This window comes from Physella acuta, unplaced genomic scaffold (genome assembly GCF_028476545.2).
Source record: "Physella acuta isolate Inbredline_101_S28 unplaced genomic scaffold, ASM2847654v3 ptg000941l, whole genome shotgun sequence".
In the NCBI taxonomy this organism is placed as follows: domain Eukaryota; kingdom Metazoa; phylum Mollusca; class Gastropoda; family Physidae; genus Physella; species Physella acuta.
The window spans coordinates 254,730-326,818 of NW_026732458.1; the positions used below are offsets into that span (position 1 = coordinate 254,730).

Here is a 72,089-nt window from a genome sequence, read left to right on the forward strand (position 1 = left end):
TTTTACACACTAATGAGCAGCTTCTTAGATCGGAAATATCCAAATACGAGAAAAGAACTTCTAACAATCGATGGGGTAACCTGGCAGCCGCCATTATTTTAAGAATGATCTTTAGGGTTTGGAGTATACAATAGTATAAATAGATCTAGTCTAAATTCCTAAATGCAGTATTGACCATGGACTATGCCCACATTATTATCTTGATATTGAGAAGCAATAAGATTTTAAGTTTAAACCTTAAAAATAGAAGAGGCCCCCGCCCCAGCATCTCCAGAGCCGCCGTCAGCTCTTTGAATTACTAGGTCTTTGGTTAAGTGGTCTATAAATTATAATAGCCTCCTATAATTTGTAATGCAGAAAAAAAAAAAACAGTGTATGTTTTGCCTTTAAGCTAGCGTTCAGAGTTTCTTCCAGGCATCTCTTCGGGAGGCTCCGCCTCCCCCCCCCCCCCCCCCCCAAAGAAAGTCTACCACCCCCCCCCTCCACCGAACGAAATAGAATTTATATAGAAAACATATATTTTTTACCCCCCCCCCCCCCCCGCGCTTTATATTTTTGAAGGTTTCCAGTATTTATTTTCGTCTCTCAAATTTATTTATAGTAGTTATTCTCCATGTCTCAGCTCCATTGAGTAAAATAGGTTTTACTAGTGTGTTGAAGATCCGGATTTTTATTCCAAGGGTTAAATCTCCAGAACCCAAAACATTTTTTAGTTGGTTGAAGACTTCTCTTGCCGTGCCCGTCCTTATTTTTACTTTCTCGTATATACGAAGTATAGAGAAAGTCTTGCAATCGTGCAAAAAAAATCGAGACTTTTACAAATCTCGACGTTTTACACCTCACTGATACGGAAAAACATAGTTTTGCACTCTTGTATGTATGTTTGTGTGTCTGTCTGTGTGTGTGTCTGTCTGTCTGTGTGTAAACACGATAACTTGAGTACCGTTACAGCTAGGTTGATGAAATTTTATATGTCTGTGTGTATGTGTGTCTGTAAACACGATAACTTGAGTACTGTTATAACTAGGACAGGTTGATAAAATTTCATATATAAGTATTTTAACAAAATCGTAGATCCTGATCAACTTTTGAGCGATTTTCAATAACCGAAAGTGGTACTTTTTCTACTTAGAATTTTTTAAAAGCCTATAACTTGAGTACTATTTCAGATAGATAAATGAAATTTCACATGTAAGTAAAAGATCTAACTCTTTACCTTCTGGTAAATTTTGAGTAATTTATAAAGTACTTAGAATATTGCGCACTATTATGCACATTTTTTTGCGTTCACTTGGTGTGCAATTCTGTTTTTTTTTACGAGATTCTATTCTTTTTTAAAAAGTATAAGTAATTAAACATGGATTTAAAATATTGTCTATATCCCGAGTTGCCATCTCCCGTACTGTTATATAAGAATATTCTAGAAAGTTGAGGGGAGATCACTCCCGGTTTATTTAAATTTTAATCACAAACCTTTTTTCAGAATTTTACAAAAAAAATTCGAAAGCTCAAATAGAATCTAGATGTAGATCTAGGTAATCTATCGTTTTAGCGTAATCAATTGGGCCGTCGCTAGTAATGTAGGGATAAGGTAACTAATAAATATGGCTTAAATATGAATATATTTTTGCATATTCTACTAAAATTCTAAAGATAATTGAATATTAAACCACAGTTATGACTAATGTCTACAGACAAAAAAAAACAACTAGGCTTAAATGGATCACCCATAAATGACGTCACATTTTTCCCGATGAATTCCCTTTCCCCCAATCGTCACTAAAAGCAAAATGACGATTTAATAGCATATCGCAGTTCTACTATACTATACCCCAACCCTTAATCACAATTTCTAACGAAAACAAATGTATTCTTCATCATTTAAATGAAAAATATTTTACTCCGTCCTAGATCTATATTTTGAGTCCAACGTCATTTTTATGAGGAATATATATGCACGACCTAAGAATTGACAAGTTAATCAGTAGCCTACAAAAAGTTTTTGAGATCTTGGATGTACATACATTACATACATAGCCTTCATTTCAATTGAAATTAAAGATAAGAAGACGGCCCTCTGTCCTACTTATATTAAACAAGACAGCTATGTATATTAAACAACAGTCAACACAATATACATACGAATAGACATTTTTATCAAGGGAAACTACTCTAAAGTTTATCTAGAAAGATGGCCGCTGTTTTTGTCTACTAATCTAATATTTATAAATATTTATCTCAAACACCTTGTTTAAAGTTAGTTTCATTAAATTTTAAGATGTTTTGGTCACTGATTGTTATTTTAAATTAATTATCTGTTTAATTTTGTAAAATTTGACTTAAATTTAATATAGGCTACTTATTTAAACAAATATATTCATCAGTAGGGCCTACCTCTCCCGCACATTTACAAGTGAACATTGAACTAGTCTATGGTAATCTATCGTTTTGGGTAGGCCTACGTAAAATCGCCCGCGATTTGTAATGTGAAAAACAGGTGACTCCTTAAATTTTAATAATTATTTCACATTTTGAGGAGGATTTATGTTTTAAAAAATTCAAAAATGTTTCCTTGATTCATTTATGACGGGCTGCTGTTTATATAATATATATTAAATAGGTAATCTATCGTTTTGGGTACGTAAAATCGCCCGCGATTTGTAATGTGAAAAACAGGTGACTCCTTAAATTTTAATAATTATTTCACATTTTGAGGAGGATTTATGTTTTAAAAAATTTAAAAATGTTTCCTTGATTCATTTATGTACCTGTTTTTAAACAATTGAATTAAAACTTTTCCGTAATAAATGAAGACTAGCGATGTTTCCAACAGATGCAACCATGCTCATTTACTATAGCAGCCATCTTGTCTAAGTTTTATTTTTATAAGCTTTTAGCGCCAGATTCAGGGGGAAGCCACTCTATTTTACAAATGGCTGCTGTTTATATAGCAAATCTTGCTCTCAGACACTGCTGTTTAAAGTTAATTTCTGGCCTATATCGATATATTTAGCCATTGATTTAGGTTTATTATTCATTTATCTATAATATTTGACACAAAAGTATGACAATATACTTCTATTAAAGCCTTGACAATGAGGTAACGTTTTCGTACATAAATAGCCGCGGGCGATTTTACGTACCCAAAACGATAGATTACCATTAAATATTATATAGCAAATCTTGCTCTCAGACACTGCTGTTTAAAGTTAATTTCTGGCCTATATCGATATATTTAGCCATTGATTTAGGTTTATTATTCATTTATCTATAATATTTGACACAAAAGTATGACAATATACTTCTATTAAAGCCTTGACAATGAGTTAACGTTTTCGTACATAAATAGCCGCGGGCGATTTTACGTACCCAAAACGATAGATTACCTAGTCTATTAGTATTACTACGGCGCTAAAGTGGCTAAAAGATTACTAAGATTACCCTTAAAAAAAATATTCATGAAAATGGCAGCCTCCTAAAAATGAGACAAGATTCTATGTAGAAGGCGCATATATATTAATATTTTATTAGGCTATATTAATTAGGCCTAATTGCGTCGTAAATGGACACCAGCGAGTTGACAAGATTCCTTCCATAATGTTGTTGACATGGAATAAAAACAAGCTTTTTAAATTTAGACCGTAAAAAAAAAACTTAAGCCTAAAATTAATTTAGAAATTTTATATTTTTAGAATAAATGCCATAAAAGTTGCAAATCCAGAGAACTTGAAAATAATTTGTTGAGTTTAAGGCTACATTTCTATTTATTTTCATCAAGCCTAAGTTATAACAGGATGTTTCACTTTCGTAAGACAAATATTGATTGGCTGTACAGTAACGTAGTGATCGATAACTATTTGTTTACAAAACTTTGCAGATCAAGTTTTTAAATAACAATGCAAATGTAAACCCCATGACCTAGTTTTTCGTTTTTTAGCTTACAATGTGTACAATAAAATTTATGGCGGCCTATCAAATAGCAGGATGCCATTGTTTATGTCGCCTTACACGTGAAAACCAAATTTTTTTTGCTTTTTTTTTTTTCTTTTTATATAGTTACCGAAAATATTAAAAACATCAGATACATCCAATCTTTAGTAAAGTCCGAAAAAAACCAGACAGGCAGGATTTTATAACCATATTAATTGTAACTACGCCGTGCATGATTTTTAAATTAATTTATGGACCTCTCAAATACCTTTGAGACTTTTCTAGCTCGCGTCCATTCGGCCAAAACTAGTAATGTGGGAGAGAATGATCAGTGAATTAATGAATATGTCATTAAATATGAGTATATTTTCGTATATCTTGATAAAATATTATAGATAATTGGGTAATCTATTGCTTTAGGTACGTAAAATCGCCTGCTACTAGTAATGTGAAAAACAGGTGACTCCTTAAATTTTAATATTTATTTCACATTTTTACAAGGATTTTAGTTGTGAAATGTACAAAAATGTTTCAAAATTTCATTTAGTCTATGTACCTGTTTTAAAAAAAAATTGAATTAAAACTTTTCAGTAATAGATGAAGACTAGCGATGTTTCCAACAGATGCAACCATGATCATTTACTATAGCAGCCATCTTGTTTAAGTTTTTTTTTTTTTGTAAACTTATATAACTAAGTTATAGCGCAAGTTTCAAAGCGAAGCCACTCTATTTTACAAATGGCTGCTGTTTATATACTAATCTTGCTAGCAAACACTGCTGTTTAAAGTTAATTTCTGGCCTATATTGATATATTTAGCCATTGATTTAGGTTTATTATTCATTTATCTATAATATTTGACACAAATATACCACATACTTCTACTATTACAGCCTTGACAAAGAGGTAACTTTTTCGTACATTACTAGCCGCGGGCAATTATAAAAAATGTTTGCATCTGCCAAGTCCAGTACATTTTACAAATATTGAGATTGAGTTATAACTATACTCATTAACGAGACTCTATTTTCAACCTAATTAATTAGTCTATCACTTTTTATCTGCCTTTTTTTATAATCAGTACAAGCGTGATCCCATGAACACCTTGTGTTGGGCATATAGATTAATTCCTCTATTAGACAGACACTGAAAATATGTGGTTGCACTTCAAACAATAGGGCAAGGAAAATTGGAGAACAACTTTCAACAATAAGTTTGGTTAAATTATATTTTTATAATTAACTATTATTTCTTCAATTACAAACAACACTGATTTCTTTAAAACTCGTTTGAGATTTAATTAAAGAAATAATAAGTAATAATTAAACATGTAACAGTAATTTTTTAGGAGGGCCTAGAGAAGTTATACATTTTAAAATTGTGTTTTCAAAACACTCAAGTTCAGTATAATATACTGTATATTTAAGTTAGCCTATCTTTTGCGATCAGCTGATCAGGATGGGCTTACTACGCATCGACGCATACACACTCATCTGAAAATTCAGAACATGTCCTATGTTTAAGCTCGCTAAGCGAGTAATTTCCGTTGACTGGAAGTACTAATTTACGCTATTTCCGTTTTCTCAAAAAACTCATGTAAATTTATAAAGTACTAATAATATTCCGCACTATTATGCACATTTTATTTGGCGTTCACTGGTGTGCAATTCTTTTTTCACAAATTTTATTCTATTTTAAAAAGTTTAAGTATTTAAAATGGATTAAAATTCATGTCAAATATCTCCCATCCCCTGTTTTTTTTAAAAGAATATTCGAGAAAGTGTAGGGGAGATCACTCTCGGTTTATTTTAATAATTTCATAAAGCTATTAAGAAGTTGATGCAGGGCAGTCCTGAAAAAAAATAATTATTTTTTGGGGGGGGGGGGGGGGGGTCTAGGCCAAACTTTTTGTTGTCATTTGTTGTGTGACTGTCTAGCTCAGGGGTCGGCAACCTGCGGCTCGCGCCGCATGCGGCTAATTTGGTGTCGAGATGCGGCTCTTCAACTCCATTCACAAATATTAATAATTATTTTATCTTATTTTCAAAACTCATAAAAATATTTTTCTGCAATACTCAATAATTAACGAAATAATAATAAGCATAAACAATAAAAACTCGCTATTCTATTAGAATATTAGCTACTCCCTATTTCATTGTAATTCTTATTAACTTGTCTATCCCAAATTGAAACATTCGACTTCATAGGGGGATATCACAAAGAAACTAAACGAGCTAAATGTAAAACTGCAAGGTAAGGAAACCCAGCATATGCCTTTCTTGAAGAAGTTTGTTTCGAAAAAAAAAATTACTTCATTTTTTTGAAGACACGGAGAGTGGTAAATTACTTTATTTCGAATAATTTGAAAAAAGAGGGATAAAACCAACACTAACATGAATTGCTTCATCATTACTATAAACTAAATGAAGTATGGGTTCACTGAGATATATGAGCAATGCAAAAGAACTGCAAGTACTCTGTCATTCATAGTAGATCCTCTCAACACAAAAACAATTGAGATTTACTTTGAGCTATTTGGAATTGATGCTGGTTCGCTTCAAATGAAATTGCCAGATTTAAAAACAAAATATTTGTGGAGTGGTAAGTTCACATATATTAAGAGCAAGTTAGAAGATTTGGAGGTCCAGTAAAACATGCACGTTTCGCCGCACAAGTGTACAGCTCTAAAAGAAATGTCGCGAGTGGAGGCACTATTATGTGACGGATGGAATAGTCTTCCAGGATGCTACAGTGAGGTGAAGAAGTTGGCACTTGGAGTGCCGACGATCTTCGGGTCAACATTCATGCAAGCAAGCGTTTTCTTGCATGAATAGAATAAAAGGATTGAAGCCAACTAAGTAATAAAATCTAGAGGCGTGCTTGAAACTGAAAACAAGTTATGAGCCAGGTTTAAACAAACATTCAAAAGGCTTGGAAGGCGAAGCTGTTGTAAATACTATTCAATAATAAAAGTTATATAATTTGATTACTGATTTTATTATTCTAGCAGAGCTAGATAAAATATGTTAATATTTGTTCTGCGAAACATGTGTATGTTTTTATAATTAATGTGTATAAACTTAAAAGTGTTTTGCATTTAGAGTTTCTTTCATAGAATTCTTCGGGTAGTGGCTAAGCGCGACACCAGTTTTTCTTTAAGACTTTTTCCTCAGAGGAGAGGGGAACTTTAAATTTTCTAATCTAAAAAGTGTTATGCGTGCACAGTTTCTACCGTTAGTTTGAATGATCTACAAATGTGACCAGTGTTTCTTTCAGACTTTTTCATCCCGGAGAGGGAGGGGGGGGGGGTGGAATTTTCTGGGAGTGGGCGGAAACTGGAAAATTTATATAATTATATTTCGTTGAATGGGACGGTAGACGTGCTTTGGGGTGGTGTGTGTGGGGGGGGCGGAGCAATCCCCAAGTAGAGTCGCCTGAAAGAAACTCCAAATGTGAGTTTTGTCATGATTGAGATCAGGTGCATGGCTTAGAGGTGTGGCTACGACTGTATTTAGTATCAATGCTCGGTAACTAAGTGTAGATCAAGCTTAAAATGACGATTCTTGCTAAAAATCCGTTTTCAAAGAAATTTGTCGTTTCCGATTCAATTTGAGGTTAAGGTGGTGGCTTTGGTTTTGGTTTAGAGAAAATAGTCAGCACTATCAACCTAGCGTCCGTTGTATCCTTCCTCAACGGGCCATTTTTCTCGTATTATAATATTGAAATAAAAGTGTTAGTGGCTCATTAAAAACTTGGAAATGTAGTAAATTGTACCTTTTGGCTCTTCCGTCTCAAAAGGTTGCCGACCCCTGGTCAAGCTATTAATGACTATGTGGGTTAGGGTAAAATTCAGCTCATTAATGTGACATTTTTTATGTCCAACCCCTATGGTTTAGTATAGCTTTACCAACATGTTTCTTTTTAGCGGAGACATAACTTTTCTGTTTTTACAAAACTCTGCTTTTTCCCACTCAAAAAAATGGTGGAAAGCTTTTGCACCGACCTGCACTCTGTTTCTTTTTCTATTTTGTATAGACAAAAAGAAAGGTGAATTGAATTGAAAGACTATGAAGTATGAAACAAATGTGCAGAGAAATGCGCTGTCCTCATTGTATTATTGTATTAATGTAACCTTACCCACTTTTCATAGTCGCACTGACAATGAGGCCTACGAAGCGAGACAGCGCAAGCATATTTTACAAGTGGTTGTATTTAAATATCTAATTTTTACATTTTTATTTAGAGTTTTTTACTAAATTTAATAAAAAACGAACCTACTTGATCTTCTTAATTTTTTGGCACAAAATACTGATGTAGGCATGCATGGTTTCACACTCAATCAGGCCTATCGCTGCCCCCTTGACCCCCCCCCCCCCCCACCACCCCCAGAAAAAAAGATTTCTGGTTTTTTACTTAGGAGGTAGGTTGCATCTCTCTGCTGTTACAGTCTTAAATTTATTTTTAAAAAATGTATGTTTATTACTTAGTCATCATAGCTAGATTTTTTTTAAAAACAAAAAACAGGTTGTCTGATTAATGTTAATGTTGAAAATTCTCCCAAAGCATAAAGATGAAGTAGATCCAAATTTGGCAGATTTTCTTCCCTTCTATGACACTCTCCACTGGTTCACTGTTACTACCAGAGAAGGGAACATAGCTGTGTTTATTTCTTTCTTAGGTGATCTTCTGGGTTGTGGTCGGTGGGTCCACCATTACTAATGTGTTGATATCCAACTGTGGTTCCACCATTACTAATGTGTTGATATCCAATGTGGTCTGTGGGTCCACCATTACTAATGTGTTGATATCCAATGTGGTCTGTGGGTCCACCATTACTAATGTGTTGATATCCAATGTGGTCTGTGGGTCCACCATTACTAATGTGTTGATATCCAATGTGGTCTGTGGGTCCACCATTACTAATGTGTTGATATCCAACTGTGGTTCCACCATTACTAATGTGTTGATATCCAATGTGGTCTGTGGGTCCACCATTACTAATGTGTTGATATCCAATGTGGTCTGTGGGTCCACCATTACTAATGTGTTGATATCCAATGTGGTCTGTGGGTCCACCATTACTAATGTGTTGATATCCAACTGTGGGTCCACCATTACTAATGTGTTGATATCCAATGTGGTCTGTGGGTCCACCATTACTAATGTGTTGAAATCCAATGTGGTCTGTGGGTCCACCATTACTAATGTGTTGATATCCAATGTGGTCTGTGGGTCCACCATTACTAATGTGTTGATATCCAACTGTGGGTCCACCATTACTAATGTGTTAATATCCAATGTGGTCTGTGGGTCCACCATTACTAATGTGTTGATATCCAATGTGGTCTGTGGGTCCACCATTACTAATGTGTTGATATCCAACTGTGGGTCCACCATTACTAATGTGTTGATATCCAATGTGGTCTGTGGGTCCACCATTACTAATGTGTTAATATCCAATGTGGTCTGTGGGTCCACCATTACTAATGTGTTGATATCCAATGTGGTCTGTGGGTCCACCATTACTAATGTGTTGATATCCAATGTGGGTCCACCATTACTAATGTGTTGATATCCAATGTGGTCTGTGGGTCCACCATTACTAATGTGTTGATATCCAACTGTGGGTCCACCATTACTAATGTGTTGATATCCAATGTGGTCTGTGGGTCCACCATTACTAATGTGTTGATATCCAATGTGGTCTGTGGGTCCACCATTACTAATGTGTTGATATCCAACTGTGGGTCCACCAATACTAATGTGTTGATATCCAATGTGGTCTGTGGGTCCACCATTACTAATGTGTTGAAATCCAATGTGGTCTGTGGGTCCACCATTACTAATGTGTTGATATCCAATGTGGTCTGTGGGTCCACCATTACTAATGTGTTGATATCCAACTGTGGGTCCACCATTACTAATGTGTTAATATCCAATGTGGTCTGTGGGTCCACCATTACTAATGTGTTGATATCCAATGTGGTCTGTGGGTCCACCATTACTAATGTGTTGATATCCAACTGTGGGTCCACCATTACTAATGTGTTGATATCCAATGTGGTCTGTGGGTCCACCATTACTAATGTGTTAATATCCAATGTGGTCTGTGGGTCCACCATTACTAATGTGTTGATATCCAATGTGGTCTGTGGGTCCACCATTACTAATGTGTTGATATCCAATGTGGGTCCACCATTACTAATGTGTTGATATCCAATGTGGTCTGTGGGTCCACCATTACTAATGTGTTGATATCCAACTGTGGGTCCACCATTACTAATGTGTTGATATCCAATGTGGTCTGTGGGTCCACCATTACTAATGTGTTGATATCCAATGTGGTCTGTGGGTCCACCATTACTAATGTGTTGATATCCAATGTGGTCTGTGGGTCCACCATTACTAACGTGTTGATATCCAACTGTGGGTCCACCATTACTAATGTGTTGATATCCAATGTGGTCTGTGGGTCCACCATTACTAATGTGTTGATATCCAATGTGGTCTGTGGGTCCACCATTACTAATGTGTTGAAATCCAATGTGGTCTGTGGGTCCACCATTACTAATGTGTTGATATCCAACTGTGGGTCCACCATTACTAATGTGTTGATATCCAATGTGGTCTGTGGGTCCACCATTACTAATATGTTGATATCCAATGTGGTCTGTGGGTCCACCATTACTAATGTGTTGATATCCAACTGTGGGTCCACCATTACTAATGTGTTGATATCCAATGTGGTCTGTGGGTCCACCATTACTAATGTGTTGATATCCAATGTGGTCTGTGGGTCCACCATTACTAATGTGTTGATATCCAACTGTGGGTCCACCATTACTAATGTGTTGATATCCAATGTGGTCTGTGGGTCCACCATTACTAATGTGTTGATATCCAATGTGGTCTGTGGGTCCACCATTACTAATGTGTTGATATCCAATGTGGTCTGTGGGTCCACCATTACTAATGTGTTGATATCCAATGTGGTCTGTGGGTCCACCATTACTAATGTGTTGATATCCAATGTGGTCTGTGGGTCCACCATTACTAATGTGTTGATATCCAACTGTGGGTCCACCATTACTAATGTGTTGATATCCAATGTGGTCTGTGGGTCCACCATTACTAATGTGTTGATATCCAACTGTGGGTCCACCATTACTAATGTGTTGATATCCAATGTGGTCTGTGGGTCCACCATTACTAATGTGTTGATATCCAATGTGGTCTGTGGGTCCACCATTACTAATGTGTTGATATCCAATGTGGTCTGTGGGTCCACCATTACTAATGTGTTGATATCCAATGTGGTCTGTGGGTCCACCATTACTAATGTGTTAATATCCAACTGTGGGTCCACCATTACTAATGTGTTGATATCCAATGTGGTCTGTGGGTCCACCATTACTAATGTGTTGATATCCAATGTGGTCTGTGGGTCCACCATTACTAATGTGTTGATATCCAACTGTGGGTCCACCATTACTAATGTGTTGATATCCAATGTGGTCTGTGGGTCCACCATTACTAATGTGTTGATATCCAACTGTGGGTCCACCATTACTAATATGTTGATATCCAACTGTGGGTCCACCATTACTAATGTGTTGATATCCAATGTGGTCTGTGGGTCCACCATTACTAATGTGTTGATATCCAACTGTGGGTCCACCATTACTAATGTGTTGATATCCAATGTGGTCTGTGGGTCCACCATTACTAATGTGTTGATATCCAATGTGGTCTGTGGGTCCACCATTACTAATGTGTTGATATCCAATGTGGTCTGTGGGTCCACCATTACTAATGTGTTGATATCCAATGTGGTCTGTGGGTCCACCATTACTAATGTGTTGATATCCAATGTGGTCTGTGGGTCCACCATTACTAATGTGTTGATATCCAACTGTGGGTCCACCATTACTAATGTGTTGATATCCAATGTGGTCTGTGGGTCCACCATTACTAATGTGTTGATATCCAATGTGGTCTGTGGGTCCACCATTACTAATGTGTTGATATCCAACTGTGGGTCCACCATTACTAATGTGTTGATATCCAATGTGGTCTGTGGGTCCACCATTACTAATGTGTTGATATCCAATGTGGTCTGTGGGTCCACCATTACTAATGTGTTGATATCCAATGTGGTCTGTGGGTCCACCATTACTAATGTGTTGATATCCAATGTGGTCTGTGGGTCCACCATTACTAATGTGTTGATATCCAATGTGGTCTGTGGGTCCACCATTACTAATGTGTTGATATCCAATGTGGTCTGTGGGTCCACCATTACTAATGTGTTGATATCCAATGTGGTCTGTGGGTCCACCATTACTAATGTGTTGATATCCAACTGTGGGTCCACCATTACTAATGTGTTAATATCCAATGTGGTCTGTGGGTCCACCATTACTAATGTGTTGATATCCAATGTGGTCTGTGGGTCCACCATTACTAATGTGTTAATATCCAATGTGGTCTGTGGGTCCACCATTACTAATGTGTTGATATCCAATGTGGTCTGTGGGTCCACCATTACTAATGTGTTGATATCCAACTGTGGGTCCACCATTACTAATGTGTTGATATCCAATGTGGTCTGTGGGTCCACCATTACTAATGTGTTGATATCCAATGTGGTCTGTGGGTCCACCATTACTAATGTGTTGATATCCAATGTGGTCTGTGGGTCCACCATTACTAATGTGTTGATATCCAATGTGGTCTGTGGGTCCACCATTACTAATGTGTTGATATCCAATGTGGTCTGTGGGTCCACCATTACTAATGTGTTGATATCCAACTGTGGGTCCACCATTACTAATGTGTTGATATCCAACTGTGGGTCCACCATTACTAATGTGTTGATATCCAATGTGGTCTGTGGGTCCACCATTACTAATGTGTTGATATCCAATGTGGTCTGTGGGTCCACCATTACTAATGTGTTGATATCCAACTGTGGCTCCACCATTACTAATGTGTTGATATCCAATGTGGTCTGTGGGTCCACCATTACTAATGTGTTGATATCCAATGTGGTCTGTGGGTCCACCATTACTAATGTGTTGATATCCAATGTGGTCTGTGGGTCCACCATTACTAATGTGTTGATATCCAACTGTGGGTCCACCATTACTAATGTGTTGATATCCAACTGTGGGTCCACCATTACTAATGTGTTGATATCCAATGTGGTCTGTGGGTCCACCATTACTAATGTGTTGATATCCAATGTGGTCTGTGGGTCCACCATTACTAATGTGTTGATATCCAACTGTGGCTCCACCATTACTAATGTGTTGATATCCAATGTGGTCTGTGGGTCCACCATTACTAATGTGTTGATATCCAATGTGGTCTGTGGGTCCACCATTACTAATGTGTTGATATCCAACTGTGGGTCCACCATTACTAATGTGTTAATATCCAATGTGGTCTGTGGGTCCACCATTACTAATGTGTTGATATCCAATGTGGTCTGTGGGTCCACCATTACTAATGTGTTGATATCCAACTGTGGGTCCACCATTACTAATGTGTTGATATCCAATGTGGTCTGTGGGTCCACCATTACTAATGTGTTAATATCCAATGTGGTCTGTGGGTCCACCATTACTAATGTGTTGATATCCAATGTGGTCTGTGGGTCCACCATTACTAATGTGTTGATATCCAATGTGGGTCCACCATTACTAATGTGTTGATATCCAATGTGGTCTGTGGGTCCACCATTACTAATGTGTTGATATCCAACTGTGGGTCCACCATTACTAATGTGTTGATATCCAATGTGGTCTGTGGGTCCACCATTACTAATGTGTTGATATCCAATGTGGTCTGTGGGTCCACCATTACTAATGTGTTGATATCCAACTGTGGGTCCACCAATACTAATGTGTTGATATCCAATGTGGTCTGTGGGTCCACCATTACTAATGTGTTGAAATCCAATGTGGTCTGTGGGTCCACCATTACTAATGTGTTGATATCCAATGTGGTCTGTGGGTCCACCATTACTAATGTGTTGATATCCAACTGTGGGTCCACCATTACTAATGTGTTAATATCCAATGTGGTCTGTGGGTCCACCATTACTAATGTGTTGATATCCAATGTGGTCTGTGGGTCCACCATTACTAATGTGTTGATATCCAACTGTGGGTCCACCATTACTAATGTGTTGATATCCAATGTGGTCTGTGGGTCCACCATTACTAATGTGTTAATATCCAATGTGGTCTGTGGGTCCACCATTACTAATGTGTTGATATCCAATGTGGTCTGTGGGTCCACCATTACTAATGTGTTGATATCCAATGTGGGTCCACCATTACTAATGTGTTGATATCCAATGTGGTCTGTGGGTCCACCATTACTAATGTGTTGATATCCAACTGTGGGTCCACCATTACTAATGTGTTGATATCCAATGTGGTCTGTGGGTCCACCATTACTAATGTGTTGATATCCAATGTGGTCTGTGGGTCCACCATTACTAATGTGTTGATATCCAATGTGGTCTGTGGGTCCACCATTACTAATGTGTTGATATCCAACTGTGGGTCCACCATTACTAATGTGTTGATATCCAATGTGGTCTGTGGGTCCACCATTACTAATGTGTTGATATCCAATGTGGTCTGTGGGTCCACCATTACTAATGTGTTGAAATCCAATGTGGTCTGTGGGTCCACCATTACTAATGTGTTGATATCCAACTGTGGGTCCACCATTACTAATGTGTTGATATCCAATGTGGTCTGTGGGTCCACCATTACTAATATGTTGATATCCAATGTGGTCTGTGGGTCCACCATTACTAATGTGTTGATATCCAACTGTGGGTCCACCATTACTAATGTGTTGATATCCAATGTGGTCTGTGGGTCCACCATTACTAATGTGTTGATATCCAATGTGGTCTGTGGGTCCACCATTACTAATGTGTTGATATCCAACTGTGGGTCCACCATTACTAATGTGTTGATATCCAATGTGGTCTGTGGGTCCACCATTACTAATGTGTTGATATCCAATGTGGTCTGTGGGTCCACCATTACTAATGTGTTGATATCCAATGTGGTCTGTGGGTCCACCATTACTAATGTGTTGATATCCAATGTGGTCTGTGGGTCCACCATTACTAATGTGTTGATATCCAATGTGGTCTGTGGGTCCACCATTACTAATGTGTTAATATCCAACTGTGGGTCCACCATTACTAATGTGTTGATATCCAATGTGGTCTGTGGGTCCACCATTACTAATGTGTTGATATCCAATGTGGTCTGTGGGTCCACCATTACTAATGTGTTGATATCCAACTGTGGGTCCACCATTACTAATGTGTTGATATCCAATGTGGTCTGTGGGTCCACCATTACTAATGTGTTGATATCCAACTGTGGGTCCACCATTACTAATATGTTGATATCCAACTGTGGGTCCACCATTACTAATGTGTTGATATCCAATGTGGTCTGTGGGTCCACCATTACTAATGTGTTGATATCCAATGTGGTCTGTGGGTCCACCATTACTAATGTGTTGATATCCAACTGTGGGTCCACCATTACTAATGTGTTGATATCCAATGTGGTCTGTGGGTCCACCATTACTAATGTGTTGATATCCAACTGTGGGTCCACCATTACTAATGTGTTGATATCCAATGTGGTCTGTGGGTCCACCATTACTAATGTGTTGATATCCAATGTGGTCTGTGGGTCCACCATTACTAATGTGTTGATATCCAATGTGGTCTGTGGGTCCACCATTACTAATGTGTTGATATCCAATGTGGTCTGTGGGTCCACCATTACTAATGTGTTAATATCCAACTGTGGGTCCACCATTACTAATGTGTTGATATCCAATGTGGTCTGTGGGTCCACCATTACTAATGTGTTGATATCCAATGTGGTCTGTGGGTCCACCATTACTAATGTGTTGATATCCAACTGTGGGTCCACCATTACTAATGTGTTGATATCCAATGTGGTCTGTGGGTCCACCATTACTAATGTGTTGATATCCAACTGTGGGTCCACCATTACTAATATGTTGATATCCAACTGTGGGTCCACCATTACTAATGTGTTGATATCCAATGTGGTCTGTGGGTCCACCATTACTAATGTGTTGATATCCAACTGTGGGTCCACCATTACTAATGTGTTGATATCCAATGTGGTCTGTGGGTCCACCATTACTAATGTGTTGATATCCAATGTGGTCTGTGGGTCCACCATTACTAATGTGTTGATATCCAATGTGGTCTGTGGGTCCACCATTACTAATGTGTTGATATCCAATGTGGTCTGTGGGTCCACCATTACTAATGTGTTGATATCCAATGTGGTCTGTGGGTCCACCATTACTAATGTGTTGATATCCAACTGTGGGTCCACCATTACTAATGTGTTGATATCCAATGTGGTCTGTGGGTCCACCATTACTAATGTGTTGATATCCAATGTGGTCTGTGGGTCCACCATTACTAATGTGTTGATATCCAACTGTGGGTCCACCATTACTAATGTGTTGATATCCAATGTGGTCTGTGGGTCCACCATTACTAATGTGTTGATATCCAATGTGGTCTGTGGGTCCACCATTACTAATGTGTTGATATCCAATGTGGTCTGTGGGTCCACCATTACTAATGTGTTGATATCCAATGTGGTCTGTGGGTCCACCATTACTAATGTGTTGATATCCAATGTGGTCTGTGGGTCCACCATTACTAATGTGTTGATATCCAATGTGGTCTGTGGGTCCACCATTACTAATGTGTTGATATCCAATGTGGTCTGTGGGTCCACCATTACTAATGTGTTGATATCCAACTGTGGGTCCACCATTACTAATGTGTTAATATCCAATGTGGTCTGTGGGTCCACCATTACTAATGTGTTGATATCCAATGTGGTCTGTGGGTCCACCATTACTAATGTGTTAATATCCAATGTGGTCTGTGGGTCCACCATTACTAATGTGTTGATATCCAATGTGGTCTGTGGGTCCACCATTACTAATGTGTTGATATCCAACTGTGGGTCCACCATTACTAATGTGTTGATATCCAATGTGGTCTGTGGGTCCACCATTACTAATGTGTTGATATCCAATGTGGTCTGTGGGTCCACCATTACTAATGTGTTGATATCCAATGTGGTCTGTGGGTCCACCATTACTAATGTGTTGATATCCAATGTGGTCTGTGGGTCCACCATTACTAATGTGTTGATATCCAATGTGGTCTGTGGGTCCACCATTACTAATGTGTTGATATCCAACTGTGGGTCCACCATTACTAATGTGTTGATATCCAACTGTGGGTCCACCATTACTAATGTGTTGATATCCAATGTGGTCTGTGGGTCCACCATTACTAATGTGTTGATATCCAATGTGGTCTGTGGGTCCACCATTACTAATGTGTTGATATCCAACTGTGGCTCCACCATTACTAATGTGTTGATATCCAATGTGGTCTGTGGGTCCACCATTACTAATGTGTTGATATCCAATGTGGTCTGTGGGTCCACCATTACTAATGTGTTGATATCCAATGTGGTCTGTGGGTCCACCATTACTAATGTGTTGATATCCAACTGTGGGTCCACCATTACTAATGTGTTGATATCCAACTGTGGGTCCACCATTACTAATGTGTTGATATCCAATGTGGTCTGTGGGTCCACCATTACTAATGTGTTGATATCCAATGTGGTCTGTGGGTCCACCATTACTAATGTGTTGATATCCAACTGTGGCTCCACCATTACTAATGTGTTGATATCCAATGTGGTCTGTGGGTCCACCATTACTAATGTGTTGATATCCAATGTGGTCTGTGGGTCCACCATTACTAATGTGTTGATATCCAATGTGGTCTGTGGGTCCACCATTACTAATGTGTTGATATCCAACTGTGGGTCCACCATTACTAATGTGTTGATATCCAATGTGGTCTGTGGGTCCACCATTACTAATGTGTTGATATCCAATGTGGTCTGTGGGTCCACCATTACTAATGTGTTAATATCCAATGTGGTCTGTGGGTCCACCATTACTAATGTGTTAATATCCAATGTGGTCTGTGGGTCCACCATTACTAATGTGTTGATATCCAATGTGGTCTGTGGGTCCACCATTACTAATGTGTTGATATCCAATGTGGTCTGTGGGTCCACCATTACTAATGTGTTGATATCCAATGTGGTCTGTGGGTCCACCATTACTAATGTGTTGATATCCAATGTGGTCTGTGGGTCCACTATTACTAATGTATTGATATCCAATTCTTATTTTGTTCTTGCTTTGTGTGAACAAGAGATAACTTAGTTTGTGATGTGACAATAGGGGTAATGTGACAATAGGGGTAATGTGACAATAGGGGTAATGTGACAATAGGGGTAATGTGACAATAGGGGTAATGTGCCATTGAAAACCACGGGTATACTTATTGAGCAAGGAATACTTGGCAGTAGATTTGGTTGACAGCTTGCCACAAGTATAGGCCTGATAAGGGTCATTCACTGACAGGTCCTCTAGTTTATTGATCCATTTGTCAATTAGGCAGCTGGTCAATGTAACCATCCTAGTCACTTTAAACAGCCACTAGTAAAGTGTTACATATGTAACATGTATCCATCCTAGTCACTTTAAACAGCCACTAGTAAAGTGTTACATATGTAACATGTATCCATCCTAGTCACTTTAAACAGCCACTAGTAAAGTGTTACATATGTAACATGTATCCATCCTAGTCACTTTAAACAGCCACTAGTAAAGTGTTACATATGTAACATGTATCCATCCTAGTCATTGTAAACAGCCACTAGTAAAGTGTTACACATGTAACTACTACTACTGATCTTTCTGGGTTGCCTTGCAAGTGGCATGCTATTGAAGTTTCATACTTTCTTCTAAGATGTTTTAAACTAGAAGTTCATTTGTTTTTCAGATATCAATAATAAAATGGAAACAAGGTATCTCTTTACCAACTGGAGAACAATAGTAAGAAAATGGAAGCCATTAGGATGTGTAATTACCCAGAATTCTAAAGGCTGTGTATCTACCTGGACCCCATTTGCTGCTGCATTTAACACCAAGCCTCAGAGAAAGTTCAAACTTCAAATTAACAAAGGAAATGTGGTACACTATTTCTGTATACATATTTAGCATCAATTTGTCATACAGCATGCAAAACATAATCACGTTTTGGCTTATAGTCTTGCAACCTAGTAACATAAATAAGTATTTTGTCCAATCAGTGAGTACCAAAAAGATTGTTAGAAAAAAGTCACTCAAAATAGGAAAGGTGACTTTATATAGTAACTACTATTGTCTTAAGATGTATGTGTTGTTTTACACTAAATTAAGTATTAAACAGCAAAAAGGGTTTTAAAAACAATTTTGGTTGTCATGGAAACCCAAAAAAAAAACCTCAGCCTTTTTTTAATTTTAGGTACTTTTAAAAACACTAAGGCTTTTTTATTTATGCACTTATAGCAATCAAATTTAAAAGGCATATATTTCAGTATATATTAAAAACTTCTTAATAGAGCTACTAGTCAGAATTCTGCAAGGTCAGAAAAATCTCACTCTTTTTAGTATGCAAAAGTTTAAAACTTTACATATCATTGTTGAACATTAACTTTTTTTTAAGGTGGGCAATGTATTATTAATTTTTTTTAAAAGTAGTCGTCAAAAGTTTTAAAATATACTGAAATATAAGCAGTTTAAATTTGATTGCTATAAGTGCATAAGTTAAGTTATTATTCTCCAATATAAAAATGGACAAAGTATCCAAAAGTGCAAGAAACAACAAATTTATTCAAACAACGGTTACAATTGTAGGCACAAAGGCCTTTTTTCACATTGGCCGTTTAAACAAATAAAACAATTCAATAACACATAGCAGTAACACATAGCACTAAAAATGTGGAATAAAGAAACAATGGTACATAGCTATCATACACAATGAGATAAAAAAGAGAATATAATAGATGAATGAGAAATGTTACAATGAGTCAGTTAGGTCATTAAATAATTTTAGTTTTAGTTTAGATTTGAATATATTTTCAGATCTAGATAGCTTTATTTTATTAGGAAGATTGTTCCACAAATTAGAACCAGAGTAGGCGAAGCTATGTTTTTGGAAAAAGGTTGAATAAGGGAATGGTAAATTAAGACGACGATTTAATTTTATGTTAAAAGAAAATAGATCTGATAAGTAAGAGGGGGCTGTTTCGTGGAATATTTTATATAAGAAAATTGATTTAGTATATATTATCTTTTTATTTAATGGAAGTATTTTAGTTGTAAGAAAAGAATCCAGACTACTAGACAAGCCAGTAACCAGTTTTATAGCCCTTTTTTGTAAAGAAAGAAGAGGGCGCTGCTTAGTTATAAATTATGATTTTGGTGATTTTTTTATTCCCTTAATTTAAACAAATTCATAGTTGCAAAAGAAACAAAAATAAAATTCATTTTAATATTAACTTTTATAAACACTGAAAATAAAATTTAAAAAAACATGCTTTCTTTAGTAAAACCATTTGTTGCTTATGAATTCTCATAAACATTTTACTAACAAAAACGTTGTTTTTTGTTTGCTTTTCAAAGCTTATTATTATTATTAATTATGTTTATATTTGATGAAGATTGCAAATTGAGATTATAATGCAACTGTAGGATTTAGTAAATAACCTTTGTTTAATTAACAGATTTTCAAAATGTTGACAATTTTTAGGGGTTGTTCTGTCTGCCTGAATTAAAAGACCACACAGGATTCTATTTGTTAAAACAAACTGTTGAGGAGGACGTGCACAGATTAGTCACTGAAGCCACATCCAAGAATAGAACTCGTAAAATAGTCACCATATTTGATGAGCTTTCAGATACATTGTGTAGAGTTGCAGATATGGTAAGTGAAATTGACATACAACATGAAGGTGCAGATATGGTAAGTGAAATTGACATACAACATGAAGGTGCAGATATGGTAAGTGAAATTGACATACAACATGAAGGTGCAGATATGGTAAGTGAAATTGACATACAACATGAAGGTGCAGATATGGTAAGTGAAATTGACATACAACATGAAGGTGCAGATATGGTAAGTGAAATTGACATACAACATGAAGGTGCAGATATGGTAAGTGAAATTGACATACAACATGAAGGTGCAGATATGGTAAGTGAAATTGACATACAACATGAAGGTGCAGATATGGTAAGTGAAATTGACATACAACATGAAGGTGCAGATATGGTAAGTGAAATTGACATACAACATGAAGGTGCAGATATGGTAAGTGAAATTGACATACAACATGAAGGTGCAGATATGGTAAGTGAAATTGACATACAACATGAACATTTAGAGTTTCTTAGATTGTAATTAATATTTTCAAACTCCCTGTGTATTTGATGATACAGTGAGTGAGCTAAGCATACTATTGTATGAGTTGCCTTTGATCTAGTCAGATTTTGTGAGAGTGGCCCACCCAGATCCTGCCTTTGCTCAAGCTGCTGAGGAAACATGTGTTGAGTTGTCCAGTTTAGTGGAGAGGTAAGTGGCTTCAGCTCGTTGAACTAACTTGTTGATCTTTGGTTAAACCAATCATGTCTGACTCGTTGAATGGTTTATTTGCTACCTTTATTTGCCACTGATACTTTAGACGTCTCATTACGACCTGGTATTTGCAACTTCTCATTACAACCAGATATTTGATTAACCCTGTGTGATGAACCCTGTGGGATAAACTTCCCCAGACTAAACACAAATGTGTCCCTTCATGCTGTGCTGAAGACTGTTCTAAATGATGGAGACTTGGTCCCAACAGATGCAGTAGATCAGCGGGTCACACAACTTTTTATGTTCGACTTTGAACAGAGCGGGATACACCTAGAAGAAAAACAGGTACTTCAGCCATGCTACTACTACCTGACATTTACCTCTTCTCATTAAGCCCTGACATTTACCTCTTCTCATTACGCCCTGACATATACCTCTTCTCATTATGACCTGACATTTACCTCTTCTCATTATGACCTGACATATACCTCTTCTCATTATGACCTGACATTTACCTCTTCTCATTATGACCTGACATTTACCTCTTCTCATTATGACCTGACATATACCTCTTCTCATTATGACCTGACATTTACCTCTTCTCATAATGACCTGACAGTTACCTCTTCTCATTACGCCCTGACATTTTATTTTAATTGGACTATTGCGCTACTTCTGACGGTGCTACATTAAGAATAAATGTAGGTTAAGATTCAGAATTTCAGCGGATTTACGAGTTTTTCAGAATCTAAATTTTCTGCTGATATTTTCATGTAAATATTTATCATAAACACTGGAAAAAATAATCATTCTTCAAATGAAACTTACATCTCACAAGTCTGGCAATCTAGCTATGGTTATAGCCTAATTTATCAATCGGTATTTTAACCCGCCAAAATCTAGTTTCCATATAATTCTATTTACTACTAGGACTAGACTAACCAGCCCCTCAACGGTGGCTCTTGTAATGTTACCATGACCCCAAGTACGTGTTCGGTACTGCTTGCTTAGGGAGAAAATAAAAATGACGTCACAGTCAATGTCAAATAGCCGTTCCTGGAATACATATGCTATTGGCAATTCCAATAGGCCTACAAATTAAAAAAAACTCAACTCAACGTGACTCTGACCGCGTCCTGTTTGTGGAAGAAAAAATATGATACAGACTTTTTTTGACAAGCGGTCTTCCATAAATAACGTCACACTCGTAGGGAGAGGGGGAATCCGCAATTTGGTGATGAGGGGAGAAGGGGGGGGGGTAAATAATGTGACATCATATTTTTGTATTTTTTAAAAAGTAGTAACGCTAGAAACTGAATTTTAGTCACTGTTAGGCGTTTCAGAAAACTTTTAAAAATAATTATCATTTAAAAAGTTTTTAAAAACCCACGTTTTCTGATTGAACTAAAAAGTAGAAAATAAATGCTATACATCACAATAATGCAAGCGATCACTCTACTATAAGCGATGAAAAACGTGGGGCGCCGAAGTAAAAGTTTTTTATCGGTCATTGTTAATATAAGATGTAAAAGTTATATTACTATTGATTAGATAATACTATTGAGTTTTATTAGGGAGCTTGTAGAGAGTCAACAGTATTAGAAACTGTAAGAAAATCACGGCTCCCCACGTTTTTCATCGCTTATAGTAGAGTGATCGCTTGCATTATTGTGATGTATAGCATTTATTTTCTACTTTTTTTGTTCAATCAGAAAACGTGGGTTTTTAAAAACTTTTTTAATGATAATTATTTTCTACTTTTTAGTCTTTCTCTGTTAGTTTGCATTCAAATCTTGCTATCGATTTTATCTTCTCGCATTCACTTTTTTTTTGGGTAAACGAAGACAACTCGTAAAAAACACGTGCCTTTTCCAATCGACGTTTCTTCTGTGTTGCCGTTTCTTTCACCATTTTGCCCTCGCGTGCAAACCATTCGACCATCAACATTCTACTTCCTGATCAGTCAGATTTTGTACATAGGTTTGTACACAAACACCGCGTGACCACTACTCAGTAAGCCAAAAGAGGGAGAGTACTGAACCTTGTTTTTATGAAATTACAATTACTAGGTTATGTCCCTTTTTTTGGTACAAATCAATAGGAGTCTAAAATGATCCATAAAATTTTTCCATGGATCAATTTAGTAATAATAATAATTGAATATTGTATTGTCATCGGAAACAAAGCTTCCCTGAAAATTTCAGCGCGCTAGCTAACTGGGAAGTGCCCGAAATTTTGATCGCAAGATTTGATTGGAAAAACAAACAAACAGACGCGAAAGCAAGTTAAAGAAAACGTGGGAAAAATTGGCTGAGCTCAGTCAATATTTTAGGAAAAAAAAATCTGTTTAAAAAAATATTTTCATATTCAATTTTGAGGAGGGGGGGGGCAGTTGTTGGCTGAGGTATGACGTCATTTTGGGGGGGGGGGGGTCTGGCTTTTGTTACGGAGGGGAGAGGGGAGTAAAAAATCCTTAAAAAAAACTGACATCATGTATGGATGACCACTAACGATTTACAGCTGTTCCAAAAACATAAGTAACGATGTGGCTTGGATATCAAAATGGTTAACTTTGCTTCAAATATCAGACCCTTTCTAATTTCAGCTAATCTGGCCAACTCCACTTTCCATCAAATGAACCAAAACTTTCTAATTACAATTAATCTAAATCTAGGCTCTTACAATATTTTTACCATGCCACTCTTTTAAAGAATATAAGATATAATTGAAAATTTGAAAACTAGAGTACAACTAGACTAGATTAGCATTGTTTAAATTAGCCTAATGTTAAAATAAAACATAATGGCAACTTAGTTTACATTGTAAATTTTTTTTTTTTAAAGTTGTTTAGAAGTTAAACATTAAATTGCAATTAGACAATACTTACAATGTTATTTTAGAGTAACATAAACTTCTTTTATTTAAAATATTAAACAATCAATTAGCACAGTTACCTTATGAGATTGCTTTAACTGCAATAAAAAATAGATAAAACATATTGAGTTCTTGTCCAAAGAATATTTCCTAATTTTTTTTCCTGGTCTGGTCACATCTCTGTACCTGACATTTACCTCTTCTCATCACTACCTGATATTTACAATCACCTCTTTTGTAGCCAGACACAGTTTAGTGAAATCAAACACACAATTCAAGCTATACTACAGTTCTTTATTTAAATATCAATCTTTGACTCCTACTATAACTACTTCATAACACATGACTGTCTACTGCAACTTTCCTACATACTCCACTGTCTACTGCAACTTTCCTACATACTCCACTGTCCTACATACTCCACCGTCTACTGCAACTTTCCTACATACTCTACTGTCTACTGCAACTTTCCTACATACTCCACTGTCTACTGCAACTTTCCTACATACTCCACTGTCTACTGCAACTTTCCTACATACTCCACTGTCTACTGCAACTTTCCTACATACTTCACTGTCTACTGCAACTTTCCTACATACTCCACTGTCTACTGCAACTTTCCTACATACTCCACTGTCTACTGCAACTTTCCTACATACTCCACTGTCTACTGCAACTTTCCTACATACTCCACTGTCTACTGCAACTTTCCTACATACTTCACTGTCAACTGCAACTTTCCTACATACTCCACTGTCTACTGCAACTTTCCTACATACTTCACTGTCAACTGCAACTTTCCTACATACTCCACTGTCTACTGCAACTTTCCTACATACTTCACTGTCTACTGCAACTTTCCTACATACTCCACTGTCTACTGCAACTTTCCTACATACTCCACTGTCAAGTGCAACTTTCCTACATACTCCACTGTCTACTGCAACTTTCCTACATACTCCACTGTCTACTGCAACTTTCCTACATACTCCACTGTCTACTGCAACTTTCCTACATACTCCACTGTCTACTGCAACTTTCCTACATACTCCACTGTCTACTGCAACTTTCCTACATACTCCACTGTCTACTGCAACTTTCCTACATACTCCACTGTCAAGTGCAACTTTCCTACATACTCCACTGTCTACTGCAACTTTCCTACATACTCCACTGTCTACTGCAACTTTCCTACATACTCCACTGTCTACTGCAACTTTCCTACATACTCCACTGTCTACTGCAACTTTCCTACATACTCCACTGTCTACTGCAACTTTCCTACATACTCCACTGTCAAGTGCAACTTTCCTACATACTCCACTGTCTACTGCAACTTTCCTACATACTCCACTGTCTACTGCAACTTTCCTACATACTCCACTGTCTACTGCAACTTTCCTACATACTCCACTGTCTACTGCAACTTTCCTACATACTCCACTGTCTACTGCAACTTTCCTACATACTCCACTGTCTACTGCAACTTTCCTACATACTCCACTGTCAAGTGCAACTTTCCTACATACTCCACTGTCTACTGCAACTTTCCTACATACTCCACTGTCTACTGCAACTTTCCTACATACTCCACTGTCTACTGCAACTTTCCTACATACTCCATTGTCTACTGCAACTTTCCTACATACTCCACTGTCTACTGCAACTTTCCTACATACTCCACTGTCTACTGCAACTTTCCTACATACTCCACTGTCTACTGCAACTTTCCTACATACTCCACTGTCAAGTGCAACTTTCCTACATACTCCACTGTCTACTGCAACTTTCCTACATACTCCACTGTCAAGTGCAACTTTCCTACATACTCCATTGTCTACTGCAACTTTCCTACATACTCCACTGTCTACTGCAACTTTCCTACATACTCCACTGTCTACTGCAACTTTCCTACATACTCCACTGTCTACTGCAACTTTCCTACATACTCCACTGTCTACTGCAACTTTCCTACATACTCCACTGTCTACTGCAACTTTCCTACATACTCCACTGTCTACTGCAACTTTCCTACATACTCCACTGTCTACTGCAACTTTCCTACATACTTCACTGTCTACTGCAACTTTCCTACATACTCCACTGTCTACTGCAACTTTCCTACATACTCCACTGTCTACTGCAACTTTCCTACATACTCCACTGTCTACTGCAACTTTCCTACATACTTCACTGTCTACTGCAACTTTCCTACATACTTCACTGTCAACTGCAACTTTCCTACATACTCCACTGTCTACTGCAACTTTCCTACATACTCCACTGTCTACTGCAACTTTCCTACATACTCCACTGTCTACTGCAACTTTCCTACATACTCCACTGTCTACTGCAACTTTCCTACATACTCCACTGTCTACTGCAACTTTCCTACATACTCCACTGTCTACTGCAACTTTCCTACATACTCCACTGTCTACTGCAACTTTCCTACATACTCCACTGTCTACTGCAACTTTCCTACATACTCCACTGTCTACTGCAACTTTCCTACATACTCCACTGTCTACTGCAACTTTCCTACATACTTCACTGTCTACTGCAACTTTCCTACATACTCCACTGTCTTATAACACGCAATACAATGTGTAGATAACACTAAATAACACTGTTAAACAATAATAAGAGTTTTAATATATATATATATATATATATATATATATATATATATATATATATATATATATATATATATATATATATATATATATATATATATATACATACATATACATATACACAAGTAAACTAATTAAATAATAGATGATAAAAAGTTCTACTTCACAAATACCGATACTTAACACCACGTCCACAGCCACACACAATCAGCCGCTACACACACTGGGACACACTCTGACCCCCTTCAAGTGACCCACCTCTCCACCAACTGGGACACACTCTGACCCCCTTCAAGTGACCCACCTCTCCACCCACTGGGACACACTCTGACCCCCTTCAAGTGACACACCTCTCCACCAACTGGGACACACTCTGACCCTTTCAAGTGACCCACCTCTCCACCAACTGGGACACACTCTGACCCCCTTCAAGTGACCCACCTCTCGTGAACACTTCCATGTAAACACACTCAACCAAGGGCTACAACTGTACATAAAACTAAGGGTATCTGTCGTTTGAGCACACAACACACACACAATCAGGGACTTAACTGTCTTTACTGCGCTGTAGCGCTACCTACCTCTAACTGTTGTCCACATGTCAATAGTCAGCTGACCATCGCACGTGACTGGTCATCTACTGGTCTACCTGACTACGCTATTCTCTGTTTCTCATTTCTTCTGTTTGACCTCTAAACTATTTTTAACGTATAACTTGTGTCATCACACTACCTCTTCTCATTACTACCTGATATTTGCTTCTCATATTTATTCCAGCATTTTTGTCACTCAATGTTTTTCAGCGGACAGAGTTTGTCAAGTTGAATGAACAAGTCCATATGCTTGGCACTTTTTTTCAAAGAGGAACACAGAAGCCAGTTGGAATTCCCAAAAGCCAACTCCCAGGAAATCTGCAGCATGTGTATGTACCTTGCAACTTATTCTATACATTTGGTATAAACTACTGTTATCTACAATATGTGTATGCAGACATGCCTACCATCCAACCAAAACCGGAATAGTTCTGCTTTTTTTAAATGAAAAATCGTGTCTTGTTATGCCATTCCGCTTCCATCGAAGTTTGTTCCACTTTTAAAAAAGAAAAAATGAGTGAAAATGTAGAAAATAAGACTAAAGAAAAGACGACTAAATAAAAGACAAGACTAAAGAATAGACAAATAAATCAAATTGAGAAAAAAAGAGCAGGTAAAAGGGATTTCTATGTCACATGTTACCTTGGTTACTTACAACTTACAGCATTTATTGTTGTTCATATGGCCTAGCAATGAAGAAATCCTCAGTCTTGACAACAATATAATCAACTATCTAGCAATGAAGAAAACAACCAAGCTCATTGACCCGGGCACAACACCAAGTATCTCAAATAAAAAGACATTAACACTAAGCTAATGGGTCCATTATCTAACCAAGAAAATAAAATATCTAGGATGGAATATTATAGCACATTGTATCTTAAATATCCTGATATAACTTAACTAGCTGCATACCCGTGCTCCGCCACGGCAAATCTTTTTTAAATGTACCAACTTGGTAACAGAACAAAACAAACAAAAACACAACACAACCACAACACAACACAACCACAGCCACAACATTAGAATCACCACCGAACAACAGGCTTCCCTAGGCGTCTGCGCCCAAAGAGAGCCTTTCCAGCATAAAAAATGTAAGTCACATAAATAGATCCTTCTCCATAACTTACAATAAAACAATGCAATGCAAATAAATGTACGGCAAGTGGTGTTTACTTTTATGGTTCTAAGAAAACACATAGGCAATGTAATTAGAATCACCACGAAAAACACGCTTTTCCCAGGAGAGAGCCTTTCCAGCATTCTCTATACTTTAATTCTAAAATTTCACCATCTGTTAGCAATGAAAAACAAAAACAAAAAATTGTGATTTTGAGAGATCATAGACTAATTAGAAAATAATATAAATAATATTTAAATTTTACTTATGAACCTAAACATATAATAATCAATGCGGTAGTAATAAAAAAAAATTAACTTAAATTATTGAGAGTGAGTTGAATATTAAAAACACGTTTTCCCAGGCTTCCGTGCCCAGAGAGAGCCTTTCCAGCATTCTCTAAAAGCTTAATTTCACCATTTATTATGTTTTAATAACACCGAAAAATAAAAACAAAAAATAGTGATTTTGAAAATTCATAGACTAATTAGAAAATAATATAAATAATCTTAACATTTTTCTATTTTAATTATGAACCTTAACATATAATAATCAATGTGGTAGTAATTTAAAAAAAATTAACTTAAATTAGTGATGAGTTACATTTATTTTTAAATTTCCTCTCTTGCAAAAATTAGAAAAAAAAAGTTGAATTAATTAGTTTTTCGACATACTGTTATAAAAATGTATCCACTTTTTCTAGGAATATAAACGAAAATGATATTTGACATTGATCCTTTTAATATGTTTTAGGAATGTGCGTGTATTTAATATTTTCTTTACGTTATTCAAAAGAGTAAAAACAGTGGCGACAATAAAATAACTTTATGTCGTTATATAAACAAACCCTACTCTATTACTTATAATAAGACACTGTGATGCACTGAAAAGCACTGCATTGGGCGATGTTTACTTTTATGGTTCCAAAATCTATAGCGATGACTGAAGGGAGGAAGGAAGGAAGGACTGACACACAGTCCACCTTTATTATAGATCACATCTGATGTCTTTTAATGATGACTGAAGGGAGGAAGGAAGGAAGGACTGACACACAGCCCACATTTATTATAGATCACATCTGATGTCTTTTAATTGCTAAGCCTTGTATCAACCAGGCAGCATCTAGCATGAATGGATGTCTGAGCCAATAAAAATCAACTACTCTGCAAGTGATACTGGGAAAATACTGGGTCCAACAACCACTACAGAAAATATATCCTCAATCAATAACATGTATAATACGCCCAAGAATCCCAAAATCTAGCACTAACATTTCAAACTACTGTTAGTTACTACTTTGTATCATGATCTGCCGCAACAAGGGATCCTGTGTATTTCAATAACGCCCTCTCCAAGACACCTCCCCAACTGAGAATAATCAATTGTGATACCAAGTAAAAGTTAATTAGAGTCAACAGCATAACTACTTACTAAAAAAAGATAACTAGGTACTTAACAAAAAAATAAATTACTCCATGATAATATCTGGAGAGCGTAAAAGAATATCAGTATTAACAGTTAACTAAACTATACCAATTCATACTAATCATCTAAATTTTCACTTATAGTGTGAACCAGTAACTAGTTGTTTTTACCACCAGATCTACTCTGACTTAAATAAATGGTAGATAATAGGCCTAATTATTACAACAGTCTATTCTAAATAAAACTAGATTCTAAATGGTAAAAGAAATGTTACACAAATAATGTGAACTGGTGTGACACTGCTAACTAAATCATTACAAAAAATATATTTAGTAAGCATTAATATACTAAATAAAGCTACATTTCAAATGAGCAAAAAAAAAACATGTAGTTACAAAAAATAAAAGAGGTGTACTCAACTTTTTAAAAAATCCCAGACGTCAGATCTTCATTACAACTCCCACACTCTATAGGCCACATCAGATTCATCAGTTAGTAAGTAGATCTCACACGTAGTAGGTAGATCTCACACGAAGTAGGTAGATCTCACACGTAGTAGGTAGATCTCACACGTAGTAGGTAGATCTCACACGAAGTAGGTAGATCTCACACGTAGTAGGTAGATCTCACACGTAGTAGGTAGATCTCACACGTAGTAGGTAGATCTCACACGTAGTAGGTAGATCTCACACGTAGGTAGATCTCACACGTAGTAGGTAGATGTCACACGTAGTAGGTAGATCTCACAAGTAGGTAGATCTCACACGTAGTATGTAGATCTCACACGTAGTAGGTAGATCTCACACGTAGTAGGTAGATCTCACACGTAGGTAGATCTCACACGTAGTATGTAGATCTCACACGTAGTAGGTAGATCTCACACGTAGGTAGATCTCACACGTAGTAGGAAGATCTCACACGTAGGTAGATCTCACACGTAGTAGGTAGATCTCACACGTAGTAGGTAGATCTCACACGTAGTAGGTAGATCTGACACGTAGTAGGTAGATCTCACACGTAGTAGGTAGATCTCACACGTAGTTGGTAGATCTCACACGTAGGTAGATCTCACACGTAGTAGGTAGATGTCACACGTAGTAGGTAGATCTCACACGTAGTAGGTAGATCTCACACGTAGGTAGATCTCACACGTAGTAGGTAGATCTCACACGTAGGTAGATCTCACACGTAGTAGGTAGATCTCACACGTAGGTAGATCTCACACGTAGTAGGTAGATCTCACACGAAGTAGGTAGATCTCACACGTAGTAGGTAGATCTCACACGTAGTAGGTAGATCTCACACGTAGTAGGTAGATCTCACACGTAGTAGGTAGATCTCACACGTAGGTAGATCTCACACGTAGTAGGTAGATCTCACACGTAGGTAGATCTCACACGTAGTAGGTAGATCTCACACGTAGGTAGATCTCACACGTAGTAGGTAGATCTCACACGTAGTAGGTAGATCTCACACGTAGTAGGTAGATGTAACACGTAGTAGGTAGATCTCACACGTAGGTAGATCTCACACGTAGTAGGTAGATCTCACACGTAGTAGGTAGATCTCACACGTAGTAGGTAGATGTAACACGTAGTAGGTAGATCTCACACGTAGTAGGTAGATCTCACACGTACTAGGTAGATCTCACACGTAGTAGGTAGATCTCACACGTAGTAGGTAGATCTCACACGTAGTAGGTAGGCCTCACACGTAGTAGGTAGATCTCACACGTAGTAGGTAGATCTCACACATAGGTAGGTAGATCTCACACATAGGTAGGTAGATCTCACACGTAGTAGGTAGATCTCACACGTAGTAGGTAGATCTCACACGTAGTAGGTAGATCTCACACGTAGTAGGTAGACCTCACACGTAGTAGGTAGACCTCACACGTAGTAGGTAGATCTCACACGTAGGTAGATCTCACACGTAGTAGGTAGATCTCACACGTACTAGGTAGATCTCACACGTAGTAGGTAGATCTCACACGTAGGTAGATCTCACACGTAGTAGGTAGATCTCACATGTAGTAGGTAGATGTCACACGTAGTAGGTAGATCTCACACGTAGTAGGTAGATCTCACACGTAGGTAGATCTCACATGTAGTAGGTAGATGTCAGACGTAGTAGGTAGACCTCACACGTAGTAGGTAGATCTCACACGTAGGTAGATCTCACACGTAGTAGGTAGATCTCACACGTAGTAGGTAGATCTCACACGTAGTAGGTAGATCTCACACGTAGTAGGTAGACCTCACACGTAGTAGGTAGATCTCACACGTAGTAGGTAGACCTCACACGTAGTAGGTAGATCTCACACGTAGTAGGTAGATGTCACACGTAGTAGGTAGATCTCACACGTAGTAGGTAGATCTCACACGTAGTAGGTAGATCTCACACGTAGTAGGTAGATCTCACACGTAGTAGGTAGATCTCACACGTAGTAGGTAGATCTCACACGTAGTAGGTAGATCTCACACGTAGTAGGTAGATCTCACACGTAGTAGGTAGATCTCACACGTAGTAGGTAGATCTCACACGTAGTAGGTAGATCTCACACGTAGTAGGTAGATGTCACACGTAGTAGGTAGATCTCACACGTAGTAGGTAGATCTCACACGTAGTAGGTAGATCTCACACGTAGTAGGTAGATCTCACACGTAGTAGGTAGATCTCACACGTAGTAGGTAGACCTCACACGTAGTAGGTAGATCTCACACGTAGGTAGATCTCACACGTAGTAGGTAGATCTCACACGTACTAGGTAGATCTCACACGTAGTAGGTAGATCTCACACGTAGGTAGATCTCACACGTAGTAGGTAGGCCTCACACGTAGTAGGTAGATCTCACACGTAGTAGGTAGATCTCACACGTAGGTAGATCTCACACGTAGTAGGTAGATGTCACACGTAGGTAGATCTCACACGTAGTAGGTAGATGTCACACGTAGGTAGACCTCACACGTAGTAGGTAGATCTCACACGTAGGTAGGCCTCACACGTAGTAGGTAGATCTCACACGTAGGTAGATCTCACACGTAGTAGGTAGATGTCACACGTAGTATGTAGATCTCACACGTAGTAGGTAGATCTCACACGTAGGTAGATCTCACACGTAGTAGGTAGGCCTCACACGTAGTAGGTAGATCTCACACGTAGTAGGTAGATCTCACACATAGGTAGGTAGATCTCACACATAGGTAGGTAGATCTCACACGTAGGTAGATCTCACACGTAGTAGGAAGATCTCACACGTAGGTAGATCTCACACGTAGTAGGTAGATCTCACACGTAGTAGGTAGATCTCACACGTAGTAGGTAGATCTGACACGTAGTAGGTAGATCTCACACGTAGTAGGTAGATGTCACACGTAGTAGGTAGATCTCACACGTAGTAGGTAGATCTCACACGTAGTAGGTAGATCTCACATGTAGTAGGTAGATGTCACACGTAGTAGGTAGACCTCACACGTAGGTAGATCTCACACGTAGTAGGTAGATCTCACACGTACTAGGTAGATCTCACACGTAGTAGGTAGATCTCACACGTAGGTAGATCTCACACGTAGTAGGTAGATCTCACACGAAGTAGGTAGATCTCACACGTAGGTAGATCTCACACGTAGTAGGTAGATCTCACACGTAGTAGGTAGATCTCACATGTAGTAGGTAGATCTCACACGTAGGTAGATCTCACACGTAGTAGGTAGATGTCACACGTAGTAGGTAGATCTCACACGTAGTAGGTAGATCTCACACGTAGTAGGTAGATGTAACACGTAGTAGGTAGATCTCACACGTAGTAGGTAGATCTCACACGTACTAGGTAGATCTCACACGTAGTAGGTAGATCTCACACGTAGGTAGATCTCACACGAAGTAGGTAGATGTCACACGTAGTAGGTAGATCTCACACGTAGTAGGTAGATCTCACACGTAGGTAGATCTCACACGTACTAGGTAGATCTCACACGTAGTAGGTAGACCTCACACGTAGGTAGATCTCACACGTAGTAGGTAGATCTCACACGTACTAGGTAGATCTCACACGTAGTATGTAGATCTCACACGTAGGTAGGTAGATCTCACACGTAGTAGGTAGATCTCACACGTAGTAGGTAGATCTCACACGTAGTATGTAGATCTCACACGTAGTAGGTAGATGTCACACGTAGTAGGTAGATCTCACACGTAGTAGGTAGATCTCACACGTAGTAGGTAGATCTCACACGTAGTAGGTAGATCTCACACGTAGGTAGATCTCACACGTAGTAGGTAGATGTCACACGTAGTAGGTAGATCTCACACGTAGTAGGTAGATGTCACACGAAGTAGGTAGATCTCACACGTAGGTAGATCTCACACGTAGTAGGTAGATCTCACACGTAGTAGGTAGATCTCACATGTAGTAGGTAGATCTCACACGTAGGTAGATCTCACACGTAGTAGGTAGATGTCACACGTAGTAGGTAGATCTCACACGTAGTAGGTAGATCTCACACGTAGTAGGTAGATGTAACACGTAGTAGGTAGATCTCACACGTAGTAGGTAGATCTCACACGTACTAGGTAGATCTCACACGTAGTAGGTAGATCTCACACGTAGGTAGATCTCACACGAAGTAGGTAGATGTCACACGTAGTAGGTAGATCTCACACGTAGTAGGTAGATCTCACACGTAGGTAGATCTCACACGTACTAGGTAGATCTCACACGTAGTAGGTAGACCTCACACGTAGGTAGATCTCACACGTAGTAGGTAGATCTCACACGTACTAGGTAGATCTCACACGTAGTATGTAGATCTCACACGTAGGTAGGTAGATCTCACACGTAGTAGGTAGATGTAACACGTAGTAGGTAGATCTCACACGTAGTATGTAGATCTCACACGTAGTAGGTAGATGTCACACGTAGTAGGTAGATCTCACACGTAGTAGGTAGATCTCACACGTAGTAGGTAGATCTCACACGTAGTAGGTAGATCTCACACGTAGGTAGATCTCACACGTAGTAGGTAGATGTCACACGTAGTAGGTAGATCTCACACGTAGTAGGTAGATGTAACACGTAGTAGGTAGATCTCACACGTAGTAGGTAGATCTCACACGTAGTAGGTAGATCTCACACGTAGTAGGTAGATCTCACACGTAGTAGGTAGATCTCACACGTAGTAGGTAGATGTCACACGTAGTAGGTAGATCTCACACGTAGTAGGTAGATCTCACACGTAGTAGGTAGATCTCACACGTAGTAGGTAGATGTCACACGTAGTAGGTAGACCTCACACGTAGGTAGATCTCACACGTAGTAGGTAGATCTCACACGTACTAGGTAGATCTCACACGTAGTAGGTAGATCTCACACGTAGGTAGATCTCACACGTAGTAGGTAGATCTCACACGAAGTAGGTAGATCTCACACGTAGGTAGATCTCACACGTAGTAGGTAGATCTCACACGTAGTAGGTAGATCTCACATGTAGTAGGTAGATCTCACACGTAGGTAGATCTCACACGTAGTAGGTAGATGTCACACGTAGTAGGTAGATCTCACACGTAGTAGGTAGATCTCACACGTAGTAGGTAGATGTAACACGTAGTAGGTAGATCTCACACGTAGTAGGTAGATCTCACACGTACTAGGTAGATCTCACACGTAGTAGGTAGATCTCACACGTAGGTAGATCTCACACGAAGTAGGTAGATGTCACACGTAGTAGGTAGATCTCACACGTAGTAGGTAGATCTCACACGTAGGTAGATCTCACACGTACTAGGTAGATCTCACACGTAGTAGGTAGACCTCACACGTAGGTAGATCTCACACGTAGTAGGTAGATCTCACACGTACTAGGTAGATCTCACACGTAGTATGTAGATCTCACACGTAGGTAGGTAGATCTCACACGTAGTAGGTAGATCTCACACGTAGTAGGTAGATCTCACACGTAGTATGTAGATCTCACACGTAGTAGGTAGATGTCACACGTAGTAGGTAGATCTCACACGTAGTAGGTAGATCTCACACGTAGTAGGTAGATCTCACACGTAGTAGGTAGATCTCACACGTAGGTAGATCTCACACGTAGTAGGTAGATGTCACACGTAGTAGGTAGATCTCACACGTAGTAGGTAGATGTCACACGAAGTAGGTAGATCTCACACGTAGGTAGATCTCACACGTAGTAGGTAGATCTCACACGTAGTAGGTAGATCTCACATGTAGTAGGTAGATCTCACACGTAGGTAGATCTCACACGTAGTAGGTAGATGTCACACGTAGTAGGTAGATCTCACACGTAGTAGGTAGATCTCACACGGTGTAGGTAGATGTAACACGTAGTAGGTAGATCTCACACGTAGTAGGTAGATCTCACACGTACTAGGTAGATCTCACACGTAGTAGGTAGATCTCACACGTAGGTAGATCTCACACGAAGTAGGTAGATGTCACACGTAGTAGGTAGATCTCACACGTAGTAGGTAGATCTCACACGTAGGTAGATCTCACACGTACTAGGTAGATCTCACACGTAGTAGGTAGACCTCACACGTAGGTAGATCTCACACGTAGTAGGTAGATCTCACACGTACTAGGTAGATCTCACACGTAGTATGTAGATCTCACACGTAGGTAGGTAGATCTCACACGTAGTAGGTAGATCTCACACGTAGTAGGTAGATCTCACACGTAGTATGTAGATCTCACACGTAGTAGGTAGATGTCACACGTAGTAGGTAGATCTCACACGTAGTAGGTAGATCTCACACGTAGTAGGTAGATCTCACACGTAGTAGGTAGATCTCACACGTAGGTAGATCTCACACGTAGTAGGTAGATGTCACACGTAGTAGGTAGATCTCACACGTAGTAGGTAGATGTAACACGTAGTAGGTAGATCTCACACGTAGTAGGTAGATCTCACACGTAGTAGGTAGATCTCACACGTAGTAGGTAGATCTCACACGTAGTAGGTAGATCTCACACGTAGTAGGTAGATCTCACACGTAGTAGGTAGATCTCACACGTAGTAGGTAGATCTCACACGTAGTAGGTAGATCTCACACGTAGTAGGTAGATCTGACACGTAGTAGGTAGATCTCACACGTAGTAGGTAGATCTCACACGTAGTAGGTAGATCTCACACGTAGTAGGTAGATCTCACACGTAGTAGGTAGATCTCACACGTAGGTAGATCTCACACGTAGTAGGTAGATGTCACACGTAGTAGGTAGATCTCACACGTAGTAGGTAGATCTCACACGTACTAGGTAGATCTCACACGTAGTAGGTAGATGTCACACGTAGTATGTAGATCTCACACGTAGTAGGTAGATCTCACACGTAGTATGTAGATCTCACACGTAGGTAGGTAGATCTCACACATAGTAGGTAGATCTCACACGTAGTAGGCAGATCTCACACGTAGTAGGTAGACCTCACACGTAGTAGGTAGATCTCACACGTAGTATGTAGATGTAACACGTAGTAGGTAGATCTCACACGTAGTAGGTAGATCTCACACGTACTAGGTAGATCTCACACGTAGTAGGTAGATATCACACGTAGTAGGTAGACCTCACACGTAGGTAGATCTCACACGTAGTAGGTAGATCTCACACGTACTAGGTAGATCTCACACGTAGTAGGTAGATCTCACACGTAGGTAGATCTCACACGTAGTAGGTAGATGTCACACGTAGTAGGTAGATCTCACACGTAGTAGGTAGATGTAACACGTAGTAGGTAGATCTCACACGTAGTAGGTAGATCTCACACGTAGTAGGTAGATCTCACACGTAGTAGGTAGATCTCACACGTAGTAGGTAGATCTCACACGTAGTAGGTAGATCTCACACGTAGTAGGTAGATCTCACATGTAGTAGGTAGATCTCACACGTACGTAGGTAGATCTCACACGTAGTAGGTAGATCTCACACGTAGTAGGTAGATCTCACACGTAGTATGTAGATCTCACACGTAGTAGGTAGATCTCACACGTAGGTAGGTAGATCTCACACGTAGTAGGTAGATCTCACACGTAGTAGGTAGACCTCACACGTAGTAGGTAGATCTCACACATAGTAGGTAGATCTCACACGTAGTAGGTAGATCTCACACGTAGTAGGTAGATCTCACACGTAGTAGGTAGATCTCACACGTAGGTAGATCTCACACGTAGTAGGTAGATCTCACACGTAGTAGGTAGACCTCACACGTAGTAGGTAGATCTCACACGTAGTAGGTAGATCTCACACGTAGGTAGATCTCACACGTAGTAGGTAGATCTCACACGAAGTAGGTAGATCTCACACGTAGGTAGATGTCACACGTAGTAGGTAGATCTCACACATAGTAGGTAGATCTCACACGTAGTAGGTAAATCTCACACGTAGTAGGTAGATCTCACACATAGTAGGTAAATCTCACACGTAGTAGGTAAATCTCACACGTAGTAGGTAGATCTCACACATAGTAGGTAAATCTCACACGTAGTAGGTAGATCTCACACGTAGTAGGTAGATCTCACACGTAGTAGGTAGACCTCACAAGTAGTAGGTAGATCTCACACGTAGTAGGTAGATCTCACACGTATTTTCTAGGCATGTGGATCTATCATTTTTCTACTACAGAATCATCCCACCACCAGCCATATTTTCTAGGCATGTGGATCTATCATTTTTCTACTACAGAATCATCCCACCACCAGCCATATTTTCTAGGCATGTGGATCTATCATTTTTCTACTACAGAATCATCCCACCACCAGCCATATTTTCTAGGCATGTGAATCTATCATTTTTCTACTACAGAATCATCCCACCACCAGCCATATTTTCTAGGCATGTGGATCTATCATTTTTCTACTACAGAATCATCCCACCACCAGCCATATTTTCTAGGCATGTGGATCTATCATTTTTCTACTACAGAATCATCCCACCACCAGCCATATTTTCTAGGCATGTGGATCTATCATTTTTCTACTACAGAATCATCCCACCACCAGCCATATTTTCTAGGCATGTGGATCTATCATTTTTCTACTACAGAATCATCCAACCACCAGCCATATTTTCTAGGCATGTGGATCTATCATTTTTCTACTACAGAATCATCCCACCACAAGCCATATTTTCTAGGCATGTGGATCTATCAGAAGCCAACCACAAAATTGTAATTAGTTGAAGGGTAGTCATCTGTGTGTATGTATTTTAAATAATTTATACAGTAAGACTTGATGTGTTACACAGCTTTGTTAAGGCCCTTGTGTGACAAGGATTGATCTGCCCATTATTGGAGCTTCCCTCTCTCTCTCCAATAGTTTTGTTCAGCCCTGAAGAAAGCCAATTTATTTTTTCAGGTTTGGCTTGGATGGTGATAACATAATGGTCACTGGTCTCTTCTCTGATCACTACAGCAGTCTGGTAAAAACAACTATTAGAGGACAGAATTAGCCATCAACCTACTTCTACAACTTATCCATAAGTGTACTTCCTACATATTATCCATAAACCTACCTACAACTTATCCCTAAAACCTACTTTATACAACTTATCCGCAAACCTACTTTATACTACTTATCCTTTAAACCTACTTTAAACAACTTATCCACAAACCTACTTTATACAACTTAACTGCAAACCTACTTTATACAACTTATCCTCAAACCTACTTTAAACAACTTATCCACAAACCTACTTTATACAACTTAACTGCAAACCTACTTTATACAACTTATCCTCAAACCTACTTTATACAACTTATCTGTAAAACCTACTTTATACAACTTATACACAAACCTACTTTATACAACTTATCCGTAAAAACCTACTTCCTACAACTCATCCAAAAATCTGCTGCCTAAAACTTGTGTGTAAATATACTACCTACACTTAATCCATAAACTTCCATCAACTTATCTGTAAACCTGCTCTAAATCTACTTCCTGCATCTTATCCATAAAACTACTTCCTACAACTTATTCATGAACCCACCTTATAACTTATCCATGAACCCACCATGACAACTTATCCATGAACCCACCATGACAACTTATCCATGAACCCATGACAACTTATCCATGAACCCACCATGACAACTTATCCATGAACCCACCATGACAACTTATCCATGAACCCACCATGACAACTTATCCATGAACCCACCATGACAACTTATCCATGAACCTACCATGACAACTTATCCATGAACCCACCATAACAACTTATCCATGAACCCACTATGACAACTTATCCATGAACCCACCATGACAACATCCATGAACCCACCATAACAACTTATCCATGAACCCATGACAACTTATCCATGAACCCACCATGACAACTTATCCATGAACCCACCATGACAACTTATCCATGAATTCACCATGACAACTTATCCATGAACCCACCATGACAACTTATCCATGAACCCACCATGACAACTTATCCATGAACCCATGACAACTTATCCATGAATTCACCATGACAACTTATCCATGAACCCACCATGACAACTTATCCATGAGCCCACCATGGCAACTTATCCATGAACTCATGACTACTTATCCATGAACCCATGACAACTTATCCATGAACCCACCATGACAACTTATCCATGAACCCACCATGACAACCTATCTATAAACCTACTTTCTAAGACTCAGCCCTACAGAGCTACTCAATATCTAAGTGTGGAAACCTTGACTTAAAACATATCTTACATCAGTCAGTAACCTGTCAGCCATATGGTTTTAGTGACTCATTTATGTATCATAGTAACGAGCAGGTTTTTACTAACATTAATTGATATTTAAGTTTAGACAAACTTTAATTGATCATTAAGTTAAGACTAACTTTAATTGATCATTAAGTTTAAATTTACTTTAATTGATCATTAAGTTTAGACAAAATGTAATTGATCATTAAGTTTAGACAAACTTTAATTGATCATTCAGTTTAGACAAACTTTAACTGATCATTAAGTTTAGACAAATTTAACTGATCATTAAGTTTAAACAAACTTTAATTGATCATTAACTTAGACAAACTTTAATTGATCATTAAGTTTAGACAAACTTTAATTGATCATTAAGTTTAGACTAATTTTGATTGATTAGGTACGAGAAGCTGCATATAGAATATTCCTTCATGAAGATTCCCATCAAGAAAGTCTCTTACAATCTCTTCTGACGGCTAGGCACAGGTTGGCAAATCTTGTTGGATTTGAAACTTATTCTCAGAGGGCCAATAGAGGGACAATGATTGAATCCCCAGGTGTGTCTTGACTTTCTGTTTATTTACCCAGTGTATATGGACTCTCTGTTTTTTTTAAAAAGTGTATATTGTCTCTCTGTTTATTTACCCAGTGTATATGGACTCTACTCTCTGTTTATTTACCCAGTGTATATGGACTCTACTCTCTGTTTATTTACCCAGTGTATATGGACTCTCTGTTTATTTACCCAGTGTATATGGACTTTCTGTTTATTTACCCAGTGTATATGGACTCTACTCTCTGTTTATTTACCCAGTGTATATGGACTTTCTGTTTATTTACCCAGTGTATATGGACTCTCTGTTTATTTACCCAGTGTATATGGACTCTACTCTCTGTTTATTTACCCAGTGTATATGGACTTTCTGTTTATTTACCCAGTGTATATGGACTTTCTGTTTATTTACCCAGTGTATATGGACTTTCTGTTTATTTACCCAGTGTATATGGACTCTCTGTTTATTTACCCAGTGTATATGGACTCTACTCTCTGTTTATTTACCCAGTGTATATGGACTTTCTGTTTATTTACCCAGTGTATATGGACTCTCTGTTTATTTACCCAGTGTATATGGACTCTACTCTCTGTTTATTTACCCAGTGTATATGGACTTTCTGTTTATTTACCCAGTGTATATGGACTTTCTGTTTATTTACCCAGTGTATATGGACTTTCTGTTTATTTACCCAGTGTATATGGACTCTACTCTCTGTTTATTTACCCAGTGTATATGGACTTTCTGTTTATTTACCCAGTGTATATGGACTCTCTGTTTATTTACCCAGTGTATATGGACTCTACTCTCTGTTTATTTACCCAGTGTATATGGACTCTCTCTGTTTATTTACCCAGTGTATATGGACTTTCTGTTTATTTACCCAGTGTATATGGACTCTACTCTCTGTTTATTTACCCAGTGTATATGGACTCTCTCTGTTTATTTACCCAGTGTATATGGACTTTCTGTTAATTTACCCAGTGTATATGGACTCTACTCTCTGTTTATCAACCCAATGTATATCAACTGGTTAATCTTGACATTATGTTTTATTACAGAAAATATTCTCAACTTTCTTGAGTTGCTGGCCCAGAAACTACAGTCAAGGCAAGTAGAGCTGTTGTTAATTTGTTAGTGTGTGAGGGTCAAAAACGTTGGTCACTGAGCTAGTGATGGTCAAAAAAGTTGGTCATTGAGCTAGTGATGGTCAAAAAAGTTGGTCTCTGAGCTAGTGATGGTCAGAAAAGTTGGTCTCTGAGCTAGTGATGGTCAAAAAAGTTGGTCATTGAGCTAGTGATGGTCAAAAAAGTTGGTCATTGAGCTAGTGATGGTCAAAAAAGTTGGTCATTGAGCTAGTGATGGTCAGAAAAGTTGGTCATTGAGCTAGTGATGGTCAAAAAAGTTGGTCATTGAGCTAGTGATGGTCAGAAAAGTTGGTCATTGAGCTAGTGATGGTCAAAAAAGTTGGTCATTGAGCTAGTGATGGTCAAAAAAGTTGGTCATTGAGCTAGTGATGGTCAAAAAAGTTGGTCTCTGAGCTAGTGATGGTCAGAAAAGTTGGTCTCTGAGCTAGTGATGGTCAAAAAAGTTGGTCATTGAGCTAGTGATGGTCAAAAAAGTTGGTCATTGAGCTAGTGATGGTCAAAAAAGTTGGTCATTGAGCTAGTGATGGTCAGAAAAGTTGGTCATTGAGCTAGTGATGGTCAAAAAAGTTGGTCATTGAGCTAGTGATGGTCAAAAAAGTTGGTCATTGAGCTAGTGATGGTCAGAAAAGTTGGTCATTGAGGTAGTGATGGTCAAAAAAGTTGGTCATTGAGCTAGTGATGGTCAAAAAAGTTGGTCAATGAGCTAGTGATGGTCAGAAAAGATGGTCACTGAGCTAATGGTGGACATAACATTTTAAATGATGTGCTCTCAATCTTTTAAAATAGAAAAGTAAGAAAGAATGGAAGTGTGTTTTACTGTCTTTTAATCAATCTTTTAGGGTTCTATTTACAAGTGTGTTGCATTCTTGTTTGAAATTTTAGGACCAAACTGGATTATGATATGATGTTGGCACTTAAACAAGAACAAGAAAAATCTGCTACGGTGAAATATATTTATTCTATTTCTTTTACATCATGCTTTAAGTATAGCAATGAGGTTTGTTTGTATGTGGGGGTGGGGGGGGGGGGGATTCTAATTGTTTGGATGTGGGGGTGGGGGGGGGGGATTCTAATTGTTTGGATCAGTGAGTGGGGGTGGGAGTTTTAATTGTTTGGATGTGGGGGTGACTCAATTAGTTTACCTGTTATTTATGTTGACTTGGTTTCTACGATAGCCTGGTGTGTATACGTTTATCTGGTGTTTATGGGAACCTGTTGAAAAGATGTTGATAGGTTTATAAATGTGTACATTATATAGAAATTATGATAGGTTTATAAATGTGTACATTATAGATAAATTATGATAGGTTTATAAATGTGTACATTATAGAGAAATTATGATAGGTTTATAAATGTGTACATTATAGAGAAATTATGATAGGTTTATAAATGTGTACATTATATAGAAATTATGATAGGTTTATAAATGTGTACATTATATAGAAATTATGTATTTTATGTGTTGACTGTTGATATTTATCAGTGACTTTGTTAAGTTTTTTTAATGATGTTTGTTTGATTTGTGGTTAGAAGATCAAGCCTTGGGATCCACCTTATCTTACAGCAATTGGAAGACAAAAAAGGTGGGTCTCCACTGTGGGCATTTTTTTATAGGCTTGTTGAATTTAACTGTTTTAAAAATAGATCTACAACTTATTGTCTTTGAACTGCAAGTTTTTTTTTCTAATCACTTAATTTATAGTATTAAAAATAGTGTTGCATTAGTCTATTGAAAGAAACTGATTAGATTTAAAATGGATGTAACAATCCACTAATGAAAGATGAATGAATGTTGTCACAGGAGTGCAATGTCTGCCATGGATAGCCTCCCTTACTTTTCACTTGGCTGTGTGATGGAGGGTCTCAATCAACTGTTTCAGTCTCTCTTTGCTGTCTCCTTACAACATGTGGAGATGGAGCAGGGAGAGGCCTGGGCACAAGACATTTATAAACTGGCAAGTTTTGTGTTATAAGTGGCAAGTTTTGTGTTATAAGTGGCAAGTTTTGTGTTATAAGTGGCAAGTTTTATGTACTATTGCTTAAAGTGGCAAGTTTTATGTACTATCACTTAAAGTGGCAAGTTTTGTGTACTATTGCTTATATATATATATATACATATATATATACATATATGTATATATATATATGTATATATGTAAATGTGTATATATATATATGTATATATAAATATATGTATATATATATATATGTATATATATATATATGTATATATATATATATATGTATATATATATATGTATATATATATATATATGTATATATATATATATATGTATATATATATATATATATATGTATATATATATATATATGTATATATATATATATGTATGTATATATATATGTATATATATATATGTATATATATGTATATATATATATATATATATATATGTATATATATATGTATATATGTATATATATATATATACATATATACATATATACACATATATATATATATATATACATATATACATATATACACATATATATATATAATATATATATATATATATATACATATATACACATATATATATAATATATATATATATATATTTATGTATATAATATGTAAATACCTATCTTTTTATTGACACAAATAGAAAATATATATCTTATATATTAACCTTAGTTTTCTCAGATCTCAACTGACAGAATATTTGGTACCACAATGGGTTCCATTAGTTTTGGTGTACTTACTAGTCACAATCTATACCAATTTCAACTGTTTTTAGAAATATGTACTTAGATGGGATATATTTTGTAATTGAGACATTGCAAATGATAAAGTTGTTGAACACATTTTCTTTTAGGCTGTGGTGGACAAATCTGATGGTGTTCTAGGCTACATTTATTGTGATTTTTTTGAGCGATATGGCAAGCCTAACCAGGTTTGATCTTTGGTTTTCTTTGCATCTGTCTTGTTTTGTGATAGAAATTGAACCCTGTCTTGTTGTTTTGTGATAGAAATTGAACCCTGTGTTGTGATAGAAATTGAACCCTGTGTTGTGATAGAAATTGAACCCTGTGTTGTGATAGAAATTGAACCCTGTCTTGTTGTTTTGTGATAGAAATTGAACCCTGTCTTGTGATAGAAATTGAACCCTGTCTTGTGATAGAAATTGAACCATCTTGTAGAAATTCTAGTGGCCTGTAACATGAATATTGATCCCCAACCTGTGTTGGGTACCCATTAGAGCAGAGTGAATCAGTGAGTCTGATGGTATAGAAGTATGAAGGTACTATGTGTCTAGGGGTCGGCGTGGTCGAGTCTGTAAAGCTCATGGTTGCTAAACCGAAAAGTCTCGAGTTCGAATCCTCGGGCAGATGAAGCTCGTTAGCTGGGGACAGCCACTCATCTACTGGGGAGAGACAACTCCAAAATTAAAAAACTGCTGCCTTGTAGTTTGTTCTTGGTTGGACAAAGGCTGAAATCGGAGTCAATGGCCTCAATGGCGCATAACCAGTTGACACATAACGCTTAATTGTGATGGAAGCATGGTCGAGTCGGCAAAGTTCATGGTTGATAAATTCGAAAAAAAAAATTCGAGTTCAAACCCTCTGGAAGATAAGGCTCGATCCCTTCCAACACTAAAAATTAAGAACGAAGAAGAAGAAGAAGACTATGTGTCTGGGCAAAGTGCTGACCACACTATCCCTTCATATGCTGAGGTGTCTGAAGTAGATAAACTCTACTTCATCTTCCCGGTGTGTCTTAAGCACAAACTGGAAAAGTTAATGAGATGATGTGTTTGCCTGAAACTTTTTACCTTATATGAAATATAGTGATGGAAAAATCAAGATTTGAACAAATCTTTATGTTTGACACCTTTTTGAATGGGGTAAACTATTTCTTTGTGTTTGTCATTAATTGGATGAAATTTCATTCTTTAGTATTAGATTCTATAAATAGGCTTCAATGAACTTTGGAATGATATCCAGTAGGTATATCCCAAAAACCTTCAGGATTTGATCATTTGAGATCTTATCCTCAAGAAACAGCAGATTCTAATAACTTTTCTCTTCTGTTTGTTTTTGTCATCAACTCACCAACCATTTCTAAGTGCCACCCCAACCCTTATTGTGTATTATATAGAATTATGTTAAGGGGAGCTCACTCATATTTTAATTGACTTGTTAAGAACTTGAAATAAGAGTTGCCTGCTCTCTGTAGGACTGCCACTACACTATCCAGGGAGGGCGCAGACGGGAAGATGGAAGCTATCAACACCCAATTGTTGTCTTACAACTCTCCTTGTCCAGCCCACAAAACTCCAACCTTCCCACACTGCTGAGTCCCGGCAATGTGGACAATCTGTTCCATGAATTTGGCCACGCTATGCATTCAATGTTGGGCAGAACAAGGTATCAACATGTTACAGGTAAGTTGTGGCTAGGGTTATACAAAGTTCAATCAGCATGGGTTCATTCAATGATGTCATACTTGGATTAAGTCAGGATCACCAATGATGTCACGTCTAGATCAACTTATCAATGATGTCATGTCTAGATCAACTTATCAATGATGTCATGTCTAGATTAGCTTATCAATGATGTCATGTCTAGATCAACTTATCAATGATGTCATGTCTAGATCAACTTATCAATGATGTCATGTCTAGATCAACTTATCAATGATGTCATGTCTAGATCAACTTATCAATGATGTCATGTCTAGATCAACTTATCAATGATGTGTCTAGATCAACTTATCAATGATGTCGTGTCTAAATTAAGTTATCAATGATGTCATGTCTAGATTAAGTTATCAATGATGTCATGTCTAGATTAAGTTATCAATGATGTCATGTCTAGATCAACTTATCAATGATGTCATGTCTAGATTAAGTTATCAATGATGTCATGTCTAGATTAAGTTATCAATGATGTCATGTCTAGATCAACTTATCAATGATGTCATGTCTAGATCAAGTTATCAATGATGTCATGTCTAGATCAACTTATCAATGATGTCATGTCTAGATTAGCTTATCAATGATGTCATGTCTAGATTAAGTTATCAATGATGTCATGTCTAGATTAAGTTATCAATGATGTCATGTCTAGATTAAGTTATCAATGATGTCATGTCTAGCACAAAATTCGTGTTTCAGGCACCAGGTGCCCCACAGATTTTGCTGAGGTCCCATCTGTGCTCATGGAGTTTTTTGCATCTGAACCCAGGGTAAGGTCATCTGTTGCTTCCCTAGGCCATCATTTTATTTTTCTGTCCTTGTAACATTACCCAATTTATTTCAGGTACTTACCACATTCGCTCGTCATTACAAAACTGGTGAACCCATGAAAACAAATGACATAGTCAACTTGTGTGATTCTAAAAAAATGTTTGCAGCTTCTGTAAGTAAGATACCACTTGTAAAATTGTGTACTATTTGTGTGCCCCAGATGTTCCACTAGTTGTGTGCCCCAGATGTTCCACTAGTTGTGTGCCCCAGATGTTCCACTAGTTGTGTGCCCCAGATGTTCCACTAGTTGTGTGCCCCAGATGTTCCACTAGTTGTGTGCCCCAGATGTTCCACTAATTGTGTGCCCCAGATGTTCCACTAGTTGTGTGCCCCAGATGTTCCACTAGTTGTGTGCCCCATGTTCCACTAGTTGTGTGCCCCAGATGTTCCACTAGTTGTGTGCCCCAGATGTTCCACTAGTTGTGTGCCCCAGATGTTCCACTAGTTGTGTGCCCCAGATGTTCCACTAGTTGTGTGCCCCAGATGTTCCACTAGTTGTGTGCCCCAGATGTTCCACTAGTTGTGTGCCCCATGTTCCAGATGTATCTGTTTGTATTTGTGCAGGATATGCAGCAACAGGTTTTCTTCTCCATCCTAGACCAGATCTATCATGGTTGCCATCCATTACAAGGCTCAACCACTGCAATACTTGCACAGTTGCAATCAAAGTACTATAACATAGATTATGTGCCTGATACAGTGAGTCTTTATTTTTCTTGATAACTACAACGATACCAGGATCAAATCCACAATATTATTCTCACCCATTTGCCCTAGGTCTACCTGTTAACTTTTGCTTCTCCCCAGGCCTGGCAGCTGAGATTTGGACATTTGGTTGGCTATGGTGCCAGGTATTACGCCTACCTGGTATCTAGAGCAGTGGCTGCCCAGGTCTGGCACACATGTTTCAAAGCTGATCCTTTTAACAGGTGACAAGTGTCATATCTGCATGTTTAATGTCCACAACATAATGTTGAAATCCTCCCTTCCATTACGCTAATGTTGAAATCCTCCCTTCCATTACGCTAATGTTGAAATCTTCCATTACATTAATTCTCAGGTCAATGGGTTTGATGTACAGGAAAGAAATGTTATCACATGGTGGAGAAAAACACCCAAGGCAGATTGTTCAAGGTATTTCTTTATATACTAGCCTTCGATACCCGTTACACGTGAATTATAGGCCTGTATATTATAATGTTATACATGTTTTAGAAAAATATTTTAAAAAACAGTTATTGGTCAAAACACAATGTGCTTTACTACATGTTGATCGATATTCATGACGAAGCAAAGAAATAACTAAATAGCTAAAAATCCGACACATAACATAACAATACCTATTTGAAAAATGAAAACCAAATCATTAAATTAAGTCAACACAACGCCGTATAAAATGCACACACTGATTAAGAGAATGAAATGATTATGATAAAAACCTGGCTGTTCATCATGTTGTTTTTTAAAGTAATTTTATTAGTTTGACCAAAAAAAATTGTATACATTTCATAGCACTTGGTCTTGACAAGTAGATTTATAAAATCTAGATCTAAATCAAATTTGACTGAAATAGTTCATGTCTTCATATTCGACAATTGGAAGATGAAGCCATTAGTGTTGTGTACTTACTGTAGCACATGTGGCATGTGACGACCTTGTTTTTTGTGTTCTTGTCACAACCATAAACACTTTTCTGGTTGCATAATTAAAAATGTGTTTCTACATTCGGATATGCCTTTTTTTTTTTAATTTTCCTTCTTTAAATAAAATTTAGTTAATACATTTAAAACATCCAACATATTATTTTCAACAAAAGTTTGTATCTTTAAGTTCTCCATATATCGTTGAACATACTGATCACATAACCTCAAAAATGTTGTGGACAGAGAGAGAGGGAGAAAGACAGAAGTGCGCAATTGGGCTTTTATATATTAGGATTATTTGTATTTTATTACTTGATGGTATTGGAATAACATTGTATTTTTATGTTGTCATGTACCTATTAAAATACTGTGTGTTGTTTTCTACCATTGTATTTGACTGCTGTATTTTCTTGTCCTAGATATGCTTGGCTGTGCCCCGACTGTGGAATATCTGGTGAATTCTTTAATTCATGACATGGATGAAAACTATCAGCTGTTGGATTAGCTAACAGGAATTGATTTACAACAGTTTACACTATTATTTATATAGAAATGAAATTTTTCACAACAATAATTGTTTTGTTTCATTTTTTTTCAGTTTTGAACATTTACTGGTAGTGATGACTATCATCTTTTTCCTCTTTGTGCCCAAGACATGGGGCAGATGAAGTAGAGTTCACAGTTTCAATGACCTAGGCACACAAATAAATAGTGTGCCAGCACTATGACTAGCCACCTTTGTTTCCCTAATGTGATTTATGTATCAATCAGAGACATGCAATAGACTCAATCTTGGTATCCCAACTCAAGGTTTATGAGTTGGCAGAGGTAAGCTCTACCATTTGACCAGAGCATATTTGTTCATTCATAAAATGATTTATATGTTCATTTCATTTAAACATTGTATTAAATGGTAAATAGTTTAAAAATATCAAAGATTGCACTAGGAGGTGATCAGCTGAAATTTAGGCAAGACATGTTTGAGGAGGGACGGGTGTATTGGAATGGAAGAAGCTTAAAGTCACTTGGTGCAATAGGTAGATATTTACATAAAATAGCTGGTTGAGGGTTGGGAGTGATGGGTCTTGTAGTGCAACAGACCTGTTATCTAACGAATATTTTAAACAAAATATTCCAATTTAATAACGTATAATGGAATTTTTGTTTAAAGTTGAAGCTAATTTTAAATGACTGTCTTTTAGAACAATTTTGACAGACTTCTTTCAATGGTAATTACCTTTGTAGCAGAAATCTGAGCTGAAACATGCTAACAATAAATGTGCTCTTCAACAACACAAAAACCTTTTTAATTATTAGCCCCAAAGTCTGACAATTTACAGGCAATGTCAAACTTAAACAAATGGCTTAATAAAACCCATTCAAATGTTGCAACCAAACACAAAAAATATTTTTATCATGTTATACATTTCCGATAACTCTTCTGTTCTGGACAACAATAAATAAGGTATTTCTTCTCTGCTACTTCCCTGGCAGACAATTATAGTAAGAAAAGTTTTGGGTGTTAGGGAAATGTTTAAGAGGCAGTAGTGTTGGAAAATGTGTGTGGGTTTTATGGGTGAGGTCAAGGGGGTAGTGTAGGTGTGTAAAAGGTTCAGGGAGCTGGCTACACTTTGAATACAGTAACAGATTCTCACACAGAAAACAATTTATTTCAAATGGAAATTTAATCGCTGTGATTTTGTTGCAACCATTATATGAAAATACAAACAATATGAATCAACTAGCCCAATACAAACTAGAGTAAATTCGGGCAGCGTTCACACTTTATCTTGATAAACAAAAATTACAAGTAGTTTTCTAAAAGAAGAGTCCTCGCATTCTTCGTCCCATGCCCTTATCATAGAGCACATTAAACTTGTTCAAAAACTGAAATGAAAGATCAAGCATTTATCACAAGTACACCAAGCTCGTTTTGTTTTCTTCTGCTCTAACAATACTACCAACTAAAGCTCTGCTGGCCAGCTTCAGATTTTGATACTAAAATGTTCACCTGATGCATTGTGTTACTCCCTTTGGTCATAGCCCCCAGGTAGGCCATCAAACAAACATCATTACATTGCTGCAAGAAAAATTACATTTACACTGTAATCAACTACTTTCCAGTTCCCCTATTATTATTCTCCTCTCCTTCCCCCCCCCCCCCCCCCCCCCCCCACTGAGCACTGACAAGTGGCAACTGGCTTGACTTACGGTATAATAGTCTTCTTGAAATCTTTTTGAATTGAGTACAGGCAACCTGTAAGACAAACTGTAAGCTTCCCGCAGGAGATCCAAGTTTTTTGTCACCTCGCCTGAAAGAAATTCAAATCACACTTTTTATGGGTCTAGAGCAAGTTATCTTTCTGGGCCACCTGGATGTAAGCTAAAGCAAGTTATCTTTCTGGGCCACCAGGATGAAAGCTAAAGCAAGTTATCTTTCTGGGCCACCTGGATGTAAGCTAGAACAAGTTATCTTTCTGGGCCACCTGGATGTAAGCTAGAGCAAGTTATCTTTCTGGGCCACCTGGATGTAAGCTAAAGCAAGTTATCTTTCTGGGCCACCTGGATGTAAGCTAAAGCAAGTTATCTTTCTGGGCCACCTGGATGTAAGCTAAAGCAAGTTATCTTTCTGGGCCACCTGGATGTAAGCTAGAACAAGTTATCTTTCTGGGCCACCTGGATGTAAGCTAGAGCAAGTTATCTTTCTGGGCCACCTGGATGTAAGCTAGAGCAAGTTATCTGTCTGGGCCACCTGGATGTAAGCTAGAACAAGTTATCTTTCTGGGCCACCTGGATGTAAGCTAGAGCAAGTTATCTTTCTGGGCCACCTGGATGTAAGCTAGAGCAAGTTATCTTTCTGGGCCACCTGGATGTAAGCTAAAGCAAGTTATCTTTCTGGGCCACCTGGATGTAAGCTAAAGCAAGTTATCTTTCTGGGCCACCTGGATGTAAGCTAAAGCAAGTTATCTTTCTGGGCCACCTGGATGTAAGCTAGAACAAGTTATCTTTCTGGGCCACCTGGATGTAAGCTAGAACAAGTTATCTTTCTGGGCCACCTGGATGTAAGCTAGAGCAAGTTATCTGTCTGGGCCACCTGGATGTAAGCTAAAGCAAGTTATCTTTCTGGGCCACCTGGATGTAAGCTAGAGCAAGTTACCTTTCTGAGCTGCCTGGATGTAAGCTAGAATAATCTTGATTCGGTTGTGCAACATTTTAATGGAACTGTGTTGGGCAACTAAATGTTCAGCTGAAAAGAAAATCCAAAGATTAAAGATGAGTGACACATTTCTACAGACTAGGATACACAACTAGACCACACCACACAACTAGACCACACCACACAACTAGACCACACCACACAACTAGAGCACACCACACAACTAGACCACACCACACAACTAGACCACACCACACAACTAGACCACACCACACAACTAGACCACACCACACAACTAGAGCACACCACACTACTAGACCACACCACACAACTAGACCACACCACACAACTAGACCACACCACACAACTAGACCACACCACACAACTAGACCACACCGCACAACTAGACCACACCGCACAACTAGACCACATCAAACAACTAGACCACACCACACAACTAGACCACACCACACAACTAGACCACACCACACAACTAGACCACACCACACAACTAGACCACACCACACAACTAGACCACATCTTGAACCTGTGGAAGAATCTCCAGTATCAGCTGTTGACATCCTAGCGACATGGTCCACTCCAATCCTCTCCGCCTCTTCAGTAGCAAGAGTGTATGGGATGTCAACAAATAAAACAGTGGCCTAGTTAGATGATTCAGTGAAAAAAAAACCATAATTCCACACCAATGAGAAGTAGAAAAATTTAGATTAGAATAATTAGTAAAGAGACTTACCTCCCCTCTCACAAGATCTATAACAGATTCATACATAGATATTGGCAACTGAAATAAAAACAAATATCAATGTCTCATCACTTAATACTGTCCAGATAAAAATATTATTAAATGTCCATTATTAAATATTTATTTGAGAAGGAACTACAATGTGTTTAGAAAAGTTACATGTTTTGATTAGCAATTTTTTTTAAATGATTGTTTATGTCATTTCAACTTAAAAATCAGATGTTAATTTTTACACATTATAATAATGTTACCAGCATCAAAATGATATTGACTGTCAAAAACCTAAGACAATGTTTTTGTTTTTAACATAAAAGCACGGCTCCAAATCTAATTATGTTTTTTAAAATACATAAAAATAATTTTAAAACAAGCTTTTATGTAATAATGCACAAAAATAGAGAAAATAAATGGTTTTCTTTGAATATAAGACAATAATGAGCTACTATTTAAATAATTGCTTAAGCGGAAGGTGCAGTCTGGTAACCTGAAAGTCTTGAGTTTGAATCCGATGGGTAACTCATTTAGGGAAAGTAAAGACGGCTGGGCAAAGTGCTAACCACATTTTCCCTTCATATGCTAAGGTCAAAAAACATGAACGCTACTTCATCTACCCAATGGACTGCTAGGTCTAAAGAGAATTTTTTACTTTTACAAAGAAAAGTGTGGGTTGCTTTATTATGTATGAATATCTTTACTATTTAAGAAGCAATTCACGCTTTTCTTTATAGTAATTAAAATAGTTTAATAATAAATTTACAGAAAATCATTTATTTTCTCTTTTTTAGTGCATTATTACTATAATTACATACAAGCTTGTCATTAAAATGTTTTTATGCATTTTTTTCAGCACTTTAAATGTCTAATATTTTTAAACAATTTGGCATTAAATGAACACAAAAATGTGCATATAATAGAGCTGTAATAGTACTTTATACAGGAAATTTTAATTCATTCTTTAAAAATTAATTAAGCATCCAGTTAAGTCAAATTTGATGTTAGATGGCGGCAATGTCATCGGGTCAAGTTTCAGAGAAATTGGTTGGTTAGAAGTGGTCCAAATTTCCATTCATAAAGAAAAAGCGTGACAGACAGAGAATGCAAGTTTAGTATAAGCTTGTAAAAAGGAAAGTATCTGTATCTATGGGTGTCTGTGTATGTGCCTCTATGCATTGATACATCTTTCATAAGACTGTCAAGGGAGTTAATGCGAAAAAAACCTGCATAAGTTTTTGAATTTAAAAAATTTATTGGATGCCCAGAGATACCCAACGGCTATCTTAAAGCTGATGATTGATTATCCTGCACAGGGTTCAGTGCTACTCATTTTTTCAACTGTAAAACCACACCAGGTACATGAGCCAGAGCAGTAGAGTGATCTGGAATACCCAGGGCTCCCCAATGAGCAATATGGTGCCTACATTCATTTTAAAGAGCACCCTACAATAGGGATACAGTGGGCTACAAAATTTAATGAATATATTGACCCACTGTCCACACCCAGCGCCCCTGTAATAGAGCAACAGTGGTTGAAGATAGTGCCCCAAAATGCCTCTGACACCTAAACAGTCAAAGACGAGTTTTCTTCTTCAGTATTACAGAGGGTGAACAACATACACTCAAGATTTTCATACAGGACACCATCAGTCATCTGGGAGGTAGTGTGGACAATAAAGTTCAAGAAAACTAGGTCACACATCTGAAAATACAGGATTGGTAACCTGCTGATGTAACCCTTATAAAAAGTTTGGCCACTCTGGTGTGGTGTCCTGAGAGCACTCCACACAAAATTAGCTCACAGTCACGCCTAAAAATACATCATCAGTAACAATTGAATGTTATCATGAGTGTCTAAATGTTATCTTAATGAGTGTCCATTAATTTCTTCTGAGATTGCAGCAATGCATACTACAGGTACTTGAGTAACAACTTTAATATGAGGTATTTAAATATCGCCCATAGAAAAAGTATTAATGAGACAATACTCTAATAGTCAACTGGATTAGCTACAGTACTCATAGCCATCAGTGAGTGGCCATCAAGTGAAATAAGATTGGTTTAATGCTAGCTGTGCATGTCTCGGCACAATAAATTAGTCCTGCTAATTCATTTGCCTATTTCTTTCTATTTTTATCAAGGCACAATTGAAAATGTGCATCAGCTGAGAAGTTTACCAAATTTTGTTGTGAAAATACCAGGGTTTTTCCTGGAAACAGAAAAAGCTAATTTCTCTATAAAGCAGAAATCTTACATCTGTATATTGTTACATCCACATGGACCTGATCCCCCCCTCCCCCTCCCCTCCACCTGCATCACTCACAGAAGTGAACAAAAGTTTGGCTCTGGCTATCCATTAATGGATGACTTTGATCATAAGCAAAATTTGCACTAAAAATCTGGAGCTACTCAATAAACAAAAACTAGTTTACACTTACGTCTGAAGTCCTTGCTTGAGGATTTAACTGCAGAAAAACTGGGCTTTCATTGATGGTAAAAAACTGAAAATTATATTTAAATTAGTAGTGACCAAAAATCACTTGATTAGTTAATTAATCGCCACTTCCCCCCCCCCCCCTCCCCCCCACTAAACCTCTTAATGTGGGATACCATAACACCCATCTCATCTGCCTATGTAGGAGACACCCCCACCTGCCTATGTCAATAATACCCCCCTCCCCCACCTCACCTGCTTATGTATTTTGATGTCTGACTCTGTGGGACCATCACCAGTGGAGTACCAGCCCAAAAAGTCCATCTCACTAAACACTTGTTTATCTGAAAATATTTATCTCACTAAACACTTGTTTATCTGAAAATATCTCACTAAACACTTGTTTATCTGAAAATATTTATCTCACTAAACACTTGTTTATCTGAAAATATTTATCTCACTAAACACTTGTTTATCTGAAAATATTTATCTCACTAAACACTTGTTTATCTGAAAATATTTATCTCACTAAACACTTACTTGCTTGAAATAATTATCTCACTAAACACTTGTTTATCTAAAAATAAATTTATAATAAATCTGTTGTTTGTCTGTTTGTCCATCACGTCTAATACAAATATACTGGGATGAGTCTGTCAAGAAATGTACCATTTAAGTCAAATAAGATGTTAGATGGCAGTGTTATCTGGTCAAGTTCAAGGTTGTATCAATAGAGAACTGAAATGGGCCTTACAATGTCCCTCTTTTAAATTATAATACTCCATGTCGATGATGACATCATCACAAACAACATCAAACACAAGTTCTATAGAATTCATCACTTCAATTTTTCTTCCTTTTTGTTGACCAATCAGGGCACCCAGCACTTTGGAAATAAGAAACAGATTACATTAGTCTTTGCATTATTTAAGGAAATCAAAATCCTGATTTTTTTTTTCATCATAATGGGTTTTTTGCACTTTTAGATACTTTGTCCGTTTTTGTAATAAGAAAATAATAACTTTAATGTGAAAAAAATGTGTTTAAAATTTAATTTTTAAGACCCAATTAATTAAAAAGTAATAATTTTTTTCCCAATCTTACACTACAAAGCTCACTACTTTTTTTAGCCGTCACTGAACCCGGCTCTACGATTGTAAACATTTAGTGTGAACCACAGCTCACCAGACCATGCGGGGGTGGGTGTGGTAGCGATATGCCTAGAGAGGAAGAGAGGGGGGCTGCTAGGAGGCTAGCTTACAGCTTGGTGTTTTCTAGGGTCTCCAAGAAGAGAATAATATATATAGATTATTTGTGGCTATTATACTAGTTGGTGTGTTCACAATATATGTTAGTTACTCAAGTAAATGTGCATATTAGCTCTGGGTTGATTGAAGTTTGTGCTGGAATAAGTGTTAGGATGTGTGACTAGCTGAAAGGGATGGGGGATTAAGAACGTGTTGGAAAATTTACTTTAACAACCCGTTAATTAACCCCAGGCATCGTCATTATCTCCCCTAATCAATTACTCTCAGTACATAACGCCCGCCCAAACAACTGCAGTAGGACATTATACCTATCAGTCAGGCCTGATTTTGTATGAAGTGGCATTTTGAGAGTATCGAATTCAGAGCTCCTGTACAACCAATCAAGATTTGTCTTACGAAAGTGAAACTTCGAGTTATAACTTAGGCTTGATGAAAATAAATAGAAAGTAGCCTTAAACTCAAAAAAGTATTTTCAAGTTATCTGGATTTGCAACTTTCATAACATTGATTCTAAAAATATAAAATTTCTGAATTACTTTTAGGCTTAAGTTTTCTATTTTTTTATTATTTTTACAGTCATTTTAATTGCAAAATCTAAATGAGCATGTTTTTAATCCATATGATGGAAGGATTCTCGCCAACTCGGTTGTCTCCATTAGCTAAATATTTAAATATTGTTAATGATCATGAAGGGAGATTAATTTTGGTTAAGGCACTACACACAACACTATGCATGTCTGGTATGTGGCCTGACCTATTTAAATGTTCATATCACACTGCGTTGGTATTATACACAATATTATATTTATATAAACTGTCTAGTTCCAGTAGCTGGCACTCCAATAAATGTATAAAATGTTGCATGTTCTCTAATTTTTAGATAATTCATTGTTGAATCGCAAGCACCGTGGCTACACCATTTTCCTTTTTAAAAAAATAAAGCTCTGTGCCCACTATCTAGGTTTTTTTTTTACTTTGATTACTCTTTATTTTAATTATCTCGGCCTATATAGCAGACGCTCCGGGTCAAAGGTCATGCTTGTTTTATAAAATGTTCTATAACATGTTCTGTAAGTGTGAACGCTTAAGTATACATGTTCTGTGGAGAAAATTGTTCCAGATAAAAATAACTTTTGGTGGGCTTTGTGTTCTAGAAATGTATTATAGTATACATGTTGTAAGTGTAAACGCAGTGTTAGGGGCATATTGTTTTGATTTTATTAACTCAATACAACACGGCTGGTTGGTTGGGGCCATGGAATGGGGGCTAGATCTAGTACTGCCAAGGATTCAAGGGTTGATCTATAAAAGCCTTGGAGTGTGATGTCATTTATGGCTATTTATGGACACCCCATGTACTTTGTGTAGTGTGTAGATGGGGGCTGGTGTGATGTGCTGTTTAAAAACCATAGTTTTAAGAACATCATCCTCATAAGTGATGATTAAGAAAATTGTAAATCAGGCATCTCTTGTGGAGGAGGGGTAGTCAGGCCTGAATAGACTCTATTCAATAGACTCTATTGAATAGAGTGAATAGATATTAGAATAGACTCACTCTTACTAGCTAGCTCTAACTCTAGACTCTACTCTAACTAGAGTCTGAGTATATATAGTGTATAGTTTTTTTAGTATAGACACGTCCAATTTACTAAATTTAGTGATAATGTACTACCTTGAGTTGGTTTGCCTTCCTGTGCCTTGACTCTAGTCCAGTGTTCTGAAATGTTCATAATAACAAGAGGATGAAGTGCAACTGTTACACTTCCAGTGGTCCCCGCAGAAGCCATAACAGCTGCGCCTGCACAAGGTGGATCAACCTCCATTTGTGTTGCCATTTCGAAAACCAAAAAGAATTAACCAGATTCTATTAAAATTTAGAATCTAGATCTAGATCTAGACGTTTATCATATGCACACACAAAAAAAAAACAGATCTAGAATCTATAGATCTCGTAAACCAAGAACAAAAAAGCCTTTTAAATGAATAGGCTAGGGTTAGATCTTGATTTCTAAATCAAGAAGACAGGCTGTTGTACTAGTCATAGTGAAGCTCTCTAAAAGATAAAACAAAAAAATACCTTGTTGTTCTAGGAATCTCAACACAACACACATCAACCCAACAAATAGAGACCATGTAGCCTATCATACATTGTATGGCCTAGATTTAGAACCTAATAATATACTAGATCTAGATCTATAATTTATAACCGTATTTTCACAATCTGTTATAGAATCTAGATATAGTTCGAAACATGCGAGCGAAATGTCGCCCACTTCTCAGTGGCGTGGCGTAGCTTAAAGGAGAGCCTGGGGTTGCTGCCCTGGCGCTAGCATTATAATAATAAATAGGCCTATTATATATATATATATATATATATATATATATATATATATATATATATATATATATATATATACTAGCTTATACCCGTGCTTCGCAACGGTGTGGATATGGATATTACCTCAGAGTTTACCGCGCTGCGGATATTGGGGCGGATATTTTTTAACGCAATGCGCTGCGCGCGGGTGTCGGTATCCTCAGAGTTAATGGCGCTGCGCGCTTCGCCACGGTGGGGATAAGGGTATTACCTCAGAGTTAACCGCGCGGGTGCGGGTTCCCGCATTGGGTGAATATTCCTTCTGCGCAGCGCGCATCGCGCGGGTGTCGGTAACACTGTGGTGTGAACATGGATATTCACAAAAACGCTCTCACTCTTACGAACGTTTGCCCAGGCATCTCTCCTCCCCGAACCCGCGTCGTCATCTAAACTATATATATATATATATATATATATATATATATATATATATATATATATATATATATATATATATATATATATATACTAGCTGCATCCCGTGCTCCGCCATGGTAAATCTTTTTTAAATGTACCAACTTGGGAACAGGACAAAACTAAACACAAAAAAAACGAACGCAAAAAAAAAAACACAAACGCAAAAAAAACACAACACTCATAACATAAACACAATTTAAATGCAATAATAAAGGCATATTGCTCACAGTCTAGCCCGCAGCGCCAAATCGCGTTCTTTCCGAGCGCCGACGGACGCGTTTGACACAGTGAATGACTATAAAACAGATGGCGTAGCAACCCTCTCCGGCGCCCGGGGACAAACTTTCGATTTGACCCCCCCCCCCCTCAAACTTACGATGTGCACCCCTCCCCTCAAAATTTCAATTTCCACTCCGCCACCTTAAACTTTTGCTTTGCACCCCCCACCCCTCAGACTTTGGATTGGCACCACTTTTGATTTGAAATTCCCCCCGCTCAAACTTTTCATTTGTACCCCCTCAGACTTGCGATTTGCACACCCCCCCCCCCCCAAACTTTCGATTTCCACCTCCCTTCCCCGCAATTTTTTTCCAACCCACTTTGGCGCCCCCCTAAGGTCCTCCTCAGCGAAGCAATATCGAGGACTAGTTCCAAAAGCAAATATGTTAAGCAAGTTCCGAGGATAATTGTGGGCCAAAAAAATTCCCGGAATTCCTTCCTGGATTTCCCGGAAAAGCCAAAAAACCTCGAAAAAATGCAGTTTTTGGCCCATATCGCGGCAACCAGACCACTTAGCGACTTGAAACATTTACCAATCGATTCCTGCCATAATTTAGAACAATATTGCCTAAGAAAGTTTTCAAAAATATCCTTTCGTTCGGTCACAAAAAAATATATTTACTACCTTTGTAAACTGAGCATCGTGTAGGCCTAGGATATTTACGACTTGTTTAAACTGAGCATCGTGTAGGCCTACTCGTTAAAATAAAATTATTTCCGTTGATATAGGTTAATATAGTTGCCTTTTTTTAGCGCAAAATTAACTTGTTTTATTAAGTCTAACATTAGTTTTGTACCCTATTAATTTACTTATAATTTATATGAGTGATAGGGAGTTACAACTACAAGGTTTTGTTTCGCTAGGCCTAATCATTTTTTGCACATTTTTTAAAAACAAACTTGATCACTATTTTTAGATAAGGAAATTGAGCTTAAATTGTCACTAGATTTTATTAACTTGTTTAGTACATGTTTTATTTACACAAGAGTTGCATGACTAAAAACCATTAAATCCAAAGAAGCATGATCTTTAAACTTTAATCAGACTTTTTGGTGCTGTTTCAAATATAAAATTATTTTTTTACTTCCACTTCCAATCTGAATGAATGCACGTAATTTTTGAGGTTGGAAAAAAAATTGAGTTTGCTCTCTGATGTTTTTTTTTTGGTGATATGACATGAAAAGCGAAACAGCGTTCAACATATCAAATCTGATCTAATAAGCAAGATACATAAAATTTTTAACTTAAGATGTTACGATGTCTTTCTTGATTTACATGATGGTACTCAATTTTTTCTTCTGTAAATCTCACAAGTCAAGGCAGAAGGCTTTGTCAAAGTATAAATGGAGTTTTTAAAATCTCAGTTGTGCAATAAAAAGGTCAAGCAACTAGTTTTTCATCCTTGCGCAGACATGTTCCATAACACACTACCATATACAATGCACTCAAACGCCAAATAATGAAGCGCAAAATTTTATTAATCCAAACATGACATTACTCCTTGTCTTTGGCTATTTGCTTGGTACCTCTCAACTTGCCAGTACGACGTGCAGCAATAAGACCAACCTATGAAGACAACAATAGTACATTAAAATAAAAAAAACACTGCCGCTATGATCTACTGTAACTAATCATTGTAGTTCAGAACTGTGCAACATCAATAACTTTTGAGTTTCAGGTCAAAGTGAAGAAATTAGCTCATCACAACACAAGGGCGAACTTATGCATTCCAATTGAAAGCAAACATACCTTTTTACCAGCTGAGGCATCACGTCTAACAGTTGATGCTTTACCAATGTGCTGATGGTTACCACCACCATGAGGGTGCTCTACAGGCTGAAAGGAAAATTGAGCTTGTACAAAATGTATAGTATTCACAATAAAAGTTTAGACTCAAATGCCCAGTTGCATTTCTCCCACCCCAGACCCCAAGAAAAGGCGCACAACTGTATAAAATATATATTAATTGTAGAATGGGTCTTTAAATAAATTCACAATATATAAAATTTTCATCAACAATGAACATACATTGCTAAAAACAAAAGTAAAATTAGGTCTAAATGAGCCAAAATAAAAAATTGGTCAGGTTGTGTCAACGCTCTGAGATTCGATACCATAGTACATAAGCATTCACTAAAAACTAATACAGAAAATAGAATGGGCGCCCTTTAAGACGATATGACCTTGCACGCTGTAAAATATTTCATGCTAAAAACAACAGATTTTAAAATGCTTTTTAACAAGAAAAAATTGTTACAGCCAGCAAAATTATATATTCAGAACAGGCATCCAATTTACCACAAAACTAACAATTTAATTAACACCTGTATAGGATAGCAGAAATTGAAACTAACGCATACGCAACATGATGACCTGCGCAAAAGTGCCAGCTAAAATCTAGATTTCCGTAAAGTCACAGAGCACTGTCACAAGTTCAAAGCAGGATTTTGTGGTCATTCATGTATTACCATGAATTGTGTAGGTAAACCATTGAATTCTAGTGTACACTTATCGGTAATTTCTACTCGCTTAAAAAAAACATTTACCAAAAATTATCACGCCTGTATCAAAAGTTCTTTGTATTTAATTTACGAAAATAAAGGAATGCACAATTAAATTTTTTAAAAAAAAGGGTGATACAATTTAATTTGTATATATAATAAGTGAAATTATATTATAATTAAAATGCCTCCGCTGTTGAATTTGACTTTATAATATAACTATTGAAAAAGAAAAGATCCAGTGACAGTGTTGAAATTTTAGCAGTTTTTTTTTTAAAGAAATAATATAAGCATGTTTTTGTGGGGTTACTGTTTTATTTTTATTAATAAACTATTAAGCTATTTAACTTAATGCATAACTAACTCAGAGAAGTTTTGTGCATATTGCTTTTTATTTAATTTTCAAATATCTAATCAATTTCTTATAACGGGAAAAAATTTTCTGTAATAAAAACCCATTAAAAAGTGTCAAAAGACAAAAAATTGGCCGTCTGCAAAAACATCAGGGGTTAAAAAGGTTAAGTTGCCATAACAAAATTAAAGTGCCATCAGCTAAGCCATGCAGTTTCTTCAATGAGAATCAGAATTCAATAGCTTCATCATTGGCACCAAATAGGTACTTTAAACTGCAGAAAATAGGTTTCTGCTCATTTTCTTTACCTTTTCACTAGATTCCATCACAAAATTCTCCCATAAAAATAAGCATATACTAATAAAAATGGTATGGTTAGAAAGCTTAACTTGAATAATTCATACAAAGTCGCTTTTCAACAGTACTTTGTATGTAAATTTAAATAATTTGTACATCGATCTAGATTAGATCTAGACTTTTCTAGATCTAGACTTTTCTAGATCTAAACATTCTAGAATCTAGATCTGGAAAAAAATATGATTCTCGAAACTGGAAAACTGGCTCCACTGCTCATTTAATCTGGTCATGATCTGATTGCTTATGTTTTCAATTAAACTATTATTAAAATGGTGTTGCATAATAGTGAAGGTTAATTACTCTAAAGAATAATAATCTAATGTATTAATTTAGGTCTGCTCTTGTTAAGTAGCCTAATATAGGCTACTTGTAAAGAAAAAATGGAGAAAAAAAATATATTGAACACTTACATTCATAGCAACACCCCTGACTTTAGGCCAGCAGTTTCTCTTAGCCTTGTACTTGTGATAGGCTCGACCAGCCTTCAGGATTGGCTTGTCAATTCTACCACCACCAGCCACAATACCTAGTTCAAAAGACAAATTACAATTCACAAGCCTAATCCATTAAGATTTTAAAGTCTGGTGATGGCAGAATAAGCTAATAAGCATGCAAATAATATTTGTATATAATTAGTGGCTGGACAGTTTAAATTGTTGACTGATTATGCTTCTATTATCTGATGTTTATTTTTAATGTAAGTCCAAAATTCAGATTCTGCATCGAAAAGTTATCTACCAGTATGATGCAGTAAACAAATGTTCGCCCAAAATACTAAGCCCAAAAAAGTATCTTCAGGGCTACTCTCAAGGGCAACTTCAGACCGTGTAAATAAGAGCTAAGCATCAAAACGACACCTTACTCTTGAAACATTGGCCAAAGATAATGTACCACAGAAGTAACACCGACAGTAAAATGGTAAGAGTCAGTTGACTAGCCTGTGGTTAGATCAGCATTAAAAAACATATAGGCAAAAACCTGCAATATATAATTTTCAACTATAGAAATCTAACTTATTAAAAAGCTAGAGAATACAAACCTATCATGGCTCTGTTGGCTGAAAACACAACCTTCTTGGATCCAGAAGGCAGCTTTACTCTAGTCTTTTTTGTCTCAGGGTTGTGGGAGATAACTGTAGCATAGTTGCCAGATGTACGAGCAAGTTTACCACGATCACCTGATTTTTCTTCCAAACAGCAAACAATGGTACCTTCAGGCATCATTCCAACAGGTAGAATGTTCCCAATCTGCAAAGAAGCTGTTGAACAAGCATTTTAAGAAAGCTTTAATATATTAAATATAAAAAATCTATTGTTATTAAATATAAAAAATCTATTGTTAAAACCTATCTGCTATAACAAAAACGTGAGCAAATTAATTGTTTATTGGTTGAACATAAATTACCCAAGATGCCCTGTACCCACGATAGCCCGTCACGCCCGCTTACAACATGCATGGTAATTAATTTGTTTCCATAACTAAACAGGAAGCTGGATAGTCTCAGCATCCTTTTCCAGCTTACTAATTTCAATGGCAATTTTGTAATATACTACAAAATATTAGTCTCTTTCCACCCTGAAATTTTAGACATCTATTATATTTTCAGTTGATTCAAAATTAAAATAAAAAACCTCTAGGCATGTATTTTACAAATGATATAACTTAAACATAAATTGATGTTCAACTGTTAAATATAATGCATTGTTGTTAAGACAAAAATAATGTTTACCCAAAATGACCTAATTAGGATTTTCTCTGATATTTTTAATTATAATGCTGTACTTCTACCGAATATATTCTACAAGCTGACCCGCGACGTACACACCGCCGTCTGGTTGTTTTATTTTCTGCTTTTCAACAATAGATAAATTGTGAATTCAACACTACTCCCTCCCGCCAAGGGAAAGTAGGCGTTTACAGACAAAGAAAAGATCAATCAAAAATTGTTACCTCCTCTTCGTTTCAAATAGTTCAATACTAAATAATCTGCCCCTAATAGCCGTTGCTAACCCGGCTCTACTCTCTAAAACATTCTGGGTGAACCACAGCTCACCTGACAGGTGGGAATGAGGGTGGTGGCTAAGCTGCGTGGTGTTCTCTATGGTTGTCCATGAAGAGAATTATAAATATATATAGATTCAATACTGTTGGAAAGCCAGATCTCATTCCAACATTAAGCAGTAGTATTTGGCTTCATTATTAGTAGTATTGCTCACTACCCCGGAAGCGTGGCTGGTTGCAAACAGCAATATGGCATACGGACCGGATCCATGATTTTGACTATTTTTCATCTTAGCCCTAGAGACCTAAGAATTACCTTTAAAAATATTTACCACGAGCAAAATGGCGGGTTTTTACATTATAAAAACATTCTATAGATGGCAGGTCAATATGCCAGAAAAGCATTTTAAAATTTGCTTTGGAGAATGAAGGCTAAATTCAAAAGTCTGTCTTTTTAAATAGACATTTCAATATTACAAAATTGATTTCCACATCGTCAGCCAGTTTTTTTAAAAGACCAGCCAGAAAAATGAGAAGCACATTTTGAAAAAAAAAAAAACAACCATGTGACCACTAGAGAGAACTCTTGCGCATAGTCAAACCGGACTCATGGCTTTCTGTAGCTTCAAACAAAATGGGGGTTGTCATGGAGGTGTGTCGTACATGGCAGTGAGTGACAATAAATATTAAATTAATTTAGTTTAAAACAAAATAAAAACTTCAAAATTAGTGCCTTGATTAAATATGGATGTCTATCAGTATTTCTCGCTAACCCGGAGGCGTGGCCGGTTGCTAACAACAATATGGCGTACGGACCAGATGCATGACTTCCGAAGATTTTTTTTAATTTAGACAAAATCGCTTCTAAGTAGTCACATCGTAATAAAAAAACAGCTCACACCTTTTTTCCCACAATAAATGAATTGGCCAGTATGCATTCCTTCTGCAGCAATAAAAGTCTCAGTGATCATTCGATATTTATAAGGATCACGAAATTGAACTTTAGCTAGAGGTGCTCCACGGCCTGGATCATGCACAATGTCCTGAAAAACAAGTCAAGTAAGCCAACAGTTTTATACATTTAAAATTTATAGGCCTGCGTGGTGCTAAGGGTTGAGTGATGCAGGGGTTCAGATATTGTGATGTCACATTATACTTATAGCATTTTAGAAAGAGCAATGTGAGAAACAGAACAGAACAGTTGTTTTGTGAGGATTACCCTGCCTTAATAATTATGTTAATGAAGTTTGCCGTGTTGATTTAGTAGATGTAAAAATAAAACTTACACGAATAACACCTTTAATATAACCATGCCTTTCATCAGGGATGCTTTTCCCTTTCGGTTTTTAGTATGGGCCTTAAAGACTGACCCTGGGCCCTTTCTTTGGGATCGAATAACTCGGCCCATTTTCTGTAAGAAAAAAATGCGTATGCCTATTAAACATTACCTACACTTAAGAGGATATTTAAATTTTAGGCTTTTGTCTAACTTTTAAAAAAGCAACACTTTATCTAGATCTAGGCCCTAAATATAACATTAAAACTACAGGGTACCTAGAAGAAAAAAAATCTCGACTAAATATAACAATCTTATAATTTACGATTAAAAAGCAACAATGTATTCAAAATAGTGAATCATTTCAAATTGAAACACATCAAAAATACATACGATTTAAGAGATGCAAGGAGATTGAGATTCAGCACATTCTAAGAAAATAAAATACGTCTCTTACCTCGGCCGGATATATTGAAAAAGGAAGCAAGTAATTCAACTTCCGCTGAAAACTAGCCTATTTAGAAACACGAAATTAAACGCAACGAAATAAAAATAAGTTGTAAACATTTTTTTTTAAGTATTGCCTTCGTAAACAAATAAAAATTGTTTAAATTCATAAGTTATTTAATCAATATGAAAATTAAATGTATTTTCATATGACATAGAGAGTCACTAGCTAAATACCGAGACAGAGACCGATCCGTTACGGTGCCCGGGGCGAACTATCAGTGTTTCACCCCTCCCCCTCTCCATTTACACATAGGGCCTAAATATTTACGTTGTTGAAAAAACGTCCCCCCCCCTTTAACTTTAAATTGAAAAGGTTGGGGCACTTTTTACCAGTCCCTTTTTATTATGGTGTCACACATTCGATGTAGAAAATAAGTCCGTAAAGCCAGTTAGCAGTCTAATGTCTTAACCTCGACTGTGAATAATTCAGTAATGCTGCTTAGAATGAGCTTTTAATAATTTGTTCTACCCGGTTTGGCGCCCCCCTTATGGTAGGCGCCCGGGGCGGCCGCCCCAGCCGTCCTCCACTCGCTACGCCTCTGCAGAGACCCGACAGGAGTCGGCTAGGTTAGTACTGACTACATTTACCTATGTGACGAGGCCACAGAGACAAGTTAACTCCACTTCATCTCGAATAAAGTACTTAAATTTCAATGACACTGAAATGTTTTTCAACTAAAATTGAAGATATTGATTTGTAGTGGGCAGAGTTTCTTCCAGGCATCTCTTCGGGGGGGGCTTCGCCTGCTAACAGGATAGCGCAGGGCGCCGAATCGCACCCTGCACGATAATTGTTGCCCATCGTGTCTTTATAAAATACCACATGCCGTGGCTTTACTTGCATCGTATTGACTTATCATTATTAATTTTTTATATAACAACTTAAATTTTTTGCTGCTCGGCAAAATTGTACTCTTTTGCATACATCAACAACAGAACGTAAAGAAAATATTAAATACATTCACATTGCTAAAACATATCAAACGGATCAATGTCAAATAATATTTTAGCTTATATGCTTAGAATTTTTTTTCATAAAAACGTTTTAATAACAAGCTTTTTTTTTCATAAAAAACATTTTAATAACAAGCTTTTATTACACGCTTTTATTTAACTCACTTCCTCTGTCGTCAGTCTAGATCGAAACGCCGGAGCGAAATTACAGGCACTTCTACTTGACAGATACGGTTCTTAGTTGGTACATGGGTCAAGACATGAAGACAGTGCAATCTGAAATTAAATTTGACTTAATTAACGTTAATTGGATGCCCAATTATTTTTTTATGAATTAATTAACATTTTGACCAAATTAGTAGGCATTTCTATCCAAACACACCACACGCGTCATCACGTTCAATAGCGCGTCATCACGTTCAATATGCGCGCAATGGTTTTTAGTCATGAAACTCTATTGTAAATAAAAACATGTAAAGTACTAACAAATTTCATAAAAAACGTTTTAATAACAAGCTTTTATGCACTTATGCACTAAAAAGTAGAAAATAAATTATAGACTACTATTTAAATAACTATAAAGAAAAGCGTGGGTCTCTTCCTAAACACTAGTTAAGGTATCCAATAGATACTAACGTTTTTTATGATATTTTTAAGCTTTTATTTTGTTCAGTCTCACTTTCTTTGTTCGTTAGTATGTGGGTTTCTGGCGAATCTTATCACTAAAAAATAATAGCCTATCTTGGATCTAGTTAATTCTTTTCTGTATATTTAACTTCATAGTTAATGTATATCTATAATAATAGTTTCGCTGTCTGTCTATCTATCTATCTATCTATCTATCTATCTATCTATCTATCTATCTATCTATCTATCTATCTATCTATCTATCTATCTATCTATCTATCTATCTATCTATCTATCTATCTATCTATCTATCTATCTATCTATCTATCTATCTATCTATCTATCTATCTATCTATCTATCTATCTATCTATCTATCTATCTATCTATCTATCTATCTATCTATCTATCTATCTATCTATCTATCTATCTATCTATCTATCTATCTATCTATCTATCTATCTATCTATCTATCTATCTATCTATCTATCTATCTATCTATCTATCTATCTATCTATCTATCTATCTATCTATCTATCTATCTATCTATCTATCTATCTATCTATCTATCTATCTATCTATCTATCTATCTATCTATCTATCTATCTATCTATCTATCTATCTATCTATCTATCTATCTATCTATCTATCTGTCTATGTATCTGACAAGAACGCTCTAGAGAAAACACAAGCAAATTAAAAACATGCACAGTCAGACGAAAACGAAGTATGACGTCATATAGTAAAAAATAATCTCAAGCCGGAGAGTGCACACAGTAATATGACGTCATTGATTCTCGAGTAAACATTGAATAAAAAGGCAATTTTGTCTAATCTAAATGGTTTGCGTGAAGAGTTTCTTTCATACAATTCTTCGGGTAGGGGCGAAGCCCCACCCCCGCGTAAGAACGTCTGAGCCCCCCCCTCCCCAATTCAAAAGAAATTTCTTCATCGATACTCTATAATAAAATTACTGCCTAATTAATGTGTCTAATCTAAAAAGTGGTTTTCTTGCAATTTCTTTAATGCAATCCTTCGGGTAGTGGCTAAGCGCGACACCAGTGTTTCTTTCAGACTTTTTCCTCTCTTCCGGTAGGGGCGAAGCCCCGCCCAGATTCTTCTTTTAGTTTGTATGATCTACAAATGCGAATAGTGTTTCTTTCAGACTTTTTCCTCCCCGGAGAGGGGTGGGGGTACTTGAAATTTTCGGGGGCGGGGGTAGAATTTTCTGGGAGGGGGCGTGTAATATATTGAGAATTGTGAAGTCAAGGGAACTCACTCTTCTTGTATTAGTATTATATTTATAATGTTATCTTGAGTGATGTCCCTTGTATATATATATGTTTATGTCTCGTCACTTCCTCTTCCTGTTTCCATCATGTAGCTGAATTAAAGACTAGTTAACAACCAACCAAGTCCTTTTGACCTTTAAAATCATAGGTCTAACTTATTTGGGACTTTGATTGTCCTGCTTGACCTTCTCAGTGGCTTTTGATTTGGTGACTCAAGATTCTGACCATCTGGATTCTCTATCTCAGGAGGTCTAGGATCTAAATCATTAATTCCAGAATTTACATTTTCTGACTCTAGACCACTTGGTTCACTCATATCAACAGAACTTGGTTGTGGAACAACTGAGTTGGTGTGAACTGTTCAGATTTGGTGGGATTGACAGATTCACACTTATTATCTGCACAAGTTATTTTTAACTGGTCTGCATGTCTACGGACAATAAGTCCATCATTTGTTTTTAATTTATAAGACACAGGTCCTGTACATTGAACAATTTGATCTGGCATCCATTTTTCCCCTCTCCCATAATTTCTCAGATACACATCATCATTTACTCCAAATTCTCTTTCAATGGATGTTTTGTCATGATTTACTTTTTGTGTATGTTGATGTTGGGAAACAGACCTTTGAACAGTTGGATGTAGTAGGTCAAGATGAGTTTTAATTTTCCTACCACATAGCAATTCACATGGTGCAACACCTGTTGTTATATGAGGAGTTGTGCACAGCTTGAACAAAGCTTTACATATTTTTCAATATCAGCATCCATATGTGGCCACCAGAACCACGACCGTGCAAGACTCTTCATTTTGGAAGAACCAAGATGAGTATCATGTAAAGTTCTTAAAACTTCTTTTTGTAAAATTTTAGGGATAATGACCCTTGACGCCCATAGTACACATCCATCTTCTAGACTTAACTCTGTTTTTCTTATTTTATATGGCCTTAAGTCATCATTCACTGACTCTTCAGGCCAACCATTCTTACAGTACTCATATACTTTTATCAAGCACTCATCTTTTTGTGTTTCTCTCTTGACATCATTCACATTTATATTGGAGTTATCCATGATAGTGAAAAGAACAAATACATCTTCTGGTACATAACTAAGGCTTTGGTTTTTTAAAGGTAAACGACTAAAACTATCTGCACTATTCTCAGATCCAGGTTTGTATTTCAATTCATAATTGTATGCAGTTAGTGTGATAGCCCATCTTTGAATTCTTGGTGAGGCATGCTCAGGTAGGGGTTTGTTTTCCCCAAATAAACCTAGCAATGGTTTATGATCTGTAAAGATGGTGAACTTTCTACCAAACAGAAACTTATGAAATTTCTTAACACCAAAAATGATGCCTAAGCCTTCCCTATCTAACTGAGAATAATTTTTCTCAGCCTGGTTCAAAGATCTACTGGCAAAAGCAATGGGTCTGTCACCATTTTCATCTATGTGGGATAAAACTGCTCCTACACCATCTGGTGAAGCATCACATGTTAAGATAAGTCTTTTCCCTGGGTCATAGTGAGTTAGTAAGGTGTCAGAAGACAAAGCTTCTTTTGCTGCATTAAAAGCAGCATCTTGTTGTTTACCCCAGTGCCAAGTTGCATTTTTCTGCAGCAGCTTATACAGTGGTGATAGTTTACCAGACACATTCCCGATGAACTTCGCATAGTAATTTATTAAGCCCAAAAAAGCTCTTAGTTGTTGGGTATTTTCAGGTTTGGGTGCTTCTTTAATGGCTTTTGTTTTCTCTGGTTGAGGTCTGAGACCTTGCTTGCTCAAAATATAACCAAGAAAACTAATTTCTGTCAGCATGAATTGACATTTATCTTTTTTATCTTTAAACCCTTTTCACCAACTATTTTCAAGACTTTATCAAGTGTTTTAAGATGTTCCGTGTCATTCTTACCAGTTATGTACACATTGTCAAAGTAAACACAAACATTTGGAATATCCTTAAAAATACTGTCAATGACAGCCTGGAAAATTCCAGGGCTAG

General features: G+C 37.2%; 4 protein-coding genes across 6 annotated transcripts in view; 1 reads left to right on the top strand and 3 right to left on the bottom strand.

The window, feature by feature from the left end:
* LOC131953706 (F-box/SPRY domain-containing protein 1) overlaps positions 1-97 on the bottom strand; it is an 8,483-nt gene extending 8,386 nt beyond the window's left edge. Inside the window, exon 1 of one of the 2 annotated variants that reach the window (XM_059317031.1) lies at positions 1-97. This exon is cut by the window's left edge and continues 479 nt beyond it. In XM_059317031.1, the coding sequence (XP_059173014.1) occupies positions 1-94 (94 nt within the window). In that variant the 5' untranslated portion in view covers positions 95-97. The other variant, XM_059317032.1, reaches the window with a different exon arrangement.
* Positions 98-2,171: 2,074 nt separating this feature from the next.
* On the top strand, positions 2,172-50,136 carry LOC131953703 (mitochondrial intermediate peptidase). 2 transcript variants are annotated; one of them, XM_059317027.1, is made up of 20 exons: positions 2,172-2,256; positions 18,913-19,103; positions 20,704-20,877; positions 21,440-21,528; positions 21,732-21,879; positions 27,851-27,969; positions 39,558-39,621; positions 41,316-41,472; positions 42,531-42,579; positions 43,500-43,560; positions 44,148-44,200; positions 44,419-44,572; positions 45,458-45,535; positions 46,819-47,026; positions 47,759-47,829; positions 47,904-48,002; positions 48,455-48,589; positions 48,698-48,819; positions 48,951-49,024; positions 49,953-50,136. In XM_059317027.1, exons 2-20 carry the CDS (start codon positions 18,927-18,929, stop codon positions 50,036-50,038), a joined length of 2,118 nt encoding a protein of 705 aa, XP_059173010.1. In that variant the 5' UTR covers positions 2,172-2,256; positions 18,913-18,926; the 3' UTR covers positions 50,039-50,136. The 2 variants fall into 2 exon arrangements, with proteins under 2 accessions (XP_059173010.1, XP_059173011.1); XM_059317028.1 differs by having other exon boundaries at positions 44,151-44,200.
* A 903-nt stretch (positions 50,137-51,039) lies between these two features.
* Positions 51,040-59,212, bottom strand: LOC131953704 (COP9 signalosome complex subunit 6). Its single transcript, XM_059317029.1, has 10 exons — positions 58,822-59,212; positions 56,636-56,767; positions 56,137-56,225; positions 55,886-55,948; positions 53,445-53,492; positions 53,238-53,352; positions 52,691-52,780; positions 51,745-51,845; positions 51,545-51,613; positions 51,040-51,420 (listed from the first exon to the last, which is right to left on the bottom strand). The coding sequence occupies exons 1-10, from the start codon at positions 58,982-58,984 to the stop codon at positions 51,352-51,354; spliced, it is 939 nt and encodes a 312-aa protein (XP_059173012.1). The 5' UTR covers positions 58,985-59,212; the 3' UTR covers positions 51,040-51,351.
* A 2,468-nt stretch (positions 59,213-61,680) lies between these two features.
* LOC131953705 (large ribosomal subunit protein uL2-like) lies at positions 61,681-67,188 on the bottom strand. The gene is given in 8 exon segments (XM_059317030.1): positions 61,681-61,789; positions 61,973-62,059; positions 63,844-63,959; positions 64,473-64,691; positions 66,336-66,477; positions 66,721-66,755; positions 66,758-66,845; positions 67,168-67,188. Coding segments are annotated over 7 exon segments (756 nt in total). The 5' UTR covers positions 66,843-66,845; positions 67,168-67,188; the 3' UTR covers positions 61,681-61,717.
* Between the last annotated feature and the right edge of the window lie 4,901 nt (positions 67,189-72,089).

What these genes read in the sequence shown, in the direction of transcription:
- LOC131953703 (XM_059317027.1), top strand. Translation starts at nt 18,927, where the DNA reads ATGGAAACAAGGTATCTCTTTACCAACTGGAGAACAATAGTAAGAAAA. An exon ending in CTGATCACTACAGCAGTCTG is followed by an intron (nt 39,622 to 41,315) that starts GTAAAAACAACT and finishes TTGATTGATTAG; the next exon opens with GTACGAGAAGCTGCATATAG. An exon ending in GACAATGATTGAATCCCCAG is followed by an intron (nt 41,473 to 42,530) that starts GTGTGTCTTGAC and finishes GTTTTATTACAG; the next exon opens with AAAATATTCTCAACTTTCTT.
- LOC131953704 (XM_059317029.1), bottom strand. Translation starts at nt 58,984, where the DNA reads ATGGCAACACAAATGGAGGTTGATCCACCTTGTGCAGGCGCAGCTGTT. An exon ending in GGAAGGCAAACCAACTCAAG is followed by an intron (nt 56,768 to 58,821) that starts GTAGTACATTAT and finishes TTATTTCCAAAG; the next exon opens with TGCTGGGTGCCCTGATTGGT. An exon ending in TAATTTAAAAGAGGGACATT is followed by an intron (nt 56,226 to 56,635) that starts GTAAGGCCCATT and finishes AAATATTTTCAG; the next exon opens with ATAAACAAGTGTTTAGTGAG.